Below are 72,089 nucleotides of genomic sequence, written 5' to 3'. Positions count from 1 at the left end.
GTCCGTCATCAAGCAGCAAAGCGAACTTCCCATAGTGAAAGAAGACTTGGAAGTTTGAAATTTCGATCTTTCTCATCATATAGCTTTTGGCTTTTGTTCGCTATTGTAACCGTACATTTTTAAACATCTATTTTTCCTTTGTCGTATAATTACTACAACTTTTGCTTGAACTACTCGACTGACGTGTTTCGTACGGGATAGGACCTTGCCATTAGTTTATTCATTGCTGGCTACTTGGTTTTTAGTTTGCGTCACCACTTAAACTGTTGGACCATGTGTTTAGTTTATTGATTGTAGTCGCACCGCTTTAGGTACGGACCGTTTTTGCTCAATAGATTTTATTATTTCTTAAACTATTTGAGCCTTCTCGATCGGCGCGAGGCATGGGTCGAGGCCCGTTTGTGCACGTTTTTATAGTTTGTTCGAACTTATAATATGCTATTTTATACTCATAAAAGTACAGATCGCTTTATTCATTAATTTGCGAATTTGTTAGTCCGGGGCAAAACCCTCCCGGTTACAAAGAGAATGGAGAAAATACCGGGGCATTACCCTCCCGGATTACATACGGAAATTGGAAAATAGAAAATCAAAAGACAGCGATCTTTTTTAAGCCGTAATACAGCCGCTCACATGAAGCATTTCTTCAAGTGCACCCCATTCCACGTCCGGGGGACTGGCGTTCGATCAATCTTCTCCAACACATACGAGCCTTTGTCACTAGCCTCTTTGACTCGGTAGGGTCCCTCCCATTTTGGGGCTAGCTTGCCGGGAGCCTCAGCGCGGCTCGCGTCGTTGTTTCGGAGTACGTAATCTCCGACCTTAAACTTGTAGAGCTTAGCCCGAGCGTTGTAGTATTTTTCAATCTTCTTCTTGTATCGGGCCTCTTTGATTGCCGCGATGTTCCGGCGTTCTTCTAACAAGTCGAGGTTGGACCGGAGTTCACGTTCATTTTCTTCCCAATTCTTGTACCTCTGATTTGTGAGTCCGATCTCAGCGGGAATTACTGCTTCGGTGCCGTAGGTGAGACTAAATGGCGTTTCCCCGTTGCTTGTTTTGTGCAATGTCCGGTGCGCCCATAAGACGTTTGGCAACTCGTCCGCCCAGCCTTTTCCCTCATAACCGAGTCTCCTCTTTATCCCGTCAACGATTCGCCGATTGATTTGTTCGACCTGCCCATTGCCCTGAGGGTGGGCTACCGAGGAAAAAACTTGGTTAATTTTCAGATTTTCGCACCAGCGCTTAAATGGGTTTTCTGCAAACTGCTTCGCGTTGTCGCTTATAATGTAGAGCGGAAGACCGAATCGGCATACAATTTGTTCCCAGAAGAAACGTGTCACGTTGTAGCCGGAGATGACTGTAAATGGTCGGGCTTCCACCCATTTGGTGAAATAATCCACCGCGACTAACAGATACTGAGCGCTTCCACTTGACCTTGGAAAAGGTCCGACGATATCAACGCCCCATTTTTGGAAGGGCCATGCAGCGGTTACTGGTATCATTTCGTTTTTAGCTCGAAGGCTGATTGGTGCGTGCCTTTGGCATTCGTCACACTGCTGGAGTTCTTTCACGGCGCTTTCATGCATCCCGGGCCAGTAATACCCCGCGTTTTTTACTTTTGTCACGATCATCTTGGGTCCGGCATGGATACCACAGATGCCGTAGTGTATTTCCCGGATGATATAACTAGCTTGTTCCGGGTCCAGACACTTTAGCAGTGGTCCAAGAAAGGTCTTTCGGTATAAGCCTCCTTCCTGCATCTGATACTGGAGGGAGTTAACTTGGATCTTTCTTGCTTCCGCTTTATCGGTCGGCAGAACGTCATGCACCAGATAATTAATTATTGGCGTCATCCATGTTTGTGGTGGCGCCTCGACCTGCACTACTTGCGGAGCTGCGATTGAAGGTGCAGCTAGAACTTCCACTCTCACTTCTTTGGCTAGGTGACTGAATGATACCGATGCCAGCTTGCTCAACGCATCCGCCTTTTTGTTCTTGCTACGAGGGATATGCTCGACCCTACATGCTTCGAATGATGCCATTGCCTGCTTTACCTGTTCAAGATATTCGATCATGTTTGCTTCCCTTGCCTCATACTCTCCGTTTACCTGATTTGCTACGAGCAGCGAATCTACATGGGCTATAACATTCTTTGCTCCGACTCTCTGTGCTAGGCGTAGGCCAGCTAAGAGGGCTTCATATTCAGCCTCATTGTTTAAACTCTTGAATTCTAGCGGAGTGCATACGTTATGTCCGTTCCGTCTGGATCGGTGAGAATTAGGCCCGCTCCTGATCCTTCGGCACTAGAGGCGCCGTCGGTATACAAGGACCACGGCTTTTCTGGAGCTTTTTCTGCCTCTTCGGTTCCTTTCTCCTTCGGTATTTCGACCAAAAAATCTGCTATTACTTGTCCTTTCAACGGACCTTTAGTTCGGAAGGTGATGTTGAATGCGCCCAATTCAATCGCCCATTTCGCCATTCGACCTGAGACTTCAGGTCGTCGGAGAACGTGTTGGATTCTTTGGTCTGTTCGTACCTCATTTGGATGGGCCTGAAAGTATCGGCGAAGCCTTCTTGAAGCATGGACCAGGGCCAAGGCTAATTTTTCCAAGTTTGAATATCTTGTTTCGTAATCTTTTAACGTTCGGCTTACATAATAAATGGGGATTTGTTTTCCAGTTCGGTGAGCGACTAATACTGCGCTGATGGCTCCGAACGATGCGGCTAAGTATACCGTTAACACCTCATCTTCTTCTGGTATGGTGAGAGTTGGCAAGGTACCCAAACATGTTTTAAGCTCTTCGAAAGCTCGTGCGGCCTCTCCCGTCCATTTGAACTCTGATCTAAAGCTTTTTCTGAGAACATCCATGAATGGGAGCGATCGGTCTGCGGCTTTTGACAAGAACCGATGGAGAGCAGCCAATCGTCCGTTTAAGGACTGAATTTCTTTAACCGACGTCGGAGGCTTCATTGTAAGAACAACGTCAATCTTGTCGGGGTTGGCTCGTAAGCCTTTTGACCCGACCATGACTCCGAGAAACTTGCCTTCTTCTACCCCGAATGTACATTTTTTTGGATTTAGCTTCATGTTGATGCTTCGGAGTCGAGTAAATGTTTCGAGTATGTCTTTCAGCATGGCGACCTCATCGTGACTTTTTATCACGATGTCATCAACGTACACCTCCACGTTTCGTTCGATCTGGTCCTTAAAAGCTTTATTCATCAGACGCTGGTACGTAGCACCGGCGTTTTTCAAACCGAACGGCATCTTGGTAAAACAATGCACTCCTTCATTGGTGACGAAGGCCGTCTTATCCTCATCTTCCCGCTATTTGTATTTGATGATAGCCTTTGTAAGCATCCAAAAAACACTTTAGCCTGAACGTTGCAACGGAGTCAATCTTCTCATCAATCTCCGGTAGGGGAAAACAATCTTTCGGGCACGCATTGTTTAGATCGGTGAAATCGATGCACATTCTCCATGAGTTATCTTTTTTTCGTACCATAACGGGGTTTGATACCCATGTTTGATACCGAACCTCCCGAATGATTCCTGCATCTAGGAGGCTTTTAACATCTTTTGCAATGGCTTTGGCTCGATCCGGCGCCATGTGCCTTTTTCTTTGTGCTATTGGTTTGATTGATTCTTTTACGTTTAGGTGATGTTGTGCCATAGATCTGGGGACTCCCTGCATATCGGAGTGCTTCCACGCAAAGACGTCTATCGAGTTGCTTAACAATTCCCATAAAAGCTTCTTCGTTCGTTTTGGGAGCTGAGCGCCAATAGCTACTTGTTGTTCAGGGAAATCCGGGTTGATTGCCCACAGTTCCGTAGGTACTTCGGACTTTTTAGAGCTTGTTTCTGCCGCATGTCTTACTTCGGCAACAAATGAATTCGATTCTGAACAGATGGTTGCAACACCGGCTTCGGTAGGGAACTTAATAGCTCCGTGTATTGTCGAACTAATTGCTCCAAGAGCTCGTAAACCGGGTTGCCCGAGTATTATGTTGTGCGAAGAATGAGTTCGAACAACCAGGAAAGTTAGTGGCACCGTCCTGCTTTTGTTACCGTCTTTGAATGTGGTTGGGAGAGTAATCTGTCCTATCGGACGGACTACTTCTCCCGAGAAGCTTATCAGTGGGGTAGATACTTCGATCAACTTTCCTTTTGTTTGGGGATTCAGCTGTTGGAAACACTGGATATACATGATCTCAAAGGCGCTTCCTCCATCCACGTAAATGCGTCGGACCAAGTGCCCGGCGACAACAGCTGAAATCGTGATCGGTCCATCCCGAGCATCTTCGGGATCGACCGGAGGAAAATACGTCGGCTGGTGCATCCATGCTGCCATATGCTGGTTCGACCGCTTTACTCCTCTTGGTTCGGCTGACCGGATCATATTGATTCCAGGTTCGGTGTTCGGATTGTCAACTGCTGTTGCTGGCTTCTTTCCATCTTTTACTTCTTTTACAAGATGCGAGAGTTTACCGGATCGAACGGCCTTTTCGATTTCTTGCTTTAGAGCCCAACATTCATCAGTTGTATGGCCTTTGTCTCGGTGATATTCACAATATTTCTTGGAGTGCTTATCCGAGGTGGGTCGTTGCTTCGATGGCGTAGGGAAACGAGTAGTTTCCGTGCTGAGGATTTCGCTCGGCGACTTTGTTAATTCGGAGAAACTGTTGAATCGTACGTTTCCTGTCCGAAAACTGCTTCGATCGGACTTTTGATACGGGCCACGGTTTCTGTTCCAGTTATTGTTCCTATCTTTTGGCGGTGATGCGTTCCGTCTCCATGATGTGGTTCGTGCTTTGGAATTCCTGGCAGTTGTTTCGTTCGGTTGGCCGCAAGCACTCTTCCCTCGAACAAAAGCTCGAGCCCTTTCTATGAGTGTCTCCATGGTTTTTGGGAGATCTTCGTGAAGTTTTTCCACCAATTGATTGTTCCGTACCCCGTGACAGAATCCCGATACTCGGAGCTGATCAACCGCCCCGCTTATCTGCATGCTTTCTCGGTTGAAACGGTCTATGAAATCTTCCACAGATTCTCCATCGCGGCGCTTTATATGGTGTACCTCAGTAATATCTTTTTTGCAGCGACGCTGCTGACAAAAGTTTTGCAGGAATATACGTCGGAAATCCTCAAAGTGGTTGATCGACCCTTCTGGCAACCCATCGAACCAAACTCTAGCCGATCCGGTGAGAGTTTGGGCGAACATATGACACCAAGCCGGCATTGGACACTGCTCGACCTTAGCCGCTCCGGCGAACGCGAACATGTGGTCGTCCGGTTCAGACGTACCATCGTAAAATTTCAACGTGGGAGGCATCTTTAGCTTAGCTGGGAGTGGGGCATTGACAATCCGTAACGTAAACTTTGACTGCGAAGTCATAGACGTGGGATGGTATGGCATAAGTAGCTCTTGGTCTTGGGGGTTTAAACCCAGAGATCCCAGAGATCCGGAAACGAAAGGGCCGACGGAGACAGGGTTTCCCCCTGAGTAGGCATTGGTGAACAAGTTTGTTCGGAGACTTTGCAGCATCTCATCTCGCTGTTGTTGCTGCTGTAACTGTCGCAACAGATCAGCGTTCCTCAAAAGGAAAGCGTTGTCGAAGCTCGGTAATGGCGTGGCAACTGGAGCAGTAACAGATAGCGTGGTGACAGAACTTCCTCCCACAGGATTTGCAGCTGGAGGAACCGACGCAGAGCCTATCGAGGCTGCTGAAGCGACAACTGCTGCTGTTGCAATTGTGGAGTTAGCGTTTCCTTCCCATATATCATTGTAAGATGGGAAAGGACTGGTGGAGATTGCTGTTGGTAATTCTGCCATGACTTCGAAAAAACGAGAACGAAGAAGTGAATTATGTGAATTCGAGGGGATGGCGCCACTGAAGACTCAAGAACCAGTTGATACGAGCTGGTCAGAGTATAGCTTCAGATGACCCGGCAAGAAACCTGCAAGATCACAAGTGACAAGCACACCGTTAGCCTCGTCACAGGGAGGGGGGCCTCTCTGTGACCAAGCTCGGGCGTGAGAATAAGTATCTGTGAGGAGGAAATAAGTTAGGGAGAGAGAGAGAGAAGTTTAGGGAGAGAGAGTAGCGATTACCCATTGCTGGAAGCCTTGGCGGGGTATTTATAGCTTTTGGGTGTGCTGATGTGGCAAGTTAGTTAGAGTCGGACCAGTCGCTATCATGGCAGTTATGGAGGTGGGACCCAGTTAGTTATACCGCACCATCATAATGTCCGGCCCGTTTTATGATGCAAGGTCCGGTCCGATCTTAGTAGGCCGTGGTTCGGCTCTGTTTATGGCGATGATTCGGTATGGTTTCATGCGGGAACACCCAAGCCAAACTTTGAAGCCAGCGTGAGACTAGTTAAGACAACATAGTCCGGGTGTGGGGCAACGAGGCTCTCAAATTCAGGGAATGCGGTAGCCTAATACAAGAAAGTCGCCGTTCTAAAAAAAAGTTCTTGTTAGGCTGTGGGGTTTGACTCGGGGAAGGGCTTGAGAGAGCTAGCTGGCATCGACGCCGATGGAGAACACTGCCCCCTCTTCGGTTTCGGAGGGTTTGGGAAATTCTCCCCGACTGGATTCTTTCTCTCTTATGTAGATTGGTTTAGTGAAGAGAAGACACCACCCCTTTGATGGGATGGAGAAGAAGGTGGTGTGAGGTAGAGGTTGTGGGCGATAAGTGGGGTTTTCATGTATAATAAACCACACCCCACAGTCTTACGATGGTTGTAGCTGATTTACACCCCTCTTTAATTATAGGGTTTTAATTGCCTATAGCATAACTCAACACAAACCCTCCATGCTTCTCCTCATTATGCCCGTTGTGCTACTCACTGCTAAGACCTTAGCATCTCTCTCAATCGCCCCGTAATAGTGTCTAATGTCATTCCATACTGAGGTGTACGTGCAATTTAACCCACTACACTCAATCTTAGTCCACTTTCCTAAGCATGTATAAATGCATATTTAATTTTTTAAAAGTTTATAGTAAGCTTAAACGAGTCCAAATAAGTAAATAATTAAATATGTTGTTAGATTACCTAAAGCGAAAACGATTTTAACCAATTAATTTAACCCAACATTTTATTTATAATTGTTTTTGCCTGATATAGGTCTGGTTTGACAAGATGCTTTTAAATGTTTTACCTTTTCTAGCATTGTTTGAAAGAAAAATCCATGGTTTTTAGGTTTTAGCTTTCTATAACTTTTAACTACATTTCCAAACAAATACAAATTGTTGTATAGTATATTTATACTTAAAGTTAATAAAAGTACTAAAAAAACCCTCACATTTCAACTACAAGCTCCAATAGATATGAAGATACAATGGATCTAACTTATTGAAGCATAATATAAAAAAGAGACTTTACAATCAAATCTATGTATCTATGTACAACAAATTCCTTAGCGTTTTTTTTTTTTTTTTTTTTTTTCTATATATATATAAGGAAGCCTCAAGATGCTAGTCATGGCATCTCACTAAAGTTTTCTTTTGTAGTTTTGCTCAAATGTGGATTTTACATACTAAGGTCAAATGTGTTGGCTATGTGCTTCATTTATGGTTAGAGTCTTGTAATAGTACGAATGCTTCCTAAATCATTACCAATTTGTCAATCTTTTAACAAAAACCCACTTTTGTTATTAGTTATTTGCTAACCACTTTCTAACTTAACTACTTAAGATCAAAGCCAAACATGCAACATTGTTGAAACCCTAAGGAAATATCTAATTCGTATTTCTAACTTAAGATCATAAGCATAATTGCTAGCTTCAGTTATGAGATTTTTAAAACCATAATCATAACCGAACTTCGGTTTCAGTTAATTAGTTATGAAGCTCACATATGGTGTGAGAATGTTTAGCATGATATTTAATTCGTTTAAATTTGTAATTCCATCACATTAGACCCCGATGTCATATTGTCATTACATCTAAAACACACATATTTGCAGGTGTTATGATAACATTCCTAATGTATCGTTTCGGTTCGGTTAATATTCGGTTATAGGACACTCTTAACTGTAACCATAACTGATTTATCAATTGATCTTAAAACCTTTACTATAACCATCTATTAATCTCGATTACCGGCTAATTTGGTTTGGTGACGGTTCGGTTAAACAATTAATATCGGTTAACGGTTAACGTGTGCTCACCTCTATTAGTTAATGTGCCGGTGCCACTTGGTTAAGTACAAGAATTTATTTTTTTTGAACGACAACTTTTATAAGAAAAGGCATAACCCTGCTAGCAAGCCGCCAGTAAGAGCGACAAACAATAAACACCAAAAGACACTTGTATATCAAAAGACTTCTAACTAGACCAATTCAAATGAATTTTTTTTTATCAATTCTTAGTCAAAAGAAAATTGTACGACTTGATCTCTCCACATATGTTATCAACCTTGAGCGGCACATTCTTGAAAAGTAAGTTGTTCCGAACTTTCTAAAGATACCAACACGCCACCATAATAATCGGTTGATAAATCCTCTTTTTAAGGATCAAACCTTGCACAAAATTGTGTATGCCAAAAAAATCTTGTATCGAGAAGGCAAAGATTGGTTGGATGCCACACCACTACCTGGTTCCAACTTACTTAAACCACAAACTATTGGAAAGCTAACTTAGAATTATCATGTAACTAACCGCCGCACGCTAGGTAATTTAAAAAGAATTACTTTCAATATATTGACCGATACCAACATTTATGATGCCTCTTCACTAGAAGTTATAGCGACCCTAATACCATATAGGAAGAATGTTTGAAAGCCTAGCATTTCATGTATGTTATAGAAATTGAAGTTCATTAAACTCCTTTAAACATGGATATTAGATACATTTTTTAATGGTAACGTTTACATACTCTTAGATTACACCAAATAAATCCTAATTTACTCCTTGCTGGGGATTGAATTAGATACATGATACAGAGTAAATGCCTGTATCAAAATGTAATAAAGGTTGTTGAAGAATCGATCGGGTTATATGAACTAGCTTTGCCTTCAAAGGTTTCACTTATTTAGAACTTGGTTAGATTGTTCCTACTTTTTAAACATTTTTTATGATTTATCAGAGGATGATGTTGTATGTTTGTTTACACTTATAAAGCTAGTTCCATTTATTGTGTGAAATGTTTTATGTTTGAGCAAGTTGCATACCAAACCTTCAATCATTTAATTTTATGATCTATAATATAAATGTCAAGTTCATAAGGAATAGTTATAGTCAAGATTACTTATGACATTATCAACTTGGACATGTGAACGATCAATGCATTTCTATGCTTCATAAGGAGGGATTATTAAAATTCGGTGACCACTACATTCATGCTATAATTAATGCCAAAAATCAGCAGAAAAAAAAAAAGAATACCATATTAAGGCCCATAAATCAATTTATTTAAGCATAACTGAGCGAATTAAATTGGTTTTCATTTGGTAGTTTTACACTATTACATGCCAGTAAAACGTAAAATTTAATAATCGTTATATTTATATTTACGCATAACTGATCGAATTAAATTGGTACGTAAAGTTTAATAATCGTTATATTTAAGTCAAAGTGAAAAAAAAAAAAAAAAAAAAAAAAAAAACTCATTAAAGAGCAACCAGGATTTTTATATGTTTTATTTGTGTCACCTAATTTTATTTTTTATTAAAACATTTATAAGAGAATTAAATGGAACTAGAAAAAAATTATTATTATTAAATAACTATAAAGAGTAACCTACCAAAATGGTACCTGAGGTTTGGTTACTTTTTTCACTTTAGTCCAAAACACAAATCTTTTGAACCTGGATCCCCTGGTTTCAATTTTATTGTTATTTTCATTTTGTTATAATAAAAACGTTAAATGACAACTATCTCCTTCATTAAAAGAGAGGAAAAAGACCAAAAAACTGGATATGAAAATGGTAATAGAATTGAAACCACATGACCAAATTTAAAAGTTTTAAGTTTTAGACTAAAGTGGTCAAACATAAGGGGCCATTTTGGGTTTCCTTATTAATTAGTGTATGAACATTATTTCTAGTGAAGATGAATATGATGATAGTTCCACTTGTGGTACGATAATACTCTAGTGCTTGACGATTGAGATCTACGTCTATTATATCTTTGTACCTCATATATTGTGATCGTTTTCCTCTTTTTGAAGTCCATGATCAAAGATCAAATATATCTACTTTGTTGTTAATTATTGATCTTAATATTGATTATTAATTGATTCTGGATAACATGATGATTGTATTTAGAAAAAATAATTATTTAAGATATACTAATTTAAGATTTGATTACTTAAGATTTAATTATTTAAGATATGATTATTGGAATTGAAAATGTATATTTTATTTCCGAGATAATGTTGCTTAAATTGTGGTATGTGTTTTACATTATAGGGTCATTTTTGTCATTGCTGGTTAATTTTACTTTATTCGACCCACTACATTAATGTTGGTTCATTGACATTTGATTTTATTCAATAAGTGTAGTTGCAAGGAGAAAAAAAAAAGCCAAAAACACTTTTAATAATCGAAATATTAAAAAGTAAAACTAGTAATTTTCTTTTCATATCTGTTAAACTTGCATAGATGTGAGATACGGCATAAGATTTTAATTTATCTTTAATAAATCAAATATGTATAACAATACAAGTGGGTGCGTGTACGATGCAACGAGAAACAAAACATATAGACGCTGGTAAAATGTTTGAAAAATTAACTAGTGAAATATTATATAGATTTGAAGGTATAGTAAACTGTAAACTTAAGACATATATTTTTTGTTGGGAGTTAATATTCACACATTCCTCCCCTCTATCTCTCTTTATACATACATAGATATATATAGAGTGAAATATAGTAAAAGAGAATGTGAAAATAAGATTTGGGGGTGTGAAAATAGTAGAAGTCTTTTTGTTTTTATATGGTAATATCATATTTATATTAAGAATAAAAAATATCATTATTATGGTGTTATTGTTTTCTAAAAAAAAACTAATAAAACATAAAAAAATTATAAAGTTCTAAAAAAGATAAGAAATATGCATGTTATTTGCATTTACCGATATAAAATCAACGATGATTGCAATTCTCTTTATACACATTGAGCCTTAAAAACGACAAATTAACCCTGTAAACTCTTAAAAATTAATATATAAAATAATCTCATTCTTCTCAAATGTATAATATATTATAGATGGATAGAGATTATGAGAAAACTTTATTTAATCGTTGCTAATCCTAAACTTTAAACTCTAAGAAATAAACCCTAAACCTCAAAAAAAAAAAAAATCTAAACACTAAACCCTAAAAACTAAACCTTAAAAGCTAAATCCTAAAGTTTATCGGCTAAAAGTTAAAACTAAATATTAAAGCTAAACCCTAATATCTAAAAATTAAACCCTAAACTCTACAAACTAAACCCCCAAAAAAATTCAACACAACTATCTATAATTTGATAAAATTTTCTTAAGAAGAAATTTTTTTCCTCATGATCAATCCTAATACACTACTACAGATAACGATATTTCTACACATAAATACACACTTACTTTAAACTTTAATAAATACTTAAAATAATATAATTAAAGAACTTTTTATATTATATGGCCGAAAAGTATTTCCATCATTATAAGTATTAATAAATTAAATATATTTAAAATAGAGGAGTACAGCTTTAGTTATATAATCTGCTATACCCACAAACAAATTAAACGAATAAATGTGGTGAATGACTTTGTCCCATGCATGGTTTAAAGTGTCTATGGAACGTTTCCACTTTCTCTCAAGACTTTACCTTATATACGAAATTGTGTAATAATATATTGTTGAATTTTACAGTTCTTTTTCTTTGTTAAATATTATCAAATGGGTGTATCTATTGGCACACCCATTTGTCTATCTACAAACCTTAAAAGATGTTTTTTGTCCTTATATGCACACCCTGCAGTGTCGAACTGTGGCCAAAACGCGACGTTTTGGTCCGATTAACCAGACAAAGACTGACGGGTTTCTGACGGGTCTGTTGACCGGACCAAAACGCCGAGCTTTGGCCGCGTTTTGGTCCTGTCAACCAAACAAAAGACTGACACCCGGTCTGATTGACAGGACCAAAATGCGGCCAAAGCTCGGCGTTTTGGTCCGGTCAACAGACCCGTCAGTCTTTGTCTGGTTAAACGGACCAAAATGCCGCGTTTTGGCCACGGTTCGACACTGTAGGGTGTGCACATAAGGACACAAAACACATTTTTGGGGTGACTATCTACACACCAAGTGTGTAGATAGTTTGGGCCTATCAAATTTTGTTACGTCACGTAAAAGCATCAGCAATGCAGATTATCAAAAACTTTTACAAACTTATAAGGGTATAAGGAGTGGTTAAACACTTTCAATAGGTAAACTTTTAAATCGACCAATCAAACAGTGTCACATCATTTTACCTATTATGTTTACCTATTGCTCAAAAACGTCGGCGGTGGTTAGACACTTTGGAATATGTAAACTATTTAAAAAAAAAAAATGTGTGATTGGTTGAGAAGGCATGGACTCCACCCCCCCCCCCTCTCCTCTTCACCGAGTTGGTGATCCTCCACTGAATTTCACCCCATTTCGGTAAACATTGAAGCAGCAAAAGGTTGACGGTGGTCACCGATCAGTGCCAACCCACCTTTGCTGCTCTACACCGTACCCTCTAAGGTAACTAATCACATTAACAACACATTAATTCTTGAGTTAATTGCCAAAATCATCCCTGAGGTTTGGGTACGTTTGCCATTTTCGTCCAAAATGACACTTTTGTACCAAATTGCCCCCAATGTTTGTAACTTTTTGCCATTTTCATCCAAACCACTAACTTATTTTTTTTCTGTTAAGTTGAGAATATTTGGATGAAACTGGCAAATATAAAACCACAGGGACGATTTTGGCAATTTACTCAAAACCTTTTTAATTTCTTTTATTTAATTATTTTTGTTACATATATAATAAAAAAGAATATACCTGGAATTTTTAGAAAAAAAAAATTAATAGTTCTGTCACATAATTTTTATAAATTTTCATCTAAATCACTAACTCAGTTTATTTTTTCTAGTTAAGATGAAGGATGTTTTAAATTTTATAAATTAAGACAAAAATTAATTTACAACTTCTTTATATAAATCAATTTTATAAAGAGAAAACGTTATCGGTGTGCAACACATAACAATCGATTACAACTTTTAGTATTTATCAGTTGTAGAGATAGAAAAAAAATTGTAAAACGTTACATATTTTTTAAATATGTTGAGCACCTAGGAAATATGTTGGTAGAAATAAAATATTTATTTAATTAAGATTATGAGGGTAACTAACTTATACTTATTCTGCGTGGCTTGAGTAAAGAAACTTTTGGTTCATTGCATTATAATTACAATTTGGTGGGTAATTTTAAGTTTTGGTAACGATACATTGTTTGATGGGGGTGGGGGGGGGTAGAAATAGAATATTTATTTAATTAAGATTATGAGGGTAACTAACTAATACTTATTCTGAGTGGCTTGAGTAAAGAAACTTTTTGTTCATTGCATTATAATTACAATTTGGTGGGTAATTTTAAGTTTTGGTAACGATACGTTGTTTGATAGGGGGGGCACTGGCTTCTGTTTTTCCTTAGGAGCGAATTTAAAAGAGTAGAAGATGAATTACAAACTTGGTACATATTATAAGATTTTTTTATTTAACCATTTTCAATTAATAAGGTCACCAGCATTTTAATTTTATAAAATTTAGAGGTTTAAGTAGATTTTATTTTTATAAAACTGATCTATATAAAAAATTAGAAATTAATTTCTGTCTTAGTTTATAAACATCCTTCGCCTTAATAGAAAAATTAACTTAGTTAGTGGTTTGATGAAAATTTATTAAAATTATGTGACAAAGCTATTATTTTTTTTTCATATAAAAATTGCATGTATATTCTTTTTTATTATATATGTAACAAAATTAATTAAATAAAAGAAATTTAATAGAGTTTGAGTAAATTGCCAAAATCGTCCCTGTGGATTATATTTGTCAGTTTCATCAAAATATCCTCAACTTAACAAAAAAAATAAACTTAGTGGTTTGGATGAAAATGGCAAAAAGTTACAAACGTTGGGGCAATTTGGTACAAAAGTGTCATTTTGAACGAAAATGACAAACGTGCCCAAACCTTAGGGACATTTTTGACAATTAACTCTTAATTCTTTTTGAAAATTATATTTTCTCAGTAGTATATCATCGTTAACAAACGTTATTCCATTCAAACATCACCACAAGTTTACAAATATTTCCAGAACCAGATTATATATTATAAAAACTATTATATTTTAGTATCGTAAAATAAAAAGTTCATTAATGTTTAAATATCACATAATTAAAAATAAAACAACTTTTATACTATAATAAGTTTTCAAATTTTATATAATTTAATGAATATTTAGAAATTGTGCAAAATGTAAAGACCTTTTTAAAAATTTTAATTTAACGTCTTTTATCTAGCTTTACTTATTATTTTTGCTGGGATTTTAAGTCCTAAACACTTAACAATCGAATATCACGACACCGAACAAGTAGCGGAAGTACAAGAACGATGTAGAAGATTGAAACAAACTTGTATTGATTCACAAATGGAGCATACAATCCTTGAGATCGTCTGGTACTCTTAGTCGCACAAAGCACACAATTAGAACAAGAATCAACAACCTAAACATGATAAGGAACACCCTATTTATAGATACATAGGATGCCCTAATACATTGGGCCAAGCCCTCACCCATTCGACTACATACCCACCAATTAAGCCCACCATTCTAATTAAACCCAAACAAAACAAGTAACCCAAGACAAACGTAAACCTAAACCAATTTATGCCCTTACAATATCCCCTAGGTTTATGTTGTCTTGGCAGCTCCATCTTTACTTGTGCTTCCTTGTTTGCTTCTTTTGTTTCTTCTGCAAATCAGGCAACCTTCTTCCAACATATGGACCGAATAGTTGAGTCTTGTTAGTGCATGCATCTGTCGACTTCGTCTTGTATCGAGTCTTGTACTAGATAGGATAGATCAGGGCACGTTGTACGAGAATATAGGAAGGTTTAGGGTGATTTAAGTTGATTCCGCTTGAAATGGTATATGTTCATTTCAAGCGAAATCATTAGATTTGATTCCGCTTGAGTGTATCGTGGAGATTCCGCTTGAAGTGAAGATTCCGCTTGAGCATGTTCAAGCGGAATCAGAGGGCCTATAAATAGTTGCTTTGAGCGAAATCATAAAACAGTTGTTCCGAGGTCTTGTATTGGATACCGAAGTGCTGTCGGTTTATCCTGTGGATGTATTAGTTGTTAAATCAATCAGAAAGAATATTAAAGTGATATTCAAGCTGTGTCTACCTTTGTTTCTTAGTTTCCGCCTCTGAAATGATATTCAATCAGTGTTTAAGGTGATATTCAAGCTCTGATACCACTTGTAGGATCGTGAATTTGACCCGAACGAGTCGTTCAGAGGAGTTTTACTTTGTTTCAGAGGCGGAAACTAAGAAACAAAGGTAGACACAGCTTGAATATCACTTTAAACACTGATTTGATCGATATAACACTGATTACAATATAACCTCACACCGGCAGCACCTCGGTATGGAATTCAGAAACTGTTACAAATGATTCCACTTCTAACCTATTTATACACTTCTGATTCCGCTTGAATGACTTCAAGCGGAATATGTTCCAAGCGAAATCACACACAAAACTCTCAAGCGAAATATCAACATTCTGATTTCGCTTGAAAGTGCACTTTCCACTTTCAAGCGGAATCACATCAAACAACTATCTCGACCTATTTTCTCGTACAACGTGCCCTGATTTAACCTATCTAGACTAAGACTCGATACAAGACAAAGTTGATAGATGCATGCACTAACAGACTCCCCCTCAGATGTTGACGAGTCTTACGGTGTCGAGTCTTTGCAACTTCAGTCTTGACCAGTCTCTGGGCTTCACTCTTTCAATCAGCATCAACAGACTCCCCCTAACGATGTGCTGGCATTCCTTAAGTTCATCAGCATCATCAGTTTCAGGATCGTAATCTGACTTTCACAAGTTCAAAATCGTTTCCTGGCTCAACCTTTGTCCATCGAGTCTTCAGGTATCGGAACCTGGCTCTTTAAACACAAGCTTCTCAGGATCGATCAACCTGGCTTTTCATGTCCAAACACTCTTTGATGCTGTTCCAAGATCGTAACCTGGCTCTTGTCCTGCTTAGGTTATCTGCACAATCTCTACCTCAAAGTAAATTTCATGACAATTTAATATCAAAATATATGCACAAACTCAAACTCTCCCTCAAATCAACCAGAATTTTGATGAACCACTTGAAAAATTGATCAAAACACATTTGATTTCAAAACACATACTCCCTCTCACAAACAGTCATCATGTTTAGCATTTGGAATTTTGAAAATCAGCTTTTCAACACCCGTTGTCAAAAATCTTTTTGGATTTTTCAAAAGTTTATGCTAAAACACATTGAAAATCTTTTTGGATTTTTGAGTATAACTTGAAATGAAATGCAGTAAAGAAATATTTACACACAATATTTTTGTGAGTTTGTGTAAGAGGATCATATCAGTTTCTGAGACAAATCACTAACACCGTTAAGCTTGATTTCATTTTAAGTTTTAAACAATTCACCTAGATTGTCAGTATATTGGTCCACTTAAATTTTCACACAAAGTTCAACTGTATCGAGATACGATGTTAATGTCTTAAAAACTTAAACTTAATCGCGTGTCCCACTACTTGAATATACTCCCGTATCCAGATCCCAATATTCAGTCTTACAGGTGAGTATACCATAGATGATATCTGCAAAGGGGTTAGATGCGAAACCGTGAGAGCTCAGGTCAGAACTTCCGTTCAGCAGAGAGATGACAGTTCGACTTTTGGTGTGTCCCCTTTAGAGGATCTTTTCTTCAACAGCAATGATTATCAATTTTATTGTTTCATCATTTTGCTGAGGGCGAGCTTATATTTCAAAGCATTTGCAGAAAGTATTATACGGGGACTAGGTCAGAATTTCCATTCAGCAGAAGTCCCGGGATAATACCCCAGATATCACTGAGTATAAAAACCTAGTATCTCAGAAAGAGGGACCTTTCAAACAAGATTTCAGGGGTTACCCATATATCCAAGAAGTTGTTACCCACGAATTAAGCAAGTTTGAATTTTAGGTTTATATCTCGTCACAATCTACTAAATGTGTAAAAACCTACTGGCATAACTGCAGTGAGATTATTTATCACATTTTGTCTTTCATTTCTTTAGCATGTTGTGACAGTCCACTGATGTACTATCATTTCCTCTTTTATACACCAAAACTCATTTTTCATTTTATCATGTTTTTGGCTTTTTCAATTTTTCTAATGTTTTTGGATTTTCTGAAATTTTTACTCCCCCTAAAATGCAAACACATTTTAAAGAAAGTTTGAAAAACAAACTAAGCTCTTGACCCACTTAAAAATTTTGAAAACAAACTATACAAGTAAAATGACAACTGATATCGAATTGCTTCAATTCGCCATTCACTAGGCATAAACAATCAGAACTCCCTCTTTCAACAAACTATTTTCTCATTAAGATTTCAAAACACTTAAGTTTGTTTTAATCAAAATGATTTTCCGGAAAATAAGTTTGTTTTTACCACTTGTAGGGACTGGTTCATCATTTTGTTCATTTTTAACCACTTGTAGTAAATCAAGTACAATTTAATGTCCCTGATTTACCACTTGCACGAATGCACCATCAAACTTCTGTACCACTTGTAGAATAAAGTCACTTTTCAGACCATATGTAGGAATAACACATCTACACTCAAACATTTTACCAATCAAGATGCCGATTCCTGCTTCACACTTACCAACCTGGAAGCTCCGGCAAAGTCCTTCACCTGTAAAAATTTATCAACATTAAAATCCATTCACTAATTCAATTATCAAGAAAGATGCCGATTCCTGATCCACGATTACAAACTTGGGATCTACGGCATAGTCCAGATTTTTCAAGGGAAAAGAATTTCCACCCAAGTCTTACCAACCTTGGGTGTTTTTAACTCTTGCTCAGTAGGGTTATAGGTTGCTTTCTTTGTCGCATAAAAATCTTTAACCCCTTTTACTTTCCCATCAATCATTTTCCCAAAAATTTTCTTAACATTCCCATTGAATACTTTCTCAATATCAAATTCCTTCTGATCAGAAAAGAATTGATTTGAGATCTCAACCTTACCAACTTTTTGCTTGATATTTTCAAACTTCAAAGATGGAATTTCAACATCATCTTTTGAAGGCACAGATTTTACTTTTTTAACCTCAACTTGTGGCTCCACTGATTTTGTGGAATCAGATTCATCGCCGACCTTCTCATCACCTTTCTTGACCACCCACATTTGGTTGTCTTTGGCTTTCTTTTTGTAAAAATTTTTCTTTGAACTCTCACCAACTTCATAAGTCGAGTTTTCAAAAGTTTTGACCTCTTCAGTTGGTAGTTCAACATCGACAACTTTTTCTTTCAGTTTTTCAGATACTCCCTGTTTTGGTTTTGCCATTTGAGAACAAACTGATGCAATGTGACTAGCTTCATTGCATTTAAAACAGGTTCGAGTATCCTTTCTGTGAAAGACTCCAGTTCCTTTTCTCTTCATCTCAGCAAGAAACTCCTGGTTTGATTGTCTCCAGAAAGGTTTCTTCTGTTCATCCTCTGCACTTCCACCTGAAACAAATTTTGTGTTTGTTTTAGAAATTTTATCATTTTTATAATTTTCAGGTGGTGTAAAACCCAATCCTTTCTTTTTATAGCTACCATTATGGTTTGGTTTCTTTTGAAAACTAGAACCAGAATTGTAACCCTTTTTCTTGTTTAACCGTTGTTGAACTCTTGAAGTGTATTTTTTAGGTTTTCCAGTAGGATTTAAATCTTTTATTTCAGAAATATTAATTTCTGTCATTTTGAAAACCTTTTTGATCATGTCAATACGAACACTTCTTATTGGAAACTCTTTGTCAGAATATAACTTGTCAGAATCATTCAAGGTATATGCTACTTCGAATGTTTTATCATTCAAGTTTGATTTTGATAACAAAAATTCTTTACTGTAAGTCCTTTTATCCATCGGTTTTGAAATGTTGACTGACGAACTTGACCCCCCAGACTCAGACTTTGACTCAGACTCCTCATCAGTATCCAACACCTGATCGACCACCTTTTTGATTAACTCGGACTCATGATCAGTGTCAGACGAGGTGAACGTGACGTCAATGTTTTCTGGTAATTCATCAGTTGTTTTGGATTTTAGTTTTATATATACTGCCTTTTGGACTTGCTCCTCATTTGGCTTTCTGGGAGAATAACCTTCCCAGTTCGGAGACGGACACTTGTTATAGCTAACAGTCGGTTTCTTACCAGTATCTTTCTTCTTTGGCTTGTCGTCTTTGAATGCTTCAAAACCTGCAACAGTCGGATAAATTCGATCAATAAGATAATCAGAACTAAAATAACTTTGTAATAAACGTCTGATCCTCTCATTCTCAATTTTCTCCTTTTCCAACTCTTGCTTCAGCTCAGCATTTTCTTCAATGTAATGATTAATTTCTTTTTGTTTTTTCATCATTGTAGCATTCATCATTGCCAAAGCGTCTTCTCTCTCGGAGTTTGTCTTTTGAAGACCAGTTACTGTTCAGTTCAAAATGTCATAAGACTCCTTCACATAGTTGAGATTGAACAGTAATTGTTCCTTCATTTTCACAAGCTCAGCCAACTTCTCATCTTTTGCTGCACATTCCTTGCATGGTTCTAAACACTTTGTGCAAGGTTTGATGACTTCTACAATCTTTTCTACTTCGATGATTTTCTCCACTTCTACAACTTTTTCATTTTCTTCAACTACTCTTTTGATTGTTTACACTTCTTTAGCAAATTGAACTTTATTATTAAAATCAGAATCTTCTTCTTGATCCATACTTTCACATTTCCTTTTTGTTTCAACAATCTCCTCAACAACACTTTTAACTTCTTCATTTTGAACAGTCTCATCTTCTTGAGCAACACTTTCAGACTTCTCCTGCTTTTGCTCTTTTGCTGCTCTTCTCTCCTTCAGCTTCTCCATGCGATCTGCAAAATAAAAATGAAAACTCTCAGCAGAGAGATGAGATTTTGCAACATTAATATGTCTTTCTTCTTCATCGTCACTGCTGTCATCAGTCGGAGATTGATCAAACTCTACTGATTTGTCAGAACAGTCATCCGAAGAACCAGAATCAGATGGTGTTTGATCAAAGACAGCTTCTCTTTCTGAACTTTCATCTGAACTCTGTGAACTTTCTTCTAATGAAACAGACTTTTCATCTTCATTCTTCACACTTTCACCGATAGATTTCATCCACTCGGTAAACATATCTGGTTCTTTCACAATCTTGGCAATGAAAGATTTGAAATCTCCCTTTTCATCCGTAAACATATCCCAGCTAAAGCCTTCAAGTAGTCTTTCATCATCTTGATCGATTAAACATGCTTTGCTGACAGATGAAATGTATTTGTTCCAATCAAAATTTTCTTGGTTCACCAAACATGCTCTCTTTGAATCCTCAATAACTTTTCTACCATCAGCCACTTGTGGTTCTTGTTGTTGTTGCTGACCAACTTGTTGATAGATGGCTTTTCAGTAGTAGTCATCTTTTCCGAATGGATTCTTTGCTTCACTTGCTTCTCTGTTCTTGCATTCCCTCTTGAAATGACCTTTCTCCCTGCATTTAAAACAAGTAACTTTAGATTTATCGAAACCTAAAGTAGAAACATGTGCATCAAGAAAGTCATTTCTTCCAGTAATCAGTTTGAATTTTTCAGCTCTTCTAAGGACACTAGCTAGACACCATTTGATGTCCATGAGCTCTATTTCTTCAGCATCTATTTGATCGTAATCCTCCTTTGTGAGCATAGGATTCCCAATCCGTCCAGCAACCAAGCCTTCATAGGATAGTAGCACGGAACCAAGTAACGCCAGGTGATCTTTAGCAACCTCTTCAGAAAAGCTTTGACCATCTGGAAGATTCAATGCAATGTTGCATTGTATTACACAACCATTTCCACTTTGAGAACTGAAACTTTCAGATGAACTCTTGGGATTAACACTCGGATATGAAGGGAATCCACTGCTTTTGTTTGAACTTTGATCAACTTTTTCAGCTGAATCTCCTGCACTAAACGCAGTTTGGATTTTCGGGCTTCTTTCAATTTCTGGAACACTGCCCTCATAGTACATTTTCACATCTTGTTGACCACTTGGATTGTTCATCCTCGCAATCTTTTGCTGTTCCAGATCTTGACTTTCAATCTTCTCGATAAACTGAGAAATTGTCAACCCATCATATACCCCAGTGTTCTTCAGAATCATCAAGTAAGTACCCCACTCTTTTTGTGGTAAAGCATCAGCTAACTTGTCGACCCATTCTTCACGATCTTTGGTTATGCTCAACATCGACATGGATCGCACTAAGTGGTAGTATCTTTCGATAAGCTTCTTTGTATCTTCTCCGGGCAAACTAGTGAATAGATCAAATTCTTTCTTAAGCAGTGCCTTTTTACTCTTGATCATATTCTCACTACCCTCAAACTTGACTTTAAGAGCATCCCAGATTGATTTTGAAGTTTTGTCATGTTGGAGTAATACAAAGATGTCTTCTTTGATAGCTTGCTGAAGTAAACTAATCATCATCTTTTCAACTCTGTACATTTCTCGTTCTTGATCATTAAACTCTGAGATTTGTTTTTCAGTTTGCAATTCAGTACGAGGTAGAACATATCTCTACAAAATACACTCCCACGATCTAAGATGGTTGGCTTGAACCCAGTTCTCGAACCGATTTTTCCATCCGTAGTACTCCTCAATGCTCATTAGCTTCGGGGGTTTTTGTGTTGTTCCAGTTTCATTTTCCAAATTCATGTTTTGAGCAATCGAAGCCGGAGTAATTGAAGATGTGGCGAAAGCGTTGAAAAATTCTTCACTCATGATTTTTGCAATTTCAAGTGAAATAACCTTTCGAGTGAAATCAGATTTTCAATCACACAACCTGTTCAAGCGGAATACAGCTTTTCAACAAAACGATCCTGATTTCGCTTGAAATCCAAGCGGAATAAGATACTTCGAGCGGAAACAGGTATTTCGAGCGAAATCACTGATTTCGCTTGAAACAATCTCAAGCGGAATAGTTCTTTTGGAGCAGAATAACCAGAAATTCAAGCAAAATAGCAGATTTCGCTTGAAATAATTCAAGCGGAATAACCCAAACTCGAGCGGAAACAAAAATGCTCGCTGAAGCGGAATAGACACTTAGGTCCATTTTAACCATTTTTAAGCTGAATTTTAATGTGAAACTTTCAAGGGTTTGTTAATATGCAGTTTTACACATTCTATGAAAAATTTGGCCAATTTTAACCGTGAAATCTTGTTTAATTCAAGAAAGAAGGTGTAGAAGTAAGACAATGCAATAAAAATCAGCTGTAATCTGCAGAACTCCTCCTCCTGAGCTCTGATACCACTTGTAGGATCGTGTATTTGACCCGAACGAGTCGTTCAGAGAAGTTTTACTTTGTTTCAGAGCCGGAAACTAAGAAACAAAGGTAGATACAGCTTGAATATCACTTTAAACACTGATTTGATTGATATAACACTGATTACAATATAACCTCACACCGGCAGCACCTCGGTATGGAATTCAGAAACTGTTACAAATGATTCCGCTTCTAACCTATTTATACACTTCTGATTCCGCTTGAAATGACTTCAAGCGGAATATGTTCCAAGCGAAATCACACACAAAACTCTCAAGCGAAATATCAACATTCTGATTTTGCTTGAAAGTGCACTTTCCACTTTCAAGCGGAATCACATCAAACAACTATCTCGACCTATTTTCTCATACAACGTGCCCTGATTTAACCTATCTAGACTAAGACTCGATACAAGACGAAGTCGACAAATGCATGCACTAACAAGTCTCTACCCTTGTACGTTGACCCGACCACAACTTGAACCCCATAATCTGAGCTACAGCGCCTGTCCAACTCTTTGCACAAACTTCATATTGAGGATCACTTTGGATCTGAGTCTTCGCCAAGAGCTTAATGTCGTTCTCTCCAAAGCACATCAAGTCTCTTGTGTCCAAAAACCTATACTCAACATTATCACAAACAATTACAACCTGACCTCTAATAGGGTCATACATCCAAAACTGCAAGTCTTTCAAACTATTATCGGGAAGCTCTTTAAGCAGTGGTACAGTCTTAGTCTGCTTTGTAGCAGGCCACATCACAGTCTTGTAAGGATTGCCTGTAGCAGGATTCACGACCTCTTCATCTTCCTGAACGATAGATTGAGCTAACTTCATATCTTTAAAGTTAACTCTAGCCTGTTGCTGCAGCTTGTTGAAGAAATTCCATTCAATTTTGCAGTTTGGATTTACAGTTTGATTATGAAAGCCTGCATTGCTCAATTCTCTCAGATCTACCTCTATCCAAGATTCAAAGGCATCAGAATGATCATAGTATTCTACTTCTCCATTTTTCCTCTTCACTATGAACATTCCTTTCTCGTCATTGTAAGCCCAACTCAGAATACCAGATCTGTTTCCGTGCTTATCAAATCTGTCTTTCTCAGTTGTGATGATGTACCTGTCTGGTTTATCACCAAACTCCAGATTCCTTTCAACACCCACATTCCTCATTACCACCATCTTTTTCTTCAATTTCTAATTCACTGTACGAGGAGGATTGTCAATGTAACGATCCATAGCCTCCTCGTGTTCTTTCTGTTCCTTGGCTCTTTCCTCAGCAGTAGATTCTTTAGGAGGATCAGGAAACTCCTTTGGAAATTTTCCTTCAAACTTTTGCTTCATATCCATCACTATGGCTGTGAGAGATCCCAGATTAGTTTCAAGCTCATGAATTTTCTGATTCTTAACAACAAGCTCTTCCATCAAACTAGCAATCTGATCATCTTTGAATATTTTGTCTTCTTCAAGAACCATGATTCTTCGCATCAGAATGGTGGTTTCATTTTCTTCAAACAAATCATCGCTATCAGAACTGCTTGAGGCTTCATGGGTTCCTTCTTGACTGGGCTTAGCTGCTTCTTCAGCTTCCCTAGCAGCAGCTTGTAATAATTCAACACCTCTAACTACATCAGCATCTGATGGACCGCTGCTCGAACCCTCACCAGGCTTAGGAGCTGGTATGAACATTGTTGCTCTTTCATTCTGAATATATTCAATGATTCTTGGGCTAAGTGGTGTTGGCGTGTATTGAATTGGTGGTCGTGCAGAAGTAACGGGCAAGGTCGCTTCCTGTGTTGTTCTTGTCTCAGTGTTATCCTCACGGCTGATCCTAGGATCTCTTCTACTTCGTTTCTGTAAGACCCGTCTCATTATAATACAATTATAATATTTAATACGCATTTTATGTAAGAATGCGACCTATCAAAAACTTTGACAAGTTCACGTTCATACAGGATTAGAGTATTCAAAATGAAATAACAATTGTTTACATAGATTGTTTTAAAACAAAACTTATTGAGATCATAGCGGAAGCTTCGAATGACGTGTTCGGTTCATGTTCGTCACTTGATCTTCACCCATCCTAAGTTTAAACACACCTACATTATAAATTTATCACAAACGTTAGTAATTGAGACCATAGAACCCGTCTAAACGGATCCGAAAGCTCAAAACAATCAAATAAACGAAATCAAATTTTTGCTTCACAACCCGCCGTAGGTTACGGTTAGCCAACGGTATACATTAATGTCCAAAAACAGAACTTCTGGACCGTAAGCTATGGTTCTGAACCGTAGCCTACGGTTCGTCCAACTCAAAAATAGAGCTGCTGAACCGTAAGCTACAGTTCTGGACTGTAGCCTACGATTGGCCCTGCTGCAACTTTCTTTATCTTTTTGTTTTCGATTATATTCTCATAACTTTTTCGTTACAAGTCTGTTTTCCTTCATTTTTTATTCCACGCGATCGTAATTTGGTCTTCTATCATTTGGACTCAAAAATCCACCCTTTGGATTAACAAATTTTTTACTTTATAGACCTTCGGCTTAATATTTATTTACGAATTATTCAACCCGTTTCAAGATTTGAGCACTAAACTCAAATCTTGCTTATTCTTTACACACCTCCTATTCCCACAATAGGAATTTCGTTTATCTTCCACCACAACTAAATTTGTGGTGGATTTCATATGACAAAAAAATCTTATTTTCCGAATTATACCCTTCGGTTCGACAATTTACGCAAAAGACTCATTAAGGGGCTTTAAACCCAAAAGACTTACGCCTCTCAAATTTTATAATACCGGAGAGGTCTAACACATTATTGAACTCATTACTAATCAATCATTAATGATTATTTACCCGTTTCATCATCCGGAGGTATTTTACTCAATTTTAGTCCTTTTAACTACGAAGGACATTTAAAAACATGTTTTGGATAAAGCGAGCACCTTTAACCCGCATTTCATTTAAACTTTATTATGTTCTTAAAAACATAAAATTCTCCCATTGTTTAGTATTATAGACTCACTCAAATGCATTTTTCGCTATGAACATATCTTCGACTCTAATGGTCGTTTTAACCACACGCTAGATATACCTCACTTGAGGTGATCTAGTGTCCACCCTTAATTTGACTAACTTTAGTCATACCACAAACTCTCATCGAGAGCATGACCACTACACGTACCTGGCGTGGGTCTAAGCATTGACCCATTAGCGACACTTTGCGATTCTATCTACAAACTTACGGCAATACTTGCCCACAAATCATACTTACCTGTAAGCATGAAACTTAACAATCGAAATATTAAATATCATTTTCAAATGGTGATAATATCACCATTTGACCCGTTTGTCCATTTGAATTATTTCTTGGCTCGCCCTTTTTACATATCGATATACCTAAACAATGTTTATTATAAAAGAGATATCTACATACCATTTATCATTTATTTCATTCGACCCATCATGGTTAGCACCATAGGGTCAAATTACTTAAAAATCGTTTCTTTATTCATTTAACTCATTATGGCTTTTACTATAAAATGTCTTTTGAAAATTTCTTGTTTATTCGTCAACACTTGACCAAATTACCGTTTTTACCCTTTTTGCCATCAAATATGGTTTCTACCATTTTCACTTGTTCCGACTCGTATCGATTCGCGTCAAAACGTCGTATTACAAGACTCATTTAAATACTAGATAACCTTGTTCTTATTCAATACTTAAGTTGATGTTCTACTTAAAATATGTAAGCTTTACTTACCTTGCATCCGCTTATGCTTTTCTTACGTAATCGTTCCGCTTGACCCGCTTCTTCCCAAGCTTCCACCTAGCTCGTTAAGCGTCAAACTATCATCATCATTCACAAGGTGGTTAGATTAGTCATTAACAAATACTACTATTCCACCTTATGTATTTTCTATGTCGTAATCACTATTCGACTTCGTCATTGATTAGTTTAACTTTCTACTAGTTAACTACCTCTAATCATATGATATGTGAATTTAATTAAAAATCTACATTATGATTAGAATCCGTATCATCACATATCACCCCTAATTATTCAAATTAGGCAATTACGCATTTCGTTCATAATTTTGACATACGAACATTCGTTTAGGCATTTTAACGAACACATTGCGGGCAAGATCTTTATACAACTTTTATCTAGCTCATTATCAACTTTCAACCAAGTTTCAATCATCAATTTCAAACCCTTATGCCTAGCATTCATGATCAACATCAAGACTTGCTTTACACATCAGTTTTACACTATTTCTACATCGAAAATTCATGTGTTCATCACCTAGTTATAATACCCATTTAACTCATACTTGATTAGTTGACTAATCGCTAGTTTATGGCACAATTTCAAAAAGTTTGCATCTAGGGTGTTGTTCCTATACTTATATTCACATCAATTTCACTAAAACATTCTACATTCAAGCAAGAATTTCGTTCATGCATGTTTATCCCAAATACAAAATATCACCAAACATCAAAATTCAACATACCTTACGATCCCCTTAACTTGGTGATCGTTTATATGCATTCCAATTCGAGTTTGGTCTTCAATTGATCTTTCAATTTGGATATTTTCTTGAGCTAGGGTTTACACCCTCTTGTCCTGCTCCTGGTCGTTCCCCACGCACACACACATACACACTATGTGTGTGTTGTGTCTTATGTTTTACTTTTATAACATAAGTTTCAACTTTACCCACTTTAGTCTCTCTTGTTTTGGTTAGTTATTAGGTAGGATTTAACCTATTTATTTCTAGAAATATTTTCCTTTAATTAACTAAGTTAAATATTCCTAGTTAACTTAGTGGGTTCTGGGAGATTACCACCCGTTTTATTTTAAGTCCCGTTAACTCGACCCCTTTTTATATACTTTGTTTTTCTCAGAGTATTTATCCTTCTTTTAATTAATATTAGGTTTATTTATTAAATTCCTAATATTTACCGGGTTAATTTCACAACTAACAGTATTTTACCCGTTCATAAATATTAACGTGGTTTGATTACCAAACCCGTTTTCGGGGTGTTACAGTTTCCTAGGAGGAAGATCAGCCGCATGATCTTCATCAGCATCTTCAGGTTCAGCAGTACTAATTGTAACCGGTTCAGTATGAGGAGGGTTCACACTGACTGGCTCTTCAACATTTTGAGTTTCTGCTGTGAGGCTCTCAGTATTACCCTCTGTTTCTCCTTCTCCTACATTCTCACTCACCTCATGATCATCTATCATTCTATCACCAGCTTCATCTTCTTCACTTTCAACCCCTGTCAAATCAACATTCTCAACTGGCTCATTTGATCCAGGAGGAGGATCTATAATCTCAATATCATGCTCATCAGCTACTATAGCATTCACTGAAGCCGGTACTTCTTCAGTGATCTCAGCAAACACCCCAAACTTAACAAGCGGCTTCTTGTTCTCATACTTAGCTTTGACATTCTCTCTTGACTTCTGATTCAACATCGAGAAATCCATGTGGTTCATTATCTTAGTATCGTAGATTTCACTGTAGGCTGCAGCATAGGATACTTGGTTTCCAGAATCATCTATAGAAATCTCGGAAACTTGAACCAATACTTCTCGTTTAAAGTTTTGACATTAGCCATCATATCGTCAAAACACATTTGGACTAGTTGAACTTCCATCCCTCGACTAATGACACCACTCCCGAAGTTTGCCTAATCATCAATGTATCAATGCCACTTTTGTTCCCACTTATGCACACGAAGTAAACATGAGCGAGAAATCTCCTGATGTCGGTTCTGATTCTACTTTGGTCTGTTCTGATTCAACTGTTTCAGACGATACGTTGCTAGACTCTACTGAAACAGCTAACTTTGAATTTTCACAGTTAGCAGTTTCTGAGGATTCAAATGACGAATCAGATGAAACAGTCGATTCAGTGTGTTCGCTAGACTCTACTTCAGTCTGTGGTGATTTGGCTTCTTCAGGTGATTCATCACTGGACTTGACTGATACAGCTAATTTTGACTTCTCGCTTCAAAAGAGTCATATGTCGAATCAGATGAAGAAGTCGATTCATTTTGTTTGCCAGGCCCAAATCCTTTGATGAATTCAGCTAACCCATTCATCATGGCAAACTCAAAGATGTTTGATTTTGTTTCAGACTCTTGCTCTTGATATTGTACTTCAGGTGAATTTTGAGAAAAGCATGATTCAGTATTATCTAATACTTGAAAATTATTCTCGAATTTAGAGTCTCGGTGTGGTTTGAAACATCGACAGGTTTGATAAACGTTTTCTTGTAGGCCTGTTTTTCCAAATTGATTTCAGTTTTATCAGGCCTTGTTATTTTTACTTTCCTTGATTTCGCATGTCAAGGCTCTGCCTAACTCAGTTCGTTGGAGTTCTGTCTCGTGTTGTAAGGCTAATGTGATTTGGGTTATCTTACTAACACGTGTGCATTGTTTACATTTTTAATAGATAATAATCAAGAACACCAATAGGAAGCTATAAAAACACCTAAATCTACAATGTGAGTCATTCTCTTTTTCTACCAAACTGTTTTTACAAAACCTCAAATATTTTCCATTATACTTACAGTGATTGAGTCTATGTATTCTACAATTGCTGCCGGTATGTGGGGTTTTGTATACACTATTAGTAATCCGTTACTATTGGACAATGAGTTAGCCAATGAGTAACATGACCATAGTCATGGAACTGATAACATGACAAATACTGAATGAGTATATTGGTAGATATAAACCATTGTAATCGCTCTCAATACTGTAAAGTTACAAAAGCTTGTTTTGATTAACTGGGGTGCACTCGCCAGTATTTCTTGCTGATAAAACCTTTTTAAAATGCGTTTCAGGTAACTTAATGTGAAGCTATAAGAAGCCAGCTATGGAGCACTGAAGGCTTAAAGAAGCGGCTATAAAAGTTACCTAAATAAAATGGAGATTATGTTTGCAATAATTAAGGTTTATCCCTATAAATGTATTATGAACGAAACTTGGGTTTTATCCCATTTATTTATTACAAAAGTTTGGTGTTTAAAACTCTGAGATTTATTTCCTAACTATGATCCTAATGTTTTAAATTCCGCTGCCAAATTAATAAACACCAATACCACCCGCTCTGTGTTCTCGCGGCGCCCGCTCCAGAGGTAGGGGTCGGGGGCTGCGACATCAACCCACCACCACCCTAACCTCAACCGCCAACACCACCCCAACCACCACCACATAAACCCGCCGGAAAAAAACGATTATGGCCGGAAAAAGGAACCTGGCCTGCTACCACCATCTCCGATGGTATTAAACCAATACGATTTGTAATGTTGCGAGTTTCCGATCTGAACTAGGATGAGACCTTCTCGATCGAGGTCATCGTTGGTGGGGGTAAAACCCAGAATTCAATGAGAAATTGGTGATAAAATCAACCATTTTGATGTTGTATTTAAGTGTGAAATGTGGATCCGATTCGAGATTTTCAAGTTATTATCGGTGAATGTATGGTGGCAATCCAAGTTGGTGGTGGCGGCAGATGTATGGTGTTGTTGGTGTGGTTTTAGAGAGAGAAAAAGAGAGAGTTGAATGAGAGAGAGAGAGAGAGATTAGTGTGAGGGTGGGGTGGGTGAGGATTGGTTAAAAAGATAAATAAATTAGATTAAAATATGGGTCTCACTATATAATTAGTTCTTTTTAGTAATTTATTTATTTTTGCTTTTAATACTAAGGGTCGTTTGGTAATTTTACATAGACTTAACTCAAAAACTTAACATAGGTTAGTGATAAAGACCACACGAGTGTAAAATTTACAACCATTGAGACTAACTCTGTAATTATTAAAGCACATGGACCAACTCTGCAATTTTTGCAAACCACAAGGACTAACCATGCATTTAACTCTAAATAGTATATTATAATGTTTGGGTAGGGTTCTAGAGTAAATACTAGTGCATGTATTTGTGAACTGAGTGAACAAATCCTGACCATTGATTCACATCATCAAATCGTAAAATACACTAGTGTATTTTCATCATCAAATCTTGGCCATTGATTTACACTTGTATATTGATAATCAAGGGATAAAATTAGTTTACTAGTGTTCACTATTAAGGGGTTGTTCACAAATGAACGTAACCCTATAATATTTACGTAGTTTTGAAGAAACAATAAGAAACCAGTAAAAGAGATTGAGAAAGTGTGAAAGAGTGCTTTTGCCTTGATGGTGGTTTGTTGGCTTTTATTTCATTGTAAATGGACCAAATGTTTATAATATCCAGTGGAATTTTATCAGGTGGTTGGCTGGACTTTGGTATACTTTTACACAACATAAAATATCGTATTGCAATACTATCTATCTAATAAAAGAATTAAAAAACAAAAAGTTTGTAGTTATAAAGTTACGTTGTGGTATCTTACTCTTTCTGTACGCATGGTGAAAAATAACAAAACTGACTCGTATTGAAACCAACAAAACAAATAATTGTTGAGAAACTGTTTTATATACTACTATATTTTCAGAAAACCGACGCAATAAAATCAAATCAAGTATTTTTTTTTTTCTCTACGCAGGCGATTCATCGTGTGTGAATGTTTTTTTTTTTTTTTTTTTTTTTTTTTTTTTTTTTTTTTTTTTCTTTCATTTTGGTTATTATATGATTTATGCAATTTATCACCCTAAACACTATTAGATAAAAGTTATTGGAAGTGGACCCATCGTTCACCTAAAAATGATAGAAAAAAATAAGTAAGAACAATTAATTAACCATATTTTTTTTATTAATTAACCATATGATAGTTCACTTTTTTGGTTTGCTATTTTTTATTTAATCTTTCTTCTTCAATCATATCTAGAATTAAAAAAAACGATCCAAAAATATAAAACATGCAGTTTAAGCCTGTCACATTGAAAACTGAGATTAAAAGAATGCATTCTACAATGCCATTATATTATAAAATTATAATTATAAAAATGATTAAAATGTTCTATTTGTGAATATGAAAACAAATTGGAACCCAACTGGGTTTCTTTAGTCTTAACCATATAAAAATTGACAACAACACGTTTTTCGTATAATAAAAGTTATCTCATAAGAGCAAATTCATGTAGTATATAGATAAAAATGCATAAATTTAAATTCTATCTTTAGAAAGTTTTATTTTTAAGTTTAAGAATTTAGCCATTAAGTTTGCTTTAAATACTGATGAAATAACTATATTTCATTTTATTTGATTAAGAAATGCTACATTTGTATTATTAATTTATTTATAAGATCAAATATGTTAAATTATCTGAAATAAGTATTTAATAATCCATAAGAAGGATATGAATGATAATTAATCAAATTAATGGACCAAACCCCAACTAATTATGGGTGCTTGAATTAGATAACAAAAGAAACGAAACCGAATCAACAATTTGTGGTTGGGGAAAAATTTGGTGTTCCTTGTGACCCAGGTTCGACTCTCACTCTCCCCATTATTTTCTGCGGCATTCAGGTGAAGGGCGAATATGGGTGGCGCCGGTTCGTCTTGGATGAGAGACGAGGTTTTACCGATTATTTCACTGTCGTGCCTTCGGACGGCTGGAGGTCAGGTTTCCGCGCATCTGGGAGAGCCAAAGGGCTGGCCGCGGTCGAATAGCCGACCTTGACCACAACATCCGATATCACGATAATTGATACGTCGTTTCTTGTCGTTAAAAAAAAAAACAATCGAAACATACCAACCGCCCACAACAATAATAATGAGGAAAAAGAGAAGGGGAATGGGTCCACAATAAGATTTAAGAGTAAACTGCAATTTTACCCCATGGGGTTTAGGGCAATTGGCATGTCTACCCCCTAAAGGAAATAATTGCAATTTTACCCCCCAACGTTTGCTGTTATGTCGCAACTTTACCCCCCGGCGTCAATTTTGTTAACAGATCTGTTAACTATAACTTGAAATGACTATAATGTCCTTTCAGATTACCCCATGTGTTTTGTTCTACTCTGTAATATTACCCCCTGCCACCACTGCTACCGCCATTCACCACCACAACCACCACTGCCACCTCCAGCCACCCATAAAATAATTTGCCATTCAATGATCTCCCTAATTTCACAACAATCTTAAAATTAGTAATGGCGAATTCCTTGAAATTATAGGGTGGTGTCAGGCTACTTTCAAGAATAATTAGATCCAGTCGTTACAATGATTCAAATTTCGCCATTGCTAATGGCGAAAACTTTAATATTCTGCACACAATTCCATTAAAAATGAGGAAGGTGGTGGTGATGTTGGTTTGAGTTTCAACTGAGTAAGGGACATGGTGTCTGTCGCCGGTGAGAAACTCCGGTTGAAGGAAGGTGGTGAGATCCGTTTGAGTTTCAGCTGACCAAGTAGTTTGGTGGATGGGAGAAGATACATATATTAATGAGTGGTTGGTGGCCCAAATTAGTGGTTTTAGAACCATGGTATCCGAAGCTGACCGGTGTTGATAGAAGTTGCAGGTTCCGGTGATGTGCTGATGATGATGGTGATGTTGTGGTGGAGCATGGCGTCCAATGGCCACCATTAATGCAAGCAATCGCACACCACCATCCACCGTTAACCCTCCGCATCACCGCTGTGTGAACCGACCTTAACATCCTCCGTAGCAACTTCCATCAACACCGGTCATCTTCTCCAACCACTCATCTTCGATGTTGATCGTGGAGCACGGCGTCCAATGGCCACCATTAATGCAAGCAATTGCACACCGCCATCCACCGTTAACCCTCAGCAGTTCGATCACCTTCAACTCTGTCATCACCATACCACCCTCATTGTGAGCCATCTTCCAATCATCACTGTACCATCCATCATACATGCAGCTTTTACAAAATTTCGCCATTACTAATGGCTTTTACAACATTTCGCCATTTGTAATGGCAAAACATGCAGGTTTCATATGATTGTCACCTGTAAATAATGATTATCTCCTGAGCATCCCTGACACCACCCTAGGCTTGGAAGAATTTCGCCATTAGTAATGGCGATGGCATTATTTATGAAATTGTTTTGAGAGTGGCATTAGTTGTGATCATCTTTTTCAAAAAAGCATTAGATCTACAAAAAACTCTTGTTAACCAGAGCAAGAACATCCCCTGTTATCTCCGTAATTAACAATTAGTTCTATGATTATTAATTTATTATGATAAACATGTGCAAGATTGCTTAATTAGTGACAAAACACTGAAAAATGTGTCTGAAATGTCACATAACAGATCCCACAAAATATCAGGCCCAAATTCTATTGTTTTGGCTCTATTTTCTAATTTTCCCCTCATTTCAACATTTTTGCTACTTTATTTCAACAAACACATGAACATCAAACATCAACGTGCATAACTTATTTATGGGTGGCTGGAGGTGGTTGAGGGTGGTGGCTGGAGGTGGCAGTGGTGGTTGTGGTGGTGAATGGCGATGGCAGGGGGTAATTGTTACGGCCCCCGACCCGGTTTGACCCGTTTCCGGAGCCGCGGGACAGAAACCCCGTGATATTTGTTTAATTGAGTTTTAGCAGCGGAAAATTTTGAACATCAGGATCGTTGTAAAGCTAAATTTTTCCCGATTATTTTTATTTCACAATTCGGGATAAAACCCCGATAATTTACAATACATAAGTTTAGTGATAAATTCTTATTTTAAAACATCTTTATTCATTTTATATTGAGCCACTATTTTAAGCTTGAAATGCTCCTCAGCACTTTTCCTGATTTACAGCAGATTACCTGAAACATGTTTGAAAAAGATTTTGTCAGCGGGAAATACTGAGTGAATCATTCATTTTACTGAAAACGACACATTTGTTATAATTTACAGTATTAAGAGTTTTTACATATGTTTATTATCAACCAACATTTCACGAATAGGTATTTGTCACAGACCAGCTCTGTGACTGTGGTCATATCACCATTGGCTGTCCCAATGAGTGACGTATATCACTTACTTTTAGGCTCGCCCACCTAATGTGATTAAAACAATAGTAATACTGTGCACAATACCCCACATACCAGCTGTAATTTGGTGATTACATAAACTTAATCACTGTAATTATAACTTTTGGAAAATTGGTTTGGAGTATTGTAAAATAATTGATAAAAAGAGAATGACTCACATTGTAGATTTAGTACTGACAGAATATGATTTTATCCCTGTTAACCTAATTTCACAATAATGTACACAAAACAGAGTTAGTGATCAATACAGCAGTTACGATAATTTCCCGAGATCAAATATTCACAATGAATGACCAAGTGCGATACTTCAACTCATTTATCAAAATGACAAACGACAAAGTATAGTACTTCAACTCGTGTATCGAATTATCGACAACGACAAAGTACAATGCTTCAACTCATTATCGAATTACCGACAACGACAAAGCATAGCCCAATGTGGGCGGCACTTAGACATTCTTTGGGTATGTTGATTCTGGAAACTGAATCGTAATAGCGATCGAATAATTACCCTGTTCTGCGGCAGCGATTCGATAATTGTGTGTGTGTTGGACTGTTTTGCTTATAACTCGACGTATATTGTGAATTCGATCGTCGATTTAACATCTGAATTCAAGTCCTGAACCCCTCTATTTATACTGAAAATGGGACTCGCCCGCGTGTCGCGACAGGTTTACCCGTGCCTGTCGCGTGTCGCGGGGCACACCTCTATGGCCTAGGGTAGCCTGGTCATCTGCATAGCCTAGGTGAGTCAATTGTACGATTAATTTCAGTTTACACAACGAATTCGGAGGATAATTATCAGCTAGGGTTTACCCCCCCCCCCCCCCTGAGTGTTAGGGGCTCTGATCCTGATTCCGATTATTCCGGAAATTTTAGGGTTAGTGCCAAATCACTTAGGTGTCTCAATTAGGGTTTCCTTATTTGACTAATTATCATTCTATTTATTAATGTTAATGAGAGTTGTTACAGTAATATTACATAGTAGAACAAAACACATGGGGTAATATGAAAGGGCATTATAGTCATTTCAAGTTATAGTTAACAGATCTGTTAACAAAATTGACGCCGGGGGGTAAAGTTGCGACATAACAGCAAACGTTGGGGGGTAAAATTGTAATTATTTCCTTAGAGGGGTAGACATGCCAATTGTCCTAAACCCCAGGGGGTAAAATTATAGTTTACTCAAGATTTAATATTAGCAAAAAAAATGTATCTGCTAAACTTTATGTATATGTATATTTAAGGTGATTAAAATAATAATACCAAAAAAATATAAAAAAATGTGTCTGCTAAACTTTATGTATATGTATTTAAGTTGATTAAAATATTGTATTAAGAAACGAAATGTTAGATATTCTTGTTAATAGAGAATTTCAATGTCAAAGAAATGATTTGGCTAGAGCTACTCAGCGTTGCGTGCGAACACGAATGTATAAAATTATCTTTGTTATTGGGTTACATCGGTTAGCTGAGTTTTTATTTTGTTTGTCGTTAATTTTTTTTTAATGATCGAAATGTTAATCTGTCGGTAGACCCTTGAATCTTGTGTAATTCTGTCACAAAATTGGTATACCAAACTTACTCTGCAAGATAAATACAGTAGGTAAAAACTTTGACTAATAAACTTCGTATTCTTACCTTCAAACCAAAAGAAAAAAGGTTAGATATATTATACAGTAGCTTTAACTTTTATTGCTAATATAATTCAAGGAAAAAACTAACATGATAAATATATCAAGTGTTCTATTTTATTTTTCTTATTCTGAATTGTTATATATAAAGTGAGGTTGAAGACAATAGATTCATGTATTTCATGATAGATTTTGATAACATCTAAGGGAGAAAAGGACATCAAAACCTTACTTAAAGTAGGTGCAATTTGAGGAGTTTTTTTTTATTTTATTTTTTTTACCTTTAAATTTACTTTTAAACCAAATATACTTTTCTTTTCAAGGTGTATACTGTAGAATCATTTTTTACTTTAATATTTTTTTATTATTTTTTTTTTGCAAAAGAAGTTATAAATTATTTTAGGTACATGAATATAAATATTGTACACGCCGATTACACTTGTTAAATTGCATGCAATGAACTTAAAAATGTGTCATTATTATAATACACAATATTTAATCCAACATAGAAATGCTAAAAGAACAACTGGCATGTCTCCACTATCTTCTAGATGTTCATGAATATGTTAGGAGAGATTCCAAAGCAAAAGTCAAAGGCTATATTTTCTGCGTCATCCAACTGGAGGATGAATACGGATGACGGTGGTTCGTTTTTTATGGGAGATGATATTTTACTGATTATTTCACTGTAGTGCATTCGGGCAGATACAGGTCGGGTTTCCGCGCATATGAGAGAGCCAAGGGCTGGCGGCAATCGAGTAGTCGACATTAGCCACAACGCCCGATGTCACGATTGTTGACACATCGTTCCTTACCATTCAAAAAAAAGTCAAAGCCATAGGAATGAAAAAATTACAATGTACACTATCATTGTAGTAACCTTCTCTAGCAGCAACAAAAATTCCTACCCAGAGTTGAAAAGCCCCTAAAAGCCAATGAATACATAAAATAATATTAAGTCTATGAATATTTCTATAAAACAATTCATAATTTATAAAAATAGTCGAGTTTTCTTGGGTCAAAATATTTGTGGGATGACTTTCCGAAAAAGAAATCATTTAATGTCAATAAGTCAAATGAATTGGTTAATAGAGTAGGGGAAACAATTTTTTAATGTACAACGAATCCTTTAATTGGGCAAGTGGCAAAATTCACCACATCGGGATACATTCGCCTCCGAACCAAGGAAAACCCCCACCTAGGACCGAAGCCCGTGAACATTTGCCCGAAGGCACGACAGTGATGAGGTAAAACCCGCTCAGTTTAAGGATCGAACTAGCGATCTCCGCCTAGTCTCCCATCATCGCCATGTGTCACAGAAAACAAATGGGGAGGGCAGGAATCGAACATGTGTCACTTAGAACACCAGGTCTCTCCCTTATCACTCCACCACCAGCTCATTCACATAGTAGGAGGAAAGTAATACAGAACAAAAACAAAAACAAAAGTTCATGTGTAGTAGGAAATTATTTTTAATAGCAAAATTTAGAAAACCAACCACAAAAGCAAGATGCTAAAGGGCAAACAAAACAAGGCAAACCGGATTTAAAACGAAAAGAATACACCGCTAATTTGAATTTAAAGAAGTAAAATTAGATTCTTGATCCACATTCCACAGATAACTTGTCGACTTAATATCATGAATGAGCTTTTCCACCATCATAGCCTTACCAGAGAAGAGGAGATCATTTCTAGCACGCAAGATACACCAAGAAGAGATCAAAATAATACCTTGAATAATTCGTTTTTGCATAGGCTTCTATATGGGGAAGAGATTATGAAAAATCTAGAAGATATGAGTTCGTGAAGGCGTAGATTTGATGGATTCTGCACTATGAACTGATGAAGTGCCAAATCTAGGCAGCAATGTGGCACGAGATCAAAAAACACCCAGCGGATTCCGCCTTGAAATCACAAAAATGACATATAGTCGAGTCAACAAGGATGCACCTTTCTTGAAGAGCATCTAGGGTAAGTCTTCTCTTCATAAGAGCTCTAAAAAATATTCACCTTTCTCACATAGCTACCTGATGTGTCATCAATTATACATATTTTATATGGATATTTACCCATATTTTATGGCACTTTTAGACTTCCTTAGTGGAAAAACTACCTAAATCATTTTTATTTGATAATTGCAGGTTTTCAAGGGCTATTGATAAAAAGAAGTGAAAAACACTCGAAAATGAGGCAAAAAATCTTGAATTCTAATGAAACCCGCAAAGACACAAACAAGCACGACCGTAAATCTTCAACCTATCAACAAAAGTCAGCAAGTCAACCCAAATGGTCAACAAAAAGTCAAACGACATGCAAAGGCACACCCGTGCCCAACTAGGCACAACCATGGGCGAATAAGACAAACCTTAGAAGATTCGAGATCTAACAAAGCTAACACCAACTGAAGCCCATGTCTAGACTCCTATTCGTGCACGAACGCGCACCACTAGATGCACGAGCGTGCCTATAATGAACCGGAGATAATTCGATACCAAAATTACAAGGAGCATAGGTTTTGTCAGGAAAACTGGCTAGTCACGATCGTGCACCACCATAGGCACCCTTATGCCCATACAAAAAGGACAAGATTCTATTGGGGCAAAGTACTATGCACGACCATGCCACCATAGGCACGACTGTGCACACCTGGTCATGATCAGCCTATAAATAGCAGCCTTGTAACCCATTTTCACAATCCCACTCTATACCATTCTCTCCCAATTTCAATCACACGTACTCTCTAATCGAGAGAGTCCGCCATATGCACCTTGAAGTTTGGGATCACTCCACCAAATCTGTTGTAATAACTTAGTTTGAGAGAGAGAAAGAAAGAAACTTGTAATTATCAATCTTCGCGAAGTTATTAATTCTTATACTTGTTCGTCATGATCCTTTCCATGAACATTGGTTTTGAACAAGTTTGTATGGTCATTCTTGGCTAACTTCTTGTATTGCTTTGGTTGAAGATGATGCTTGGTAAGAATTAAATGTTTAAACTTTAACAAAGTGGTGTGTTATGTTTTTGGCAATTATTTCTACCTTTCTTCTTTGTTAATGCGATTTTTTCTTTACTTTTGGTCTTTGATATAGTGAGTGTTCTTGGTAACTTAGTGTTGTGAAGCCTATTAGTACATGGTGAGTGACAACCTATAAACTAGTAGGGGATCTCATTTTGGTAGTGGTTAACTAATATAAGCAAAAGTGCGCATGTTTTTATATCAATTTACACCCGTTTTTTATTAAGTATTGTTAAAGAAATATTTAAAATAGGCTCAGATTGGTTTATTTTTTATTTTCAGGTCAAAACGAAACCAAGTTGAATAAAGGAAGCAAAAGCAGGCGAAAAATTGAAGAAATGAAAAAAAGTTGTCCAGACACATCCCATGCCTCACCTGACACACCACATTTCTTGGAATAAAAAAAATTGTCCAGACACATCCCATGCACCTCCAGAAGACCACAGAACGAAGCCCAGACAAGACAAGTCTAGACATCCCCTGTGCCCTGAAGGCACGCCCCGTGTCTTGGCACAAAACGACAAAAGTTGACTTCTAGAAGATTTGGGATATCAGTGGGACCCACAAACTTGACCACGACCCATGTATGGCAGGCACGCCCCGTGCATCGCGTAACTGGCTACACCAGGTCATCAAGCCAGGCATGGTCCGTGCCTTCCAGGCATGCCTTGTGTCTGGGCCTCCAGCAGCCTATAAATACAAGACCATTTTCACAATTTTCGCTTGTTCATTATCTCCTCTCGTCTCCACAACACATTTCTCTTCTACTACTATCTCTAATCATTGTAATCACTAAGAAAAAACACAAGAATTATTATTGTAATCAAGCTTTTGATGATTAATATAATCTTTCCAAGTTTGATGAAAACTAGTTCCATGGCCATTCTTGTCTAGATTTCTTGATGGTGTTTGGGGGAAACTTACCCCCTGATTTGGAATTAATTAAGACAAACCATGGGTGAATAAGGTGTGTGTGTGTTAATATCATTGGTTAATTACTAGTTTATTGAAAGTGAGTGAAATATTATTCTCGCTGTTTGCTTGGGTCATTAGTCTTTCGGCTTAACCCTTAAAATCTACCAATAATGCCTATGGCTTTATAGCCTAGTGGTATCTTGGGAGTGGGATAAGGCTTTTAGACCAATAGGTCCTGGGTTCGATTCCCACAAGGGGGTTTTTGCAATATTTATTGGGTTTCCTCCTGAATTGGTCTATAGGCATTATGCCTAGTGGAGATGGATATGATCGGGTGGTTCCGCTGGTGGCACGATGATACTCCAGTGGTCCGTCAGTGATCCAAATTTGCCGTTCAAAAAAAAATCTACCAATAATCTTGCGTCGCCATTAGCTTGGGTCGTTCATGTTTTCTATCAGGGCCGGCCCTGAGAATTCGTGTACCCTGTTCGAGCTCCAAAAAACGTGCCCTTAGGCCTTAACAAAATTGGGTATTGGGCTCAGTAAAGGTCTAATCCTAATGCCAATGGGCTAATAACTAATCTAAAGCATAATAATAGTTTTGTAAGTGGGCCTATGTTGGTGTTTGTATAGGTATACCCTATGAAAAAAGAAATTTTTACATATACATATCGAGTTTTTCTAAAAATAGCGTGCCCTCGGAAATATCGGGCCCTGGCCGGTGGTCCTTCCCGCCCACCCCCAGGGCCGGCCCTGTTTTCTATGTCTATGTAGAGTCAAAACATGTTGATACTCATGATAACTTTATACCATAATTTAATTCCTCATGTTCAAATCTCCACCACCATTTGGTGAGGAGAGCAACATTGAAATGTTTGAGGGAACAAAGATCGAGCTCACCATCATTGATTGGCGGTGTCACCCTACTTCGAGCAACCCAATTAAGCTTTTTAACTTCATCTTTTGTAGTTGGATGGAAAGATACTTTGTATTTTAAACTAACATCACTATTCATTGATTATAGTCAAATAAGACAAAATTACGTTGATTTTTTCAGTATTTCATATCTGGTCTAAAACATTAAAACTAACTTTTGACTTAACATAAAGGATTAAATGTGCAAAGAGACTTGATGCCTATTTTTGCTAAAAAACTGAAGAGTTCAACTAAGTAACCAAATTTCGAAGGGAGGTAGTGTGCTCTTCAAAATGGTACGTTTTAAGTTGAGGATCCTGGAGTAACTGTCAGGATCTTTGTTTAGAAAACATTTTTTTTCAGTAATGAACTTAGTTAATTCGATAACAACGAAATGAATAAAGTGCAAAAGAAGTGAATAAAGATGAACACGACTGATTTGTTACGGGGAAAAGCCCTTGATATCTACGAGAGATGATCACCGGCACAAAAACCACCCTGGGAGCTAGAAACTACCTAGCTCCGATGTATTGATAATGCAAAAAAAATTTACAACTCTTGAGCTTGAACGATCGATTTCTAAGTCTTACAAAGCGTATTGCGAGTGTATTGTGCGTTTGATTGTGCAAAAAAGTGAGTCCTATGTTGATCGGATCAGGTTATTTATAGTACATAAGTCAAATAATATCCTAACTATATGTCTTATTATTTTGGAATCCTTAGAAGACTGGGCAAGTGACCGTTGCAAGCCTTCCATTGTCTTGGAATACTCCTGCGAGTATTACCTGGAATGGACAAAGTAAATATTAGGAATACCGGGACTTGGGATCCTTAGCCATGTTAGGATACCAGAGTATGCTAAGATGTCAGGATCCTGAGTATGTAAAATTAACCCCTAACAATACCAATCAACTGTGGTTGATGTAGGGTTTAACTATGAAAATGGCCATCAGGTCAGTGAGAATCTCACTTGAGTCTCATTCTCTCTCATCCAAATAAAGAGCGACCATTCCTACTCTTTAACTAAGCATTTGAAAATTCAAAAACTAGAAACGGTATTCTTTTTAGTGTACACCTCATTTCACTTAAGAGATAAAGATCTATATGTTTTAAATAGAAAGAATGATGTCACTACAAATTGTAATATTCACCATTCCTACTCTTTAACTAAGCATTTGAAAATTCAAAAACTAGAAACGATATTCTCTGTAGTGTATACCTCATTTAATTTAAGAGATAAAGATCTATATGTTTTAAATAGAAAGAGTGTTGTCACTGCATATTGTAAATCATCAAACGTTTTTGTATGTAAGTGATGATCACTACCAAAGTTAGTGAGAAGTGTAAAGTTGATCAACACCTAGATTAGTGAAAAGATAAACAAGTGACAACATCCTTGGAAGGGAGAAGATTATGACGATTCTTTCATCATTTTTACAAGATAGAAATTACGGTGATATCTACCCTCTTTGAAAGAATACTATATAAAGGTGATCTCAATCGATTTAAAGAGAAGACCGGTAACAAACAACTATTGTTATTTGGTGGGATGTCAAGGAGTGGATGTAAGGTGAGTTTGTTAACAATTATTAGTGTTGGGTTATATAAGATCTGCTGATAATGAAAACCAAACCCCAAAGAACCATCTTCCTTGCCTGATGGAATAAGATTGAAGAATGATCAAAGTACTAGAAGCGCCCACCCCCCAATGAAAGCTTATCAAATAACCAAGTAAAACAGTTGGAACAGAACTACTGGGTCAAAATACTGGAAAGACAAGAGTGTTGGTCAACAAGTCAATAGCTAAGTCAACAAGTCAAAGCTGAAGACCAAAGACTAGTCGACAAATCAACACAAAAGACAGAAGTTTGGATTCCAAAAGTGCTGGAATTTCTCTAGCTGTTTTGGTTTCCAATCTTTTCCTTGTATTTCCAATAGTTTCAATGTAACTGTTGTTTTATTCCAACTATTCAGCAGTTTTATAAATTGATGGCGGTTACATCATTTAATAGGTTGTTTAAGGTTGCTTTCATGGTAACGTCACCAATATGTTAGTTCATATGTCTGTAGCTTCCGTCAGCATTGAGTCTTATTTTGTACTATATATGTCTTTTGTGTATTTGTATGTATTTGTATGTATGTTTGTATAACGACAACTCAGGGATCGACGCTTAATGTAAAAGTGAAGTCCGTCGGATGTCAGATGTCATCCGATCGGATGGCCACCCGATCGGATCACCACCCGATCGGATCACCACCCGATCGAACGACACTTAATAACCTCCCCGAGTTTGTCTATAAATAGCAAGCTAGGACTTGTCATTTAGAACTTTTTGCTCAACTTGTAAGGAACCTCTGCCAATCTGAGATTCTAACCGGTGCTTTTGTACTTTCACATCAATCTAATAGAAGATCAGACGGATTTAGTCGTTGAATGCGTTGTTGTGATTCTGTGACATAATCAATGGATTCCGCACATTGATTCTGGTCGATTCATGCACGTTCCACACGAACAGATCCTGATCCAAAGGCCTAACAAGTGGTATCAGAGCTACAGGAGGTTGAATCGAGGACTACAACAGCAAATTCACCGGAATTTCAATGATTCTTTACTGATTTTAGTCGAATTTCACCGGAAATTTGACCAATTTCTCATCTTCTACTCATTTCTTGCTCTGTTTTACACTTTTACACCTTAAAACGAGAAAAACGTAAAATTGAACAGGAATTTACGGACAAAATTTGACAAAATTGATATCATTCGATTCGCAATCAAACAAAGATCAATCCTTCAAATTTTCACAGAAAAATTCAAACTAAAACTGATTCAAATCTATCAAAAACCATGCCGAACTGTTCGTTCTTGCTGACGTCATCCACTCGATCGGACAGTTGTCCGAACGGATTGGCATAGACAGTTCTTGATATCTGTTGCTGATGTCATCATCCCATCCGATCGGTGAAGCATTGTTGTTTAAAGTTTCAATAGCTGACGTCATCCTGTCACCCGATCGGATCACCACCCGATCGGTGAAAGGTTGAGGGTAAATTTTCATTGTCTCGTGTCACTCGATCGGACGACCACTCGATCGGATCACCACCCGATCGAGTCGCCATCTGATTCTTGATTGTCTGATACTTGTTTCTTAACTGTGCCACTCGATCGGATCACCATCCGATCCAAGTGCATCAGTTTGAAATTCTTGAAAAGTGTGAAAATTTTTCTAAGTGTTTGAAACTGTTTTAGGTATTCAACAATGGGAGACGATTTCCTAAACCCATTCAGCGATGGTTTTGCTTACAATACAGGAGATGCTTCAACAAACACAACGACCAGTACCAACACAGCTCTAAATCCGAAGAAGGCCATTGCTGATTCGCTTAGTGTGGATAACGCACATGGTACATATAACAAGCCGCCTAAGCTCATGGCGATTGAAGATTACAACAGATGGGCGAGTAGATTCGAGGATTGGTTGAAAGCGTTTGCTTATCAAAGCTGGAAGTGTTTGAAAAACAGTTTCAATATTGGAATGAATGATTATGAAAATCTGATCGATACTGAACAAGAAGCATTTATTGCTGAACAGAAATGTATAGCATTATTACATCAATCTGTTAGGGATGATATCATTTCTTTGATCAGTTACGAAAATGTAAAAGATTTGTGGGGGAATTTAGAAAAGAAGTGTGTAGGAGGAGCAGAGATAGTAAAAAATAAGAAACGTCTACTGAAGAAAGAGTTTGATTTGTTTGGATGCATGAAGAATGAGTCGGTCTTGAAGATGATTGAGCGTTTCTGTCACCTGAAGATAGAACTTGTGAGATATGGGATAACTTTCACCGAAGAAGAATTGGTCGAAAAGTTGTTGGAATCGTTGCCAGACAAAAAAGATTGGCAGTATTATACACTGGTTTTGAAAAACACCATGAAAATGTCTGACATGACTGGTGATTGGCTGATAGAAAGGTTTGAAAGTCATGAACTTGAAATCAAGAAGACGAATAAAGTCAACAATACACCGTACCAACAAAACGTCGATCTGTACTATCAAGGAAGCATGATACCTAAGACTGTTTCACCAAAAACTGCTTTTTCAGCTGAGAGCTCGAATACAGTTACTGAAGAAAGACAAAACAACAGTTCAGCACCCAGTAGTGGTTATCACGGGGGTACTTCTTCATCCGCTCCAAGCCGGCAACAACAAAGTGTTCCTAAAAGCGTGTTTCAGTGTAACATTGCAGTAAACTTGAATAATGCTCAGAATTGCAATGAAGAAACTGCAAAACAACAAATGGTATTTCTTGCTTCAATCCTGGAATCCTATGAAAGCTTGGTAGCTGGGAAAATCGGGAACACGAACCTGACCAAAGAAGATTATGATCAAATCGATCCTGAAGAAATGGAGTTGATCGACATACGCTGGTGCATGGCAAGCGTAGTTCGTAGAGCGCAAAGGTTCATGGAGATAACTGGAAGACACTCCATCGGTGGACCTTCAACGAAGTTGGGCATCGATAAGTCAAAGGTTACCTGTTTTAAGTGCAAGCTGAAGGGGCACTTCAAGAGGGAATGCATGAATGCAACTTCAGATGAAACGGCCAATCCGTTCCATGATGATTACTATAAAAAGCCCATTTATCATCTCAACAAGGAAGAACCACCGAGAATGAAACAAATTGAAGAAACTCCTAAAGAAAAGTCAAGAACCTTAGCAGTAATTCATGATGATGAGGGCTTCGACTGGAGTGAGTTCTTACCAGAAGATGATGCTCTAGGTTATGCTTTCATGGCAAAAATCGAACCATACAAAGACACACGAACTGAAGAGCAGAAATATGTTAATAGAAAGATGTTAGCTCAAACCATGAAGGATAGAAACTATCGAGCCTGGAAAGAGGCTAAAAGTGCAAACATATGGGATGCTGATCGTGAATGCTATTTGGACCCAAAAGGCAACATAATTGCTGAACCATCAACACTCATTGTTGAAACTCTCATTAAACAAATAAAGCAACAGGAAGAAGAAAGACAGAGAGAATGGGCAAGGAAAGCTAAAGAGGATGAGTTAAAGTCAAGGAAAGTCGATGATGGGATAATCGATACAACAAAAGAAATGACTGCAGAGAACCTGACGAAGATGGCAGATAAAGTGCTCATGGCAAAGGAATTAGAGGTAGATTCTAAGTCTGCATCTGAGTCAAAGAGCAAGGTCAGTTCTAGTGGTTCAACAAATGAATCAGGTAAGACTGATAAGGCTAAAATTGAAAGTGATTGCAAAAATTGCATGAAAGATTGCAAGGATTGCAGCACAAATGCTTATCTCAATGCCAAAAAGACTGAAGAGCTGGTTGCAAAAGTCAAAACAGTTGAAGATCAAATCTTAAATCGTGATAAACTGGTGAGAGCTTCAAATGATAGAATAAAGGAATTAACTGAGAGGTTTGAAAAAGATAAAATTGATGTAGAACGATTTAGGAAAGAAAATGAAAAGTTAATTCATGAAAACCGACAACTTTCTGAAAATCACGAGAAGCTGAAAAGAACGATAAAAGATTCTGATGAGCGAAACAGTAAAACATCCAAAGAAAATTTTCAATTGTCTGGTGTTCTGCAGTCAAAAGAAAAGCAAATCAACCAGCAGTTGGATGAGATTGCAAATCTTAAACTTCAGTTTCAGGAAGTTAAGATTGAGAATAAAAGAATCAATCTGAAACTGAACAGTTACAACTCCGCGAGCTTTGTTCTTCAACATATAGTTCCGAAACCAATTGGGAAGAACAAAGCTAGCGAAGATGTATACTAAGATGGAACTAGGGTAGGGTATCATCAAGTTCCACCGCCAGTGTTAAACATTTTTTCAAAGAAAAAGTCCGGGTTGGATAATGATGATGAATCAAATGATGTAAAACTTCCAGAAACGATCCATCTCACATTCACTTCATCATCTGATGAAGACAGTGTTCAATCCGAAGTCGTAAAAAATGTGGTTGAAAACGTTTTAAAATCTGACAGTGAATCGACTAAGGATGAAGAGTGCTTTTTGAATAATTACATTCCGAAATCAAAATCCAATAACAACTCAAATGACGGACCTACTCTTGTCATGTACAAGATGTCTGGTTTTGATAAGTTGTATTCAGATCTTGAATTTCCACTCGAGAATGTGAATGTTGACAAGTAGGAAAAAGCTTTCAAATTGGTTGAAATCGATGTTTCTATAATTGAGGGTTTGAAAAGTTCCAAAAGGCAACTGAACTTTGAAAAAGATAAATCTTACTAAAAAAACCTGCTGTACCACCACGTTTTTCTAACAACAACCAAAACAGATGGTCGAGTGATTATCAGGGTGGTAAGAACAATCAGAAAAGGAATTTTCAAAACAAAAAGTTTGTCGAAAAGAAAGTGTTTGTGAAAAGCTCAAGTTCACACTCCGAGAAAGAATCTGAAATCTTTTCAAAATCAAACAAAGAATTTTTTGAGAAAAAGGCCTCACAGCCTCAGACTAAAGGCAATTGTTGGTGCATATGTCTGTCGACTTCGTCTTGTATCGAGTCTTGTAATAGATTAGAAAGATCAGGGCACGTTGTTCGAGAAACTAGGGATTTAGTGTTGGAAGTCCATTTCGCACGAAATGGAATATCTATTTCGTACGAAATGACAACTAGCCATTTCGCACGAAATGGTAAAGCCATTTCGTACGAAATGACCATTTCGCATGAATTGTTCCGTGCGAAATGGCTCTGCCTATAAATACCTGTCTTGATCATTTCATTTGTAACTTTGTGATTCCGGTACCGAGGTGCTACCGAAGTGTCTCCAGACTGTAAAACGCTGTTATATCAATAAACAAGACAATTAGAGTGTATATCAAGCTGATTAGAAGTCGATACGTTTGTTTCCGCCTCTCGTATTGATTAGAACTCTTCTGAACGACTCGTTTTGGTCGTGCAAACGATCCTACAAGTGGTATCAGAGCTCAGGAGGAAGAGTTCTTACTGATTTCAGCTTGATTTCATCAAAATTCTGATTTCTACACCTTCTTTTACAAGATTTTCAAAATTAATCAACATTTAACAGATAAAATGGCTTGATTTTCTCACATTATACGCGAAACACTGTTTTAACAAATCCTTGAAAGAATCAGACCTAAAATCAACCTAAAACCTGATCAATTTGACAAAAACATGACCGATTGGATGACATCAGTATCATTTCGCACGGATTGAACCTTCCATTCGCACGAATTGAAGTTTGTGGTCCATTTCGCTTGAAGTTGTTCATTTCACACGAAATCATCCGTCTCGCTTGAAACTGCTTCCTTTTCGCACGAAGTGGGTATAAGGGTCCATTTCGTTTGAAAGTTTGCCATTTCGTACGAAATCATCTATTTCGCATCAAGAGGTCCATTTCGTTTGAAAGTGTTCATTTCGTTTGAAGTGTGAATATTTCCGTTTCGTTTGAAAGACTGAATTTGTGAAATTTTACCGAATCATGGAAGAAGAATTTTACAACGCGTTTGCTACTGCCCCGAGTACTCCTGTTACTATTGCTCAGAATGTGAACATGGAAAATGAAACAGGAACGCTGCAGAAACCTCCAAAGTTGATGGGTATTGAAGAATACTATTGTTAGAAAGACCGTTTCGAAAATTGGGTTCAAGCAAATCATTTGAGGTCTTGGGAATGTATTGAGAAGAAGTATGTTAAGCCTAGTACAGATCTGGGAGTTAACAAAACTATTTCTGAATTGTCGGATAAAGAGAGAGATATGTATAAGGCAGAAAAAATGATGATTAGTCTACTTCAGCAAGCTGTGAAGGAAGACATCTTCATATTACTTTAACACGATGGTACTTCATGTTCGATTTGGGAAGCACTTTGAATTAAGTTTGAGGGGAGTACAGAGATGATTAGGAGTAAGAAATCATTATTAAAGAAAGAATTTGATTTGTTTACAAGTTTGCAGGGTGAAACTACAAAAAGATTGATTGAGAGATATTGTCATTTAGTGCGTTCAATGTCACTGTTAGATATTAACAAAGATCGAGAAGAATGGGTTGACAAATTAGCTGATGCTTTACCTCAGAAAGAATGGGGTACATATCTGATGATCTTAAAGAACACTGGAGAATATGATAAATTGACAATTTCTCAGTTCATTGAAAAAATTGAAGGACAAGATCTTGAACAACAAAAGACTGCTAGAATGAACAATCCAAGTGGTCAACAAGACATCAAGATGTATTAAAAAGGGAATGTTCAGAATGTTGAAGCAAGTCCGAAGGTCCAAACTGCTTTCAGTGCAGAAAACTCATCCGGATCAGTTAATCAAAGTCCAAACAACAACAGTGGTTTTTCTTCATACTCGAATGTTAATCCGAATTTTTCAACCTCAAGTTATCAGTCTCAAAGCTCAAACAACGGTAATGGTTATGTGATACAATGCAACATCGCGTTGCATCTTCAGAACAGTCAAAATTTCTCTGAAGAAGTCGCTAAAGGTCATATGGCATTGCTAGCCACAGGGTTAGAATCATATGAGGGTCTGGTTGCAGGAAGAATCGGAAATCCTATGTTAACAAAAGAGGATTACGGTCAGATCGATGCTGAGGAAATGGAGCTTATGGATATTAAGTGTGGTTTAGCGAGTTTGTTAAGAAGAGCTGAGAAATTTAAGCTGATTACAGGAAGAAATGATTTCCGTGATGCTAATGTTTCTACTTTAGGTTTTGATAAATCTAAAGTTACTTGTTTTCGATGCAGGGAAAAGGACATTTCAAGAGGGAATGTACCAATCGAGAAGCAATTGGAACTCAGAATCCGTTCGGAAATAATGATTATTATCGGAAAGCTATATATCAACAAGTTTCTCAACAACCATCATCATCCCATGCTATTGAAGATGGAAAGAAGAAAGCATATCTGGTTAATCAAGATGATGAAAAAGTGGCAGAAGGTTTCAGCTGGGATAAATACATTCCGGCTGATTCCAAGATTGGAGCATTCATTGCACAAATAGTTCAAGAACCAGATTTAATGAAAGAATGGATGGATGTGTTTGCTAATGATGGAAAAAATCAAGTTGAAGAGTATGTCTCTTCAGAAGAAAGCTCAGAAAAGACAATAGTCTTTGATCAATCATCAACTGATAGCAGTGATGATGAAGAAGAAAAACAAATAAACATTGGAAAAACTCAATTATCTCCTGAAAGTTTTAAATTTTATTTTGCAGATAGATTGGAGAAACTAAAGGAGAAGCGAGCAGCAAAAGATCAGAAAAAGAAAAAATGCGAGAATGTTGCTCAGGAAGAGAAGTCTGAACAGAGTGAGAAGGTAGTTGAAGTTGAAAAGATAGTCGAAGTCGAAAAGATTATTGAAGTTGAAAAAATTGTTGAAATCACGAAACCTTGTCTAAAATGTTTGGAACCATGCAAACATTGTGAAGAAAAAGATGAGAAGTATAGTGAGCTTGACAAGATGAAAGAAAAATTATTGTTCGATGTTAAGTATGTGAAAGAATCGTATGATATGTTAAACAGAACGGTGAATAGTCTGCAAAAGACAAATTCTGAAAGAGAAGATGCTTTAACCATGATGAATGCAGTGATGATGTCTAAGCAGAAGGCTATTAATCACTATATTGAAGAATGTGCAAAGTTGAAGCAAGAGTTGGAGACAGAAAAGATAGAAAATGAAAGAATCAGACATTTGCTGCAAAGTTATTCAAGTTCTGATTATTTGATTGATAGAATTTATTCAAATGTTGCAGGTTTTGAAGTATTTCAAGATGAGAAGCCAAAAGAGAAGGATACTGGTAAGAAAAAAAGTGTCAGTTATAACAAGTGTCCGCCTCCGATCTGGGAAAGTTATTCTCCCAGAAAACAAAATGAGGAGCAAGTCAAAAAGGCAGTCAATATAAAATTAAAGTAACTGATGACTTACCAGAAAACATTGACATCACGTTCACATCGTCTTACACTGATCATGAGTCTGAGTTAATAAAGAAAGTGGTCGATCAGGTGTTGGATAAAGATGAGGAGTCAGAGTTAAAGTCCGAATCCGAGAGTTCGAGTTCATCCGTTGACAGTCCTAAATCATCGGTCAAAAGGGTTTATAATAAAGAATTTCTGTTATCAAAAAATAATTTGAATGATGAACCAATCAAAGTGGCGTATACTTTGAATGATTCAGACAAATTATATTCTGATGAGGAATTTCTAATAAGAAGTGTTCAAATTGAAAAGATTAAAAAGGATTTTAAACTGACAGAAATTAATATTTCTGAAATAAAAGATGTAAATCTTAAAGAAAAAGCTAAAAAATACACTTCAAGAGTTCAACAAAAATTGAACAAGAAAAAGGGTTACAGTTCTGGTTCTGGTTTTCATAAGAAACCAAACCATAACAGTAATTTCAAAAAGAAAGGCTTAGGCTTTCTTCCACCGGAAAATCATAAAAATGAGAAAATAACTAAAACAAAAACAGTATTTGTTTCAAGGTCAAGTTCTGAAGAAGAAGAAAAGAGCTCATTCTGGAAGCAATCGTACAAAGCGTTCTTTGCTGAAAAACGAAAACATGAGAAAAATGGAGTTCATCTGAGAAAGGAGACAAGAACCTGTTACCGATGTCAAGAAGTTGGTCACATTGCCTGGAACTGTCCAATGGCTACCAACACTAAACAGGAAGTTGTTTCTAAACTCAAAGAAAAAATTGTTGATAAAACTGAACCACCAACTGAAAAATTCAAAGTGTTTATGTAACGCCCTGTGTTTTGTACTTTCTATTTATAGCTTGTCTTACTCGTGTTGCTAATTTTGGAAGCTTTGTATCATTGTACTCGTTCCTTCTAGTACTCGTTGTAAACTCGAGATTTTGATCATGAATGAAAACTTGCATTTCCTTGTTACATACTATACATACACCATAATACGATTAATCATGAGATCATTTGATACTTCTTTGTGATACTTACAAACATATGTTGAACTTGTAAATATGTGACATATACTTGTTACTTACAAACATGTTACATACTTGTACATTACACTTTTTGCCTAGTTAAATCATGTTTTATTTCATATTTCACCTTGTTACAAGTTAGGGGAAACATTGTTGCATATTATTACACAACTTAACTAATAAAATTACTCATTATAATGTTTTAAAAAAATAAAAAACTAAAGAAACATGGCAGCCCAAATTCAGCAAAATTCAGCCCCATATAGTTGGGTTTTGTGGGCTAGTTTCAAGGTGTAACCCCTTCTAAACACTTCCAAAGCCCAACCCATTGAAACCCTAATCCTTCCCCCTATAAATACCACTTATAACCAGCCTCCCTACCACTTTTGCAACACTAAAAACTCTCAAAACATCCTCCAAACCGTAGTTGAAAGCAAAGGTTCGAGTAGATTGACACCCCTTCACGAAAATGAGCATAACTCACTCAATTCTTATCCGATTCACTCGATTCTTTTTCCTACTTGCTTGTATAATCATGGGGTTCGATTCCTAGACTTCTCCTTGGAGAAATCAGACCTGGAAATGCCCCGAAATAGTCCATAAACTTTCTGTTTGTTTTTATGTTCATCAAAAACTTGTTTAAATCTATGCAACTTGTGTCCAACACATCTCATACCTATGTCCTAATGCTTACAACTTATCCCATGGTTGGTTAAGCTTAAAAACAAGGTTGAGACATCTAAATCAGAGGTTAAAACCTCATAAACTTTCTGTTTTTAATTAGGGTTTTACCCACAAGTAATGTTCAAGTGTGAAACTTGTTGAATGTGTGATGGTTGGATTAGCTTGGGCTATCCTTCATAAGAATCCACTCATTACTTGATGTTTTGCTATAGATTAGTTGTTGTTAATACCTTGATACTTGTATGTTCATGACCCTCCTTGTTGTTTATAACAACAAGTGTAGTGGTGAACAATAGAGGTGCCTAAATGGAAGCTTGTTCTTCCTACCTCATGTATGTATTCTATGACACAAAGAGGTACCTAAATGGAGACATTAATCTCCTACCTCATGCTTGAATCATAAGACTTGTAAACTATATAATATCTAAGTTATTCTATATGTATACATCTAAGTAACTAAGACTTGATGATGACTTAATAGTTATTTGTTAAGTGGACGTTACATCATCTATGACCATGCCCTTGTTATGACTCTAATGGATCTTAGAATCCATGAAATCATACCAACTCTTTTGAGTTTCAATAGTGTCAAGAACAAGAGTTATGCGTACAAGATGATTATTTTCACCTATGTTACTTTCTATATATTAAAAACTCCGAATCTATAATCTTCCGTTATACGCCAAACTCACACACCTACGTTTCCTTGTGTAGAAGGACAAGGTGCTCCGAACTAATTCATCTACAAACTTGCTCTCGGAATTTCAAGTCACCACTTGTAAACGGTGAGTATACTCGTATTTCCCCCTTTTTACTTTTACCACTTTTGGGGTGTAACATGTTTACCTATTAACTTACACATGAACACTTTGTTAAACACATGAACGTTCCTATAACATGCTTGTATACGTGATGACTTGATACTTTAAACTTGGGTTATTCTTATGTGTTGAACTTATCATTAACTTCGTACGAGCCAAACCTTGACATATGTAGCGCTATAGGATTAACGACCCGCCCGTAAACTTGAGGTTATGTCTTGAGCATATTGCGTTTTCTTGGTTTGATATGTTAGACACATGCCATATTTAAGGTTTATCTTGAATCATATGCTTGCCATGAGGAATTGATCACACTTTTTAACTTATGCTATGTACGTACCAAACTTGTATACTCGCCTTTGCTTTTGCATTGAATTGTATTTTTAAACATGTTACAGGTTGATGATGATGAAATGAAAACGGATAGCAAAGATGCCTAAATACTCACTTAGACGTTTAGGTTTAAAGTGTTGTATCAATTTTGTTTATGTTATGTTGAACAATGTTGTTATTTGCTTTTCTTGTAATGTTTTGACATTTATTTTGGAAATGAAATTTGGATTATTAAATTATTGTCACAAATAGCGTTATGATGTCTCGAGCAATCTTCACACTTCGTCTCATCCCGATGTTTCCGCCATTGGTTGGGGTGTGACAGATTGGTATCAGAGCCATAACTATAGGGAATTAGGAAAATTGCCATGCTTTTGCCCTAGTCTATAGTTTTAGGAACTTTGTCTCTTATTTGTTGTTTAAAACATTTGTGCTCTATCTTACATGCTTCCTAGCTACACTTCTTGTTAATAAATTTATGTGCCTTTCCTAAGGCTAACACGAATACACTTTTGCTATTTTATACTCTTGTAACATCAACGAGACAACTTTACCAAAATAGGCGTGAAACCCACAATTTGGTAAACGACTCTCACTCTACCTTTAATCTATTTTTGCACGAAATTTCACCATTAAGCTAGGAGTGACATCCACAACTTAATGGTAATTTCCATTTCAACTCTAGTGGACCCTTGTCAAAGTGTCAAAATTTTATTTTGGCCGACAAGTACCAACCACATTTAGGGTACGAAATCGTCAAGTTAGGGGTGAAACCCGCATCTTGTCGATTAAGTCCCATTCCTTGATTTTTTTATTCTCGCCAAAGTCCCGAATGTTCCAATCATTTAGAGATGTGTAGTAACCGGAAGGGTAAGATACCGTTAATCGCTTCTCGACGAGAGTATCTTACTTATAGGCCGAAGCACAATATCTCTAAATCGAAAGGACTTTCGACCCACTTTGGAATTGTCGACGTTTCTCTACCCGAAACATTCCTATGTTTTATTGAGCCTCTCTTTTATGTATCTCAATTTATATGTGATTTTATACTTGAACGTTCATTCATTTCGAAATGTCGTTTTAATCATGTCGCACATTATCGCAATCACAAACAATAATAATTCTCATGAACCAACTAAATTTATATTTTCCTATTCGCAACTTATGTGCTATACATGTTGAATGTGTGTTGGAAACTTATGCTTTATGTGAACTTTACTTGGTACTTGAACATCTACTTGCTTTGCATACACAAACCTTGTTTTCAATTAATGATCAAAGTCTCATCCTTTCCCTTCTCTTTCAAATCTTTTAGATGTCTTCTAGTTCATCCAAGAAACTCAAGTCAAAGAAGGGTTCGACCTCCTCCGCCATGTCCCAAAAGGATTGTATGAAGTTTATGGCTAAACAATTTGCAAAGGTCCTACCCGACATTGTTAGCAAGATCCAAACCGATTCACCCCATGGTTCGGTCGACTCAAAGGCCGACAAACCCAAATCGACCTTCCAATTTAAGCACTTCATGGCTTGTAAACCCTTAGAATTTACCGGCAAGAATGGCGCTACCGCCATGATGAACTGGTTTGATGCCATCGAGCTTACCTTCTTGCAAAGTGGTTGCCCTGACGAACTAAGAACCTTGAATGCAACCGGTGTGTTTCGTGAAAAGGCACTTGAGTGGTGGACAACTGAGCGTAACAAGAGAGGAAACGAGGTCGCACACGCTATGCCGTGGGACGATCTCAAACAACTTATGAAGGATCACTTTTGTCCCCCTCACGAACTCCAAAAGTTGGAAAATGAATTCTGGAACCTCACGCAAAAAGGGAGTGACATGGATGGTTTGATTACACGCTTCAAGCAGCTTAGTGTTCTATGCCCTGGTCAAGTAGAAACCGCCCCCAAAACCGTGGCCAAATTCATTCGTTGTGTTGCACCTTCTTTAACAAACCATCTTGCATCTGCCAACCCTCAAACCATTGAAGACGCGTACCGCATAGCTACCGAACTTAACAACAATTGTGTTCTTCATGGAACCTTTGACAAGGTTTCAACAAAGAATGCGCACCAAGCCACCATTGACTCCCCTAATGAGTCTAAACCCTCCCAGCAATCTAAGAGAAACCAAGGCAAGAAGCGGAAGGCTTCAAGCCAAAACTGCGCGGTCGTCACTCCGCCAAACCCACAACCCCTTCAAACTGTGCCTGCTTTCGATGGTGAACGCAAGGTTTATACTGGAACGCACCCAAAGTGCGACAAATGCCGATATCATCACCCCCCAAACGCTCATTGTCGAAAGTGTGACAAGTGTGGCCGGTATGGGCATCTCTCGCCATACTGTCGTATCCCCCCACAGGCCTACCAAAACCAAGCTCTTTTGGCTCCAAATCAAGTCGCCCCTGTGCGAGCATGCTTCACGTGTGGTGATACCAACCACATGGCCAATGTGTGTCCTCAACGATATCAACCACAACAACCTCGACAGCAACAACCACAGCCACAACCCCAACAACAACAACAGGTTCAAGAACCCGCTAGGGGTCGAGCTTTCCTTCTCACCACAGCTCAGGCTCAAAATGCAAACGACGTCATCACTGGTACGTTTCTCATTAACCATGTCTATGCTTCATGCCTATTTGATACTGGTGCCGATAAAAGTTTTGTGTCGTTAGAATTCGAGTCTTTGCTCAAGTGTAAACGCTCTAAGTTGCCAAAATCTTTCGCTGTCGAAGTTGCTAATGGTAAAACCGTCAAAGTCAATTCTGTTCTCTCCAATTGTTCACTAATCCTTAACGATCATACGTTCTCAATCGATCTCATACCTATGCAAATGGGTAGTTTCGACGTCATAGTAGGTATGGACTGGCTTAGGCGAGTTCGTGCTGAAGTTGTCTGTTCTGAGAAGTTTATTCGCTTGCCTCTTCCAAATGGTGATTCTCTACACGTCTATGGTGAAAAGCCTTCTCAAGGCCTTAAGCTTATGTCATGCATCAAGGCAAACAAGTGCTTACGCAAGGGTACCTTCGCCTTTCTCGCCCACATCGTGGAAAAGAAGGATAAAGGCCCAAGCATAAGTGACGTTCCTGTTGTACGTGACTTTCCGGATGTATTTCCCGAAGACCTTCCTGGTCCTCCTCCTGCTCGTTCTGTCGATTTTCGCATCGATTTAGTGCCTGGCGCTACGCCTGTCGCTAAGTCCCCCTATCGTTTAGCACCCTCTGAGATGCAAGAGCTCTCGAGTCAACTTCAAGAGCTTCTTAACAAAGGCTTCATACGCCCTAGTACTTCTCCTTGGGGCGCTCCCGTTTTATTCGTCAAGAAGAAAGATGGGTCCTTTCGTATGTGTATTGACTATCGTGAGCTCAACAAGCTTACTATCAAGAATCGATACCCTCTTCCTCGCATTGATGACCTCTTCGATCAATTGCAAGGCGCAACCTGCTTTTCAAAGATCGATCTTCGTTCTGGGTATCATCAACTTCGAGTACTCGAAGAAGATGTGCCTAAAACCGCCTTTCGTACGCGTTATGGTCATTATGAGTTCGTGGTCATGCCCTTTGGTTTGACCAACGCACCTGCTGTCTTTATGGACTTAATGAACCGCGTGTGCAAAGCATACTTGGACCGTTTTGTGATCGTCTTCATCGAAATATCCTCATCTTTTCCCTGAGTCTTCCTAAATTTCGGGACGAAATTTCCTAAAGGAGGGGAGACTGTAACGCCCTGTGTTTTGTACTTTCTATTTATAGCTTGTCTTACTCGTGTTGCTAATTTTGGAAGCTTTGTATCATTGTACTCGTTCCTTCTAGTACTCGTTGTAAACTCGAGATTTTGATCATGAATGAAAACTTGCATTTCCTTGTTACATACTATACATACACCATAATACGATTAATCATGAGATCATTTGATACTTCTTTGTGATACTTACAAACATATGTTGAACTTGTAAATATGTGACATATACTTGTTACTTACAAACATGTTACATACTTGTACATTACACTTTTTGCCTAGTTAAATCATGTTTTATTTCATATTTCACCTTGTTACAAGTTAGGGGAAACATTGTTGCATATTATTACACAACTTAACTAATAAAATTACTCATTATAATGTTTTAAAAGAATAAAAAACTAAAGAAACATGGCAGCCCAAATTCAGCAAAATTCAGCCCCATATAGTTGGGTTTTGTGGGCTAGTTTCAAGGTGTAACCCCTTCTAAACACTTCCAAAGCCCAACCCATTGAAACCCTAATCCTTCCCCCTATAAATACCACTTATAACCAGCCTCCCTACCACTTTTGCAACACTAAAAACTCTCAAAACATCCTCCAAACCGTAGCTGAAAGCAAAGGTTCGAGTAGATTGACACCCCTTCACGAAAATGAGCATAACTCACTCAATTCTTATCCGATTCACTCGATTCTTTTTCCTACTTGCTTGTATAATCATGGGGTTCGATTCCTAGACTTCTCCTTGGAGAAATCAGACCTGGAAATGCCCCGAAATAGTCCATAAACTTTCTGTTTGTTTTTATGTTCATCAAAAACTTGTTTAAATCTATGCAACTTGTGTCCAACACATCTCATACCTATGTCCTAATGCTTACAACTTATCCCATGGTTGGTTAAGCTTAAAAACAAGGTTGAGACATCTAAATCAGAGGTTAAAACCTCATAAACTTTCTGTTTTTAATTAGGGTTTTACCCACAAGTAATGTTCAAGTGTGAAACTTGTTGAATGTGTGATGGTTGGATTAGCTTGGGCTATCCTTCATAAGAATCCACTCATTACTTGATGTTTTGCTATAGATTAGTTGTTGTTAATACCTTGATACTTGTATGTTCATGACCCTCCTTGTTGTTTATAACAACAAGTGTAGTGGTGAACAATAGAGGTGCCTAAATGGAAGCTTGTTCTTCCTACCTCATGTATGTATTCTATGACACAAAGAGGTACCTAAATGGAGACATTAATCTCCTACCTCATGCTTGAATCATAAGACTTGTAAACTATATAATATCTAAGTTATTCTATATGTATACATCTAAGTAACTAAGACTTGATGATGACTTAATAGTTATTTGTTAAGTGGACGTTACATCATCTATGACCATGCCCTTGTTATGACTCTAATGGATCTTAGAATCCATGAAATCATACCAACTCTTTTGAGTTTCAATAGTGTCAAGAACAAGAGTTATGCGTACAAGATGATTATTTTCACCTATGTTACTTTCTATATATTAAAAACTCCGAATCTATAATCTTCCGTTATACGCCAAACTCACACACCTACGTTTCCTTGTGTAGAAGGACAAGGTGCTCCGAACTAATTCATCTACAAACTTGCTCTCGGAATTTCAAGTCACCACTTGTAAACGGTGAGTATACTCGTATTTCCCCCTTTTTACTTTTACCACTTTTGGGGTGTAACATGTTTACCTATTAACTTACACATGAACACTTTGTTAAACACATGAACGTTCCTATAACATGCTTGTATACGTGATGACTTGATACTTTAAACTTGGGTTATTCTTATGTGTTGAACTTATCATTAACTTCGTACGAGCCAAACCTTGACATATGTAGCGCTATAGGATTAACGACCCGCCCGTAAACTTGAGGTTATGTCTTGAGCATATTGCGTTTTCTTGGTTTGATATGTTAGACACATGCCATATTTAAGGTTTATCTTGAATCATATGCTTGCCATGAGGAATTGATCACACTTTTTAACTTATGCTATGTACGTACCAAACTTGTATACTCGCCTTTGCTTTTGCATTGAATTGTATTTTTAAACATGTTACAGGTTGATGATGATGAAATGAAAACGGATAGCAAAGATGCCTAAATACTCACTTAGACGTTTAGGTTTAAAGTGTTGTATCAATTTTGTTTATGTTATGTTGAACAATGTTGTTATTTGCTTTTCTTGTAATGTTTTGACATTTATTTTGGAAATGAAATTTGGATTATTAAATTATTGTCACAAATAGCGTTATGATGTCTCGAGCAATCTTCACACTTCGTCTCATCCCGATGTTCCCGCCATTGGTTGGGGTGTGACAGTTTAAATATTCAACATATGAAGTTGGTGAATGTTCAAAAAGGTTTTACAAAAGAAGAGTAAATCTTAACAACCAAACACGGGTTGTTAAGAAATCAGATGTTAAATCTGGCGATGAATCTGACTCGTCAAAGTCAGAAGAGCCACAAGTTGAGGTTAAAAGTGATAATTCAGTTCCGCCAATGGATGAAGTCAATTTTCCACCATTGCGAGCTGAAAATTTAAAATCAAAGGTTGGTAAAGTGGAAATTTCGAATCAATTCTATTCTGAAAAGAAAGAATTTGATGTTGAAAAGGTTTTTAATGGGAAATTAAAACATATTTTTGGGAAAATGGTCGATGGAAGGGCCAAAGGGGTAAAAGATTTTTATGAAAAAAAGGAATGTTGAAACCCCGAGTGAAACTGAGAAGGTCGCACCCAAAGCTGGTCAGGCTTGGGTGTCTGTTTTCCATATATAAAAATCCTGACTTGCCGGAGCTCCCAAGTTGGTAATCGTGGAGCAAGAATCAGCATCATTCTTGAAAATGTTTGTTCCTACAAGTGGTTAATCAAGGTCATTAAGTTGAACTTGATTTAACTTTCATACAAGTGGTTGAAAAACAATGTGATGAAATAATCCCCTAACCTACAAGTAGTTTATGAAAATCAACAAAACTAATTTTCCAGAAAAACCATTTTGATGAAAACAAACTTAAGTGTTTTGAAATCATTATGGGAAAATAGTTTGTTGTCAGGGGGAGTTCTGATTGTTTACGCCAAGTGGATGGCGAATTGAAGCTTGAAATATCGGTTTGTCAAATTTTTCTTTAAATGGTTTTGAATTTTAGGGGGAGTAAGGAATTTTAGAAAATCCAAAAACATTAGAAAATTTGAAAAAGTCAAAAACATTGAAAAATGAAAACGAGTTTTGTTGTGAAAAAAGAGGAAATGATAGTACATCAGTGGACTATCACAGCACGCTATAGAATTGAAAAGTCAAATGTGATAAACGATCTCACTGAGGATATGCCACTAGGTTTTTACACATTCAGTAGATTGTTTTTGAGATATGAACCTAAATATCATAACCTACTTATTTCGTGGGGAACATCTCTCGGATATATGGGTAACCCCCGAAATCTTGTTTGAAGGACTTTCTATTTCTGACATACTAGGTCTTTGTGCATGATGATATCTGGGGTATTATACCAGGACTTCTGATTTTGCGGAAGCAATAGCCTAGTCCTCGTATAATGCTCTGCGCTGCTTTAATCTTAAAAGCTCACCCTCAGCATAAAAAATGATGAAACATTAAAAAATGCGATTCATGTGCTGTTGAAGAAAAGATCCCCAAAGGGACACACCTAAAGTCGAGCCATCATCTCTTTGTCTGAACGGAAGTTCTAACCTGAGCTCTCATGGTCTCGCATTTACCCGTTTATAAATATCATTAGTGTACACTCACCTGTAAGACTGAATATAGGAGTCTGGATACGGGAGTATATTCTGAGGTGGGACACGCGAATAAGTTTAAGTCCATTAAAACACTAATTTCGTATCTCGGAACAGTTGAAATTTGTGTGAAAATTTAAATGGATCAGTATACTGACAATCTAAGTGAATTGTTTAGAACTTAAAATGTTTAAAGCTTAACGGTGTTAGTGATTTGTCTCATAAACTGATATGATCCTCTTACACAAACTCACAAAAATATTGTCTGTAAATATTTCTTTACTGCTTTCTGTTAAAATTAAAAATCCAAAAAGATTTTCAGAGTGTTTTAGCATAAATTTAAAAAAAAAAAAACAAAAAGATTTTATTTCATCTTATTTTCGACAACTGATGTTGGAAAGCTGATTTTCAAAATTCCGAGTGCTAAACATGACGACAACAATGGGTTGGGAAAGTTAGTTTTGAAATGAAAAACTATGTTTACAAGTGGTTCATTAGAGATTAAAATTGAAAAATCATTTTTGATGTGATTTCTACAAGTTGGTTTCTAAATTTGTCAAATTTTTAAATTTTGTGAAATTTATTTTAAGGTAGAGTTTGTAAAGGAAGAAGCAGCCAGGTTACGATTCCTAAAGCTGTGCGAGAGTCAGGTTTCAATTTCAGACTGCGATCCCAGCGAATCGAAAGGGGAAGCCTATAGATTTTAAAGCCAGAGAGCCAGATTCGAATCTTGATATCCACGCAAGCTGCTGATACTGAAGATTGGAGATCCACATCCAAGTGGGAGTCTGAAAATGTAAAGAGCCAGTTTCTGATCCTGAAACAGTGTGAAATGATTAAAGCTGCCAATGCTGAAGAACTTAAAGAATCAAGAGATCTGATCAAGAGAAGATAGAGTCAGTTTGAGATTCTGGAAGTGAAAGAGAAGAAAAGATAGAGTCAATGGAGAATACTTTGGAGAGAACGAGAAGACTGATAAAGACTGAAGACTTCGAAGACTCGACACTGAAGAGTCCGTCAACATCCAAGGGGGGTCTGTTGGTGCATATGTCTGTCGACTTCGTCTTGTATCGAGTCTTGTAATAGATTAGAAAGATCAGGGCGCGTTGTTCAAGAAACTAGGGATTTAGTGTTGGAAGTCCATTTCGCACGAAATGGAATATCTATTTCGTACGAAATGACAACTAGCCATTTCGCACGAAATAGTAAAGCTATTTCGTACGAAATGACCATTCGCATGAATTGTTCCGTGCAAAATGGCTCTGCCTATAAATACCTGTCTTGATCATTTCATTTGTAACTTTGTGATTCTGGTACCGAGGTGCTGCCGAAGTGTCTCCAGACTGTAAAACGTTGTTATATCAATAAACAAGACAATTAGAGTGTATATCAAGCTGATTCGAAGTCGATACGTTTGTTTCCGCCTCTCGTATTGATTAGAACTCTTCTGAATGACTCGTTTTGGTCGTGCAAACGATCCTACACTAATAGTCGGGAAGTTGATACCCGAACATGCTTTAAGTGCAACGAAGTTGGACACATTGCACAAAAGTGCACCAACTCGAAGCCTAAGTCTGTGGTTGTCGAGAGTCCGAAGAAGAAAGACGATGTAAAAGGAAAAGCTACAATGTTTGTTGAGAAAAAGGTTTTGAAAAATGAAAACACCAAAGTCAAAACTGAACCCGTAAAGAAGTCGGTAACTAAAACTGATAAATTTTACAACGGGTTACTTCGTCTCAACAAACGTGGAAGCCAAAATCTGAGGATAAGAAACCAAGTTCTCCAAAACTAAAGGTTTCTGAGTCGGCAAAACAATCATCTTCAACTAAGGAGATGAATGTACCTTTGGATTACTATGAGAAACTTGAGAAACAAACTTCTACCTCTCCAAGGAAGAAGTATGTTCCGAAGAAAGACCAATCATCTGGTCAACCTCAGGAAAAGGATTTCTTTTTGTATAAAGAGGTTGAGATTGGGTCTGAAGAAAGTCTCAAGACGAATGAAAAGAAATTCCCACCTTTGTACACCAAAACCACATGCATTAATGTCAAGCTACCTGAGTCGAAAGAGGCTTGGGTTGCTTCAAAATCTCACTGAATGTTTGTGATATGTGTAGGAGCTCCCGAGATCTATCTCACGTTGGATAATGGATAGTGGAGCATCCAGGCACATGACAGGGAGAAAAACCCTGCTTTACGATGTCAGAGGATTTAACAGAGGTTATGTTGGTTTTGCCGATAATCAAGGAGGTCGTACATTGGTGAGGGAACATTATCAAATGGCATTATCACGTTTGAAAGAGTCAACTACATCACCGAGCTAGAGAACAATCTTCTGAGCATATCTCAAATTTGTGATAGAATGTATTCGACACAATTCACGGATAAAGAATGTCTGATCTTGAAGCCGTGGTTTGTCATCCCCGAGGAGTGGATCATCATGAGAGCGCCTTGAGTTAATGATCTGTGCGTGTTGGATATGAGCGTAGCCATGACTACCATGGGTCAAACTCATTGCTTCATGTCAAGAGCCATTGAAAAGGAGTCACAATTGTGGCATCGAAAGATGGGCCACATTCACCTGCTCAAGATGAACTACCTGGTGCATAACGACTTGGTGAAAGGTGTTCACTTGAAGAGTTTCCATCTTGAGGGGGAGTGTATAAGTTGTATCAAAGGAAAGCAACGAAAGAAATCCCACCCTGGGAAAAAGATGAACTCAGTCTCGAAGCCGCTGGAGAGACTTCACATAGATCTCTTTGGTCCTGTGAATGTTAAAAGTATTACGGGTGATCTCTATTGCCTCGTAGTCACTGATGACTATTCGAGATTTTCGTGGGTGTCGTTCCTGAAGACAAAAGACAAGACATTTGAGAGTTTGCTGAGACTATTTAGGAAGATTGAGAATTTGTACCGAAATTAGAAGAAAGATTGTTGAAAAGATAACAACTGAAGGTGTTCCGAGAACTATACCTAGAGAGAATCTTACTGAAGAGAGGAAGACGTGGTTTAAGGTGATGCCTAAGGAAAGAAAGTTTATAAGGCCGCTTTAGTACTTTATGCATGATGCCAAAATTTCATGGGGCGACATCTTGTCTTGGAGCTATTTAGAAGATCTGAAGGTGTATGCCATTAGACGGGAGCAAGGGGCACAATACTTTGAGTTCTTGTCAGACATAAAGACCATCCCATGGTGGGACGTTGATGAATTGGTACAAACTAAGAACATAAAGCAATTTTACTATGGTTTGGAAGTGAAGCAACACGACCAACACTTGTGGGATTATGTGAAGCAGCAATCAAAGGCAAGATATCCTGATTGGAAGCCTCAATATCCAAAGCAGATTGTTACTATCTTGGAGAATGGTGAAAAGGATATTACTTTGGATGTCAAGCCGCCAAGGTGCTTAAAGAACATGCCTCTAAGAGCTATGGAACAAGATTTTCATGAGGATTTTCAAGGGTGGTTGTACAATGAAAGCACAGCAGAAGCGGTAATCTCGTTATTTAACAAGTCCACAGGGATGTCTCGAAGGATCAGCATTTTGGATCCTATGTGGCTTATTAATTGCTCAAAGAAAGACATCGATTGCTTGTTTTATAACAAGATTGTGTATAAGAAGAGAGATAAAGTGCAAGCGATGCAGTATCAAAAGATTGTGGATGTGTGCTTCGCTAAAGACATCAACTCCGGCAGGTATTGGAAGTCTAAGTGGAGAGAGTTGGAGATTGATAAATTCTTGAATAAGTACAAGCGTGAACAAAGATTCAAGGCTATTGCTGAGAAAGCTGCAAAGCTTGGAAAATACAAGCTCATGAGACCACCACCAACGGATCAAACACCGATTGAAAAGGAAGAGAACAAGATTCCTAAGTGGGATAGAAAGCGTGACGGTGATCCAGCGTACAGAAAATGGTGGATTGAAGAAGGAAGGCTTCTGAGGTAAAAGATGTTGGAAGAAAAGGTAGAACAAAGAAGGCAGAGGGCCAAGGAACGAAGACGTAAGAGGAAAGACTGAAGACTATGCTGGAAGGAACTACAGCTACATCCAAGGGGGAGTCTGTTAGTTCATATGTCTGTAGCTTCCGTCAGCATTGAGCCTTATTTTGTACTATATATGTCTTTTGTGTATTTGTATGTATTTGTATGTATGTTTGTATAACGACAACTTAGGGATCGGCGCTTAATGTAAAAGTGAAGTCCATCGGATGTCAGATGTCATCCGACCGGATGGCCATCTGATCGGATGACCATCCGATCGGATCACCACCCGATCGAACGACACTTAATAACCTCCCTGAGTTTGTCTATAAATAGCAAGCTAGGACTTGTCATTTAGAACTTTTTGCTCAACTTGTAAGGAACCTCTGCCAGTCTGAGATTCTAACTGGTGCTGTTGTACTTTCACATCAATCAGAAGATCAGACGAATTTAATCGTTGAATGCGTTGTTGTGATTCTGTGACATAATCAAAGGATTCCGTACATTGATTCTGGTCGATTCATCCACATTCCACACGAACAGATCCTGATCCAAAGGCCTAACACAACAATTCTCCCCTTTTATAAATAGAACCTTTCTCAATGTAAAAAAAAACTTAACTCTTACATTTGAATATCCTCTGATCACATAATCTATGGAGAGAAAAGCCTCGGAAGTAAGAGAGAGAATGCACCTGGTGAGGGGAGGTGTATGTACTTTTGATTATAGTAAAATTAGAATGAATATAGGAATCATATGGAATCTTCTTCCCAAATCCAGTTGTGTATTGATTGATGTGTTTACTATTACGGTTTTGTTGAATTTCTAAATTTGTTTAAACTGTTATATCCAAAAAAAACACACACATACACACACAAACACACACCCTCAGATCCAACAATTAGGACCACTATAAATTCATGCGTTTATGTGTTAACTAGTATTTGACCCGTTGTTGTAACACCTCGAAAATTCATGTCCAATACAATATCGACACGTGTCGTGAGCTTTAAACGTGTAATAGATTACTTATGAGGGACTAAAGTTGACAAAGTTTGGTTATCTCTTGGAGCCCTTAAAAATCAATTTGGAAGGTCAAAAGTGCAAAATTTGGAGTTAAAACCACTTTAAAAAGGACCAGGGACCAAACATGCAAATACTGAAAGTTGTTTGACCATTTCTGGGCCTCATATGGGCCGCGTAAGACTTCACTGGAAGCTTACGCGGGCCGCCTAAGCATACCAGCGACAGAAATTCATGACAGGTGCCTGTGCAGCCTGTTTAACCGACTTTAAGGCCTTGTTTTACATACCAGGGGCTGTGCAAATGGGATTTCATGCAATAGGGACACATGTGATGATCAGAAATCGTTCATAGACTTGTTTGGCATGATCTTGTTGCATTTAATTTCCTATATAAGAAGACCCTTGTTGCAACACTTGGGCACTTCACTTGAAAACTTTCATAACTTCTTTTCTGGAGACTCCTGGAGCTCAAGACCACTTTCTAAGGACCATTAGTCGTGCATAAGACTTCAGTAAGTGTCCTTAACCTCTCTTAATTCAGTTTTATTAGTTTAATGGCCTAAAGTCAAACCCGTCGTAATTAAGGTTTGACTTAGTGATTAATCACTAATGGTCCAGTCAATTCCCGAATTAAGAGTAGCTTTGAGTTGGTAATTATGTGGGTAATAAACCCTTAAAAGGGTATTCTCTGATTCCCACTCTAACTAGGTCAATTGTAGGGTCAAATTTAATTATAAAAAGTCATCAGAAAGCGATTTTGCAAATAAACACATAATTAATAATGTAGAAGCCATGCAACCTGTTTTATCATTCATATAAGTTGGTAATTAATGTAAGAACATGTCTAAGCATGTTCAACCCGACAATTTTCAGTTTAAGCTCGGTTCGGAACCGAAAGTCGCATAAGTGGACTTTTGCTTTGACTTTCAGTTTTGACCCATTATAGCATATTTTAGAAATGCCTTAGAGATTTATTAGGACCAGGTTACATGTTAGTATAACCCTCTGTGATTATACAACTTGGTTCATTAGTTATCCGATTCACATGCATGTTTCCGTTATATGCCTAAATGTTGACTATTATGCCCTTTTGACCTTAAAACTATATTTTTGAAAATGTGAAAGAATAGAAACCTTTATTACTGATTTATAAACTTGCCCTAAAAATTTGACATCAGTTTGAGGTCTAGATTAGGAGTTATGCTCAATAGCGTAATTAGAAAGCTTTTTATTAATTAAACGGCGTAATTAGCATAAAGCATATCTAAACCCAATTTTTGATATCAAACTTTTTACCTACTGATTGTCCCAAGATTATTTTTAAATAATTGTCCCAAGTTATAAAAGATATTTTGTGCCTTGTGTATTCAAACCAATTTTCTTAAACTCTTTTCAAAATGAGTCAGTTAATTGTATTTACCAGTGTAAACTGACGTATTTTCCAAAAAGACTAAGTGCAGGTATTAAACGGAATAAGCTGGCTACTCCTAGCATCATTAAAGAGTCTTGCAAGCTTAAGATGCTAAAGTCTGTTGAACAATGAACTTTTTATCTTTTGATCCGCCTGTGGATCCCTTACAGTCCGTTTGTAATACATTGATATTACTTTATATTCGGTTTGTAATGTGATTCATCTTTTGCTTCCGCTGTGCGTTAAATTGTGTTGTTTGACTATGATGATATCAACTACGTCACGATACTCCCCACCGGCCCCACCGGTAATACGTGGAAATATCGGGGTGTGACAGGTTGGTATCAGAGCCAACACTGAGTGAATTAAACACTAGCCTTTTGTGTTTAATCTCAGTTACACAGTTGCACATTCCTCGACTTTCGAGTCTAGACAAAGAACTTAGGACTAATCCTAATTCGTTTTATTTTATCCTTTATTTGTTTCCTCTGTTATCTATTGTTTGTTTTGACAGGTTATCAAAATGCCACCGAGATTCAGGAGAGGACGAGGCAAGGCACCAGTTACTGGACACGATCATGAAGCCGGGCCTTCACACCAGCGAACCCCATCTATCACTGTAAGTACAAGTCCACAGGAAGCTTGAAGGACTTATATAGAGCCAGCGAGGCGATCTGTCTCGCTAAGTTCGTCACCATCCTATCACCATTCTTTCGGGCCCCAATCTGAAAACGAGCCCCACGACTCACACCATTCCTTCATCCCTCTCCAATGATCCAACTCTCACCATTCCTTCAATGACCCAACACCTTACTTTCAAAGCCGATTCAACCCGGCAAACCTCATTGAAGAACCAGTGGGTTTTAACCCACTGGGACCCGAAGACCATTTCTTTGGCGACCATGCGATGGACATGGATGAAGACATTGATCCCGCCGAGCCTCCAACCGGGACCCCTACTCACCCCATCGAGATCTCCGATGGGTCATCATTCCATGGATCACCTTACCGTGGTCCAGACAGCTACCAGGCGAGATTTGCCCAATATGATTGGGTATTTACACCCTCTTACCATTCATCGCCTCATCAGCAGCAGCAGCAGCAGTAGGATCTCTCTGAGGATTCGCGTTTTGTAGCGGTCAATCCACCGCCACCACCACCAGTTCAGCAGCCGCCTCCGGAGCCAGCGAGGCGAAGAAGATCAAACGCACGGATGTCCGTGCGAGGAGGAGTGCGTATCAGCACCCCTCAACCTTCGAGTGGCAGCCACTACCCGCCACTCCATGAAGACCCGCAGATGGGTGGGCCTTCAAACCACGTCTCTGAGGTAGACTCCGCACCTGTCGCGCCACCACCGTTGGGTTTTGATAACCCAATTCCTGCATACGCCGGTTCAGCGGCGTACAACTCATTTGAGCAGCCGGCCCATACCAACTACAATTATGCTGAGGTTGACCCATACCAGGTAGCATGGGACTACAATGCTCTCCACCCCGAGGGGCCCTATGGAGCTCCCTGGGGAGTTGGATACCCAGCTTATGGGTACCAACAACCGCCACCTCCTCAACCTCCACATCAGCAGCCGCCGCAATCGCAATTGATACCACCAGAGCGACAACAAGAGGTTCTCCAAAGGTTGAGCCAGGTAGAGCGGGGGGTCCAAGAAGAGCGCAGGAACAACCGCGGTTTTCTTAAAGGTCTGGCGAGTTTAATCAAGGGAAAGACCAAGAGAAGGGATTTTTGAAGATCCTTGTTTATTTATTTATGTTGTAATTTACTTGCTTTAAATCAAGTCCCTGAGTGGACATCTGTTTCTGTATTCAGTCCTTGCGAGGACTTGTCTTTTTAGTTTAGCCCCTGCGTGGGTATGTTATTTCTGTTTAGCCCCTGCGTGGGCAAGTTATTTCTCTTCAAGTCCCGTTTAGGGCAAACATGTATTTTTAATTTTGTAGTGGAATGGTTAAATTTTAAATTTCATTTTTGTCATTATGCATAAATATAATATATGAAATAAATGAAAAATAACATTCCTTTTATAGGATCTGCCATTATAATAAAATGCCAAAATCTAAAAACGACAAGACCTAGCCCATGTGTCATTTTAAGACAGCCAAGATGGTATTACCTCAATTAGATTCAAATCCTTGTTAACATCTCAATTTAGGATTGCTCTGCGTTAAATATTAAAAAGAATCTTAAAGCTAAAACCTAGCCTATATGTCATTTCAGATATGGCCAAGATGGTAAAACCTATTTAAAAGATTCAAATCCTTGTTAACATCTAAAAACATGTTAACACCCTTGGCAAAATGTGATTCGATAAAAATCACATAAGTCATTCTTAAATTGGGTTATTCCAATTCACTTCTTAATTATATAATAATCCATTAGTGATGAAGTGCCTACGGGCCATAATTAATGTCCTTTGAGACTAAAGACAGTGGTGGTCTACGACTCCCTGTCAAGAAAAAGGTAATGAACTTTGATTCAAGCCTTAATGCCTCGATTCTATAAAATCCTGGCTTATAAATTAAATCTGTCCCTGTGACTTGGCCTTTTGTGCTTATTAAATTATAATTAAGGATTATTATAAAGATCCCGAATAAATATATTTAACAAATTAACCAATATGGTTATTAATACCATGGTTAATAAATCATCAAGAATGATAGTACTGTTATAAACTTCTAAATAAACCTTTGTCATTATTTTTGTGTAGCAATTAAGCTACATGGCTGGGTCGGAAGAAGTTAACAGTCACCCCTTGGAAAACCATGAAAATACTAGGATAAATATAACCAGAGAAGAGCTCCGAACACTGATTGATACAGCTGTATCTAAAGCTGTGGATAGGCAATTCAGGGAATCTAGTGGGACGCATAGTAAAACCTCATCTGTACCCCACTCTAAATCTCACCCTAAGGCACAATCTGAGGCTCATAGCAAGCCACCCTCTAAACAACAGGAATCAAAGAAGGAGGATGTTCAACATTCCTCGAATCAACACACTGTTCCATCCAAAAGGATAGTAAATGATCGTGAACCACGTACAAAGTCCTGTACTTATAAATATTGTGTCTCCTGCAAACCCAGGGATTTCACTGGGGAGAAAGGAGCGATTGACTGTATGACATGGTTGGATGAAATGGATACTGTGGTTGATATCAGCGGTTGTGCTGATAGGGATGTGGTGAAGTATGTATCCCAGTCATTTAAAGGAGAGGCACTAGCATGGTGGAAGTCTCTCATTCAAGCTGCTGGAAAGGTCCCACTGTACAATCTGACGTGGGATTAGTTTATTGCTCTTATTAAGGAGAATTACTGCCCTCAACATGAGGTTGAGAGGATTGAGTCCGACTTTTTATCCTTGGTGATGAAAAATTTAGATTGTCAGGCTTACCTCACCAGTTTCAATACCCTGTCTCGATTGGTTCCGTATCTGGTAACACTGGAACCCAAGCGAATAGCTCGATTCATTGGGGGTTTAGCACCAGAGATCAAGGCCAGTGTGATGTGTGTAAAATGCAACATATAAATTACATCAAATGAGGCATAAAACTAACCCTTTTTAAGTGCTAATGTTGGAAAAAGAGTGTTTTTGTCTTCCTTTTGTATTTTCAGGATTAAATGAGCTCAAATTCACAGAAGAAGCAAAAAGACAGCTAAATCTAACATAAATACAAGAAAAGGAACATAAGTGGATTGCCCGACCCCTCAACAGCATCCTCCCAAGCAAAATAGAGAAGGCAGAAGACTGAACACGCCCTGTGCTCAGCCAGCACGGGGTCGTGCCCAAGAAGCAGCAGAAAAGACAAACCTACAGAAGCTTCTATTGCCCACCACGGGGTCGTGCCCAGTGAACACGGGGGCGTGGCGAAAGTACAGCAGGCGCATTAATTGTAATTGCGAATTACAATTAATGAAGAGAGAGAGTGTCAGACAGGCACGGGGCCGTGTCCAGCGGACACGGGGCCGTGCCCAGCCTTCTGTTCAGCCTATAAATAGGAGTGCTTGGTTTCATTGCAATTCATCCCTTGGCACACCACCTCTCTCACACTTCATCCACCACCCACCACCCACCACCATCACAACACCATCATCCACCACCATCATCCATTGTCCATCATAGAGCGTGTGAGTCGTCTCGGGATCCAAGATTGATCGTAAGACTTCTTGACAATCAAGGCCATGTTTGCCTAAGTCTCTTACATCACTTGGTGAAGACAAGTGTTTAGTATAATACCTTTTATTTTTAATCTTTTGCACTTTTTATT

The sequence above is a fragment of the Helianthus annuus genome, chromosome 13 (genome assembly GCF_002127325.2).
Source record: "Helianthus annuus cultivar XRQ/B chromosome 13, HanXRQr2.0-SUNRISE, whole genome shotgun sequence".
NCBI classification, from domain to species: domain Eukaryota; kingdom Viridiplantae; phylum Streptophyta; class Magnoliopsida; order Asterales; family Asteraceae; genus Helianthus; species Helianthus annuus.
The sequence above is the reverse complement of the archived record's forward strand: the minus strand, read 5'-3'. Positions refer to the sequence as shown.